We start from the raw sequence: 72,089 nt of genomic DNA, 5'->3' as shown, positions 1-72,089 counted from the left end.
TGTTTTCAACTATCTTATTCTTGCTTGAAGAGTATTCCCCTCTCTTGCTTGGATTTACGACATTGTTGCATAACATATATCTTCTTTGTGATGAAGGTAGGTATCCTTGTTCTACTTTCCCTAAGATATCAACATCAACCTATGTTGAAATCTTCAGGGGGGGGGCACCCACACTGCTCCTTTGTACTATACTTCTCTTGTGCATTGTATAGTGGGACATTCTTGGAACCAAAGGGTAGCCTCTTAGAGCAAGATGTTGTCACTTGTCTCTTGTATAGTGGATCATTCTCAGAACCAGAGCATAGACTCTTAGAGCGAGATGATGTTGCTTTTTCTTGGTACAGTGGGTGATTATTAGAACCAGAGCACAGACTCTTAGAGAGAGATGTCATCATTTTTTCCTTGTATAGTGGTTTATTCTCAGAACTAGAGCACAGACTCTTAGAGCGAGATGACGCCACTTTTCTCTTATGCAAGGTGATTATTCTCAGAACTAGAGCATAGACTCTTAGAAAGAGATATCATGCCTTTCTTGAAAATTGTACTATACATTCTATACAGGTTGTAGCATACTCGAGCATAGACTCCTATGAGGTGCTTTGAATCTCACTTGCACACACACATGCTTGAGGTTGGGTGGAACTAACAATGCTCTCACTCCCCTCCCTTACATGGATCACCCAGATAGACTATGGGGGCTAGATTTCCATTTCCTACTCTCCACGGATCACCTAGTTTTAGGGGCAAGATGTCCATGGTTTCTCTCTTGTTTGCCTTTCTTCTCATGGATCACCAAAGTGTGTATTCATGTCCTCTCTCTCTCCTTCCTCTCATGAACCAATAGTTTTACTATTGATGGTTCATGGATGATGTTAGCTTTTCTCTTTTATGTGATCGCTTGTGTTTATGTGATGGAATTGGTCTTTGTGTCCTGATTAGTTGTTGAGACATCTGAGTATTGAGGTCTCCTTGTCTAAGTTGGTTTGTCTTGTATCTTGTTTTTTCATGTCTTTTGTGCTTTATTTTTGTTTTGTGCATCTTCTTCCTTTTTGTTTTGTCTTCTCTTGCATATGTTTGAGTGAGTTAAGATCCTAAGATTGGGGGCTTTGTTCCTTGAGAATGGTGATGTCTTAAACTCCTTTTGGTATTGCTCCACATCTCTCATCTTCATCTCTCTTCCTTCTACTTTACCGACACTATTGGTGTAATCCGTACTCCCGCTAAAGTGGGGGCTAAATGTAGTGTCATAAAATTGTGACCCCAGCAATTTTAATCACATTTGAGGTCCTCACCTTGGCAGCAGCATCTTCCCTCCCAACTAAGACTTCTCTTTGCATTTTCACCTTGAAATTCTCCTTTTTTAAGCCCTAAGATGGCCTCACGACCCTGTCTGGACCCCAATATAGGGTGCCCCTGTCCCCCCTCTTAGGATGGCCCCAATAAAGGTCCCTTGGGTCCTATCTGCATTTCGGTATTCCAAACTTCCTTGATGTTAGCCTTAGGTGAGATGAATTAATTCTCTGAGGTGTGTATAAAAGGGAGTTAGTCTTCTCATTTTCATATAGAGACAAGGAAGATACGATAGGTGAAAATCAAGTGAAAGGTCTTCTTCAAGCATCCATCAAGTCTTATTCTTCATGTGTCTTATTCATTCATCCATTGGAGAAACATTTACAATATTCATTTGCAAGCAAATGTCTGTGTTAGGGTTTTGTCATGTTACATGCCATTTCATGTAGCATTTGTGATTGCATCCAAGAAGCAAAGCAATCATCATCAACAAATTGCAGATCTACAAGGTATACATTTCCATTGTTTACATTCAAGCATTTGCAATTACTTTCCTTCAAGGTTGATTCCTCAATCGGGGTTTGACTAAGGCAAACCCTTATCCACAACCCTTCTTCACTTCTTTTATGTCTATAGGTTGCAGGTGTGCAACTCTATTTTCATATTTGGAGTCCATTTACAGAGGTGGGAAAACCATTTTCATTTTGCGAAGGACTGTGTACACTTTCAACAGGGTCCCAATGAATTTTATCCAAATTTTCAAGGTAGATCCATATCAGTCTGAATATCTTAGATCCGAAGTTACAACGCGATCCAGAACGAGTAGCTCCTCATTTCACTCATTTTATCTCTCTTTCCTACATAGTCAACAAGTCAACTTTCTCATTTACAAAAGAGGGTAAAACACACTTCAACCCTTGCAATCCACTTGGAATTCACATCCTTGTTTCCCTTGGATTTGGATCTAGTAGATTCAAGCCCCTCTTTTAAATGTAAAGTTCCTCCAAGCGAAAATCATCCCAGTGACTTCCTTTCTCTCTCCTAGGCGAGGAGTCACTAGGGTCCAATTTTCCACTTTACAATATAAATATACAAATCAATAAAATAAACTCAACTTAACACAAAATTGCATTTATCCAAATGATATATCAAATTTCTTAAAAATAAACATAAAACTAAATGTGAAACAAGAGTTGTGTTACAACTAGAGTCCCCACCTTATGCAAAAATAGGATATTTGTGAAAGATTGAAAGCATGTTCAATAAGGTGGACCAAGAATTATGAAGGAAGTATCAGCTTAATCTAATAACGTTAGCATAGTTCATTGTGTCTAGGTCTGTTTTCCTAGTGGTAATTGTATGCTCAAATGGAGGATTAAAGGATTAGATTTGTGATGAAGATGAGGATAAATATAAATAAATCCAAGATTATGAATGAAATATGATAAACATAACAAGACTTAACTCTCCAAATGTTGATCCATATTCTTCCTTTTTTCATTCCTAGGGAATTCATGTTTAGCCAACCCTAATTGTTAGGTAGTTAAATGTAGGAAAATATTAGTCCAAATAGATATCTAAAATTGTGTACTATATACACATATATGAGGTTAGACAAGTTTGCAACTAATTACACTATGCAATGAGTAATGTGATAGTTGCATGAACTATTGGTAATTTGGAATTAGTCAAATGTTGAGAAGTAGCAAAATTTAGAAATTCCATTTTCAAGAAAAAATGTCAACAACCTAGCATCATGAAAAATGAATAGGCATAAAGCCATCAATATATTTATTGGTTTATAAGAAGAGTTATGGAATAATGACTTCTTAGCACAACTCAAACAACTAGTGTATATGATGGCGTAGATTCATTTTTAGTAGACTAACCAATGGACTTCAATTCATTCCAAGCAAACTGACCAATAGATTTTTAAAAAAAGTTGCAAAGGCTCTTTTGAATGACTTGTCTATATCTTCATAATTATTTTGGTAAAATAATTCCCTAAAGTGGCTCCAACTATTTGTCTACTATATAATTTGATAAAAAGATAAGTGCATTTTGTCTAAGCTCTCTTAGATATCATCTTCAAAGGTTTATCTAGAAAAGAATTGGTGAAACAACTCTCTAAGTGGCTCTAATAACTAGTGTATAGATGGTGTAGCTCTAATAAATTAACCATGAACTTGTATCCTAAAACATGCTTTTGAATTGGCCAAGCTTGTAACGTGGGTTATACCAAGTTCTTGTTCCTCCCAAGCTAAAGTAGATTACCACAAGTCCTAGCCTCAAGGAACTTAACTTACATTCCTCCTAATAGCACCTAGGGCCTCGAGGAGCTTAACTTACATTCCTCCTAATAGCATAAAAGTTAGTAGTCCTTTGGCCTTTCTTGGAGTAGCTTTAAACCATATTTGTCCATTAACCTCATAAAATCAAGAGTAATTATGTAGATTCTAACAAGTGTATACTAATCACTAACTGTATATTATCCATTAGACTGTAATAAATAACTTAGAGTATTAGGTACTTGCCTTGCAATGATTTTGCACCTAATTATGTTGTAACCCATCAACTAATAGTCAACTCATTATAATTCATGCTCTTGTATTAACTTAAATGAATTTCCTATAGCATAGCACATAATTTTGAAAAAATCTTGTCCCATAGTGAACATTCACATTATTCTATTGGAGACATCAATTTTATATTCTAAGGCTCAATTTGAAGCATCTATGTTACTAATCATAATGGTAACATAGAACTTTTAATAGAAGGAAAGTTCAAAACATTTGAAAATATCTTCAAGGGAACAATATGAGAAGTCATTCATACAAAGGTTTTTAACCCAGAAGGTAATGCCCTTCCAGGTCTTGAAGTATCATTTAAATATATAGCACAGTATTCTAATCTGGTAAGTTGAAAGCGAGTGATTAAAGCGTTTAACTTTAGCTTTTGTAGGTACAATTTTTTGTCCTCATCCCCACAACAAATTTGTAAATTGTCTCATACTTCATCTTTTTCTAACCAAAATAAAAAGTCAATGACAAGTGACAACACCAATACGACCTTTCTAATTTAGAATCTTAGTAATTCATTTCTTTATAGCCAAATTGTTTATTCAATGCAAACAATAATTCCATGCATTTGATATATATCACAATTAGAGCCTTTGCAATCTAACCCTATTTAGTCATTTCTTAATTAATTCATAGTGTTTCACTTCGGATAATATTAATGCTAAATTATTATTATGCAAAAAATTTGACACTCATTTATCGAGGATGCAATATTTAAGCTCCAACCCTTAAAAAGACATACATTATCACAGATCACATATCACATTATAGTTCTTAATGCACCACTTTATTCTCACATTCTTATTATCACTATAAATAAACATGACATTATTACATACCACATTGTGTTCTTCGTGCCCAACGGCTCTATTCATTGTAGTTTATAGTGCACCACTATAGTCTTGCATTCTTATTATCGTCTTTTTTCGCTAACGTTGTATTTTTTTCTTCTTATGTTGCGCCACGATCTACTAGAAAAAAGGAACTGAACAGTGACCAAAAAGCGTAATATTTTGACATTAAAAATGACAAATAAATTCGTATTGCGAATTGGTAGTTGAAGTTAGTTGGGTTAAACTTGAAGAGTTGACATTAGCGAATATTTTAAATTTTTCCCTTCCTCGTTGCTCATTGGACGAAGCTTTTTCTTTTTTTTAAATTTTATGAAAAAATTAAAAAAACATCGAGGAACAAATTAACCTGCCAATCAGAAAAAGGGGAAAAAGCTGCAGAATTTTCATTTTAAAAATCAGACAATGGGATATGGCTTTAATTTAACGCGGTTTCCCATGAAAAAGCATTTGATTTGGGTGAAGCGAAAACACTAATAGTATGTTCAACATTAAAAAATATTATAAAATATTTAAAACATTTACTTTACTAATATTAAAAATTGCTCGTAAATATTAGCATAGTAAGTTGTAGAAAATTGGGAAAGCTTTTTAACATTATTGTTTAGTTTAAAAATCAGTTCAACCGAGACGGTGGCGAAAAAGAATTTGACTTGGATTTGGCCTTTGGTACACGTGTCACACGTTCGTTTGTTTTCTTTTTTGGCTTGCATACTGTTAACGCAATGAAAGCTGGATGCCGTATAAGTCAACATCTGCCAATCAATTTTAAAGTGCGGAAGCGTGGCATTTTGTTGACTTGTGGCATTTCTCGCTCAATTTTTAAATTTTATTAAAATAATATTGGCTCTCATATTTTTTATTTCTTTTCCATATTTATAATTCATCGTATAAATCATTATATATGAAATTTATATTATTTTACTAAATATAAAGGAAAATATATATTAAAAAATAAATGATTACAAGGGAAGTTTATCAATCTTAATTTAAGCCTCATGGCACCTCAATTTCAAGGAATCAAAGAAATTTGTATGAATAAAAAATAGAAAATCAATAAGAGAGAAGAAAACCTCGAAATTCTATAGATAAAGTATAAACATTTGTTTTCTTAAAGATTACACATGTTTTGATTATAAAAAATAATGTTTGTACTTATGTTAAAAAAATATTTAAATACTAAAAAATAGTAGTAATAACTTTAACCTTGTGTAATAAACATGAAGCACACCACTAGTAATTGCACACCAGCAAGAAGCATAGTAGCAAAATCACAAATATATAAAATAGCATTGTAATCAACAATCACAAAATCACAAATGTGTTCTCATATTTCAAATAGGAGAATTTTGTTTATTTCTATTTTCAACCTTAATATAATTTGAAGATAATTAGAAGTTTTTTAAGTAAAGAATACTAGCAACCTATTTTTTTTAAAATTCTAGTAGTGTTCCACTTAACAACATTGAAACCATGTATGAGTGCATTTCTTACATTCACATAATTGCCACTACTTTAAGTTGTTAGAAAAAATATTAAATTGATTAAATTATTTCCTACATAACCCAATGAGAGAAAAAATGTGCGCAATCTTACATAATAATAATAACACAAAAATCAAAGACATACCACAAGATTACGCAATATAGACCTTGGAAAATCCAAGACTCCAAAAACATCCACACTCAATGTGTTATTCAACATTGAAAATATTATAATTCACTTACAAATTCTTCACGATACTTTTAAAACATCAAGGTCCTCCAATTCATCATCCATATGTTCATACACGTAACCACACATTTGATACCGCATTTCCCTTGGAAAACCCAAGCCTCCAAAAACATCCACACTCAATGCATTATTCAACACTAAAAAAATTATAATTCACTTACAAAGTCTTCATGAATACTTTTAAAATGTCAAGTTCCTCCAATTCATCATCCATATGTCCATACATGTAACCACACATTTGTTACCGTCTTTCACATGTAGACTAAACAAAAGAGATCAATACAAATGAAAGCCTAGCCAAACAACCAACTAGCCAACCAACGAACCCCAAAAGTTGTAAGATAAAACCATATGTCTCAAAATCATGAATATACAAAATCATTGATCCCAACAGGTATTATTTAGTACTGATTCTTTTTTAATATTATATATTTTTTCATGTGAAATCCACATACAAAATATCCAACTAATGTTACATACAACTTTACAAGGAGACCCAAATAAATATTTAATGTAATTAAACACATCTCGTAATGTTTTATCACAAATAAATATTTATTTTACATAATTAAAATAATTTTTCTTTATGCAATGTGTACAAAACCTTTTTTCTAATAATTTGTCTATTTTTCTCTTCTAGATAATTTAGATGATTAGTAATATTTAAAAATAGCTTGGAAGAGTTAATGTAATGTTGTAAGAAAGCATTTTCTCTTACATTAACTTCTTAAATTGTGTAAAGGATTGAAATAACATGCAAGACCTAGGATGACATACGCATATCTGTCACCCCTTATAGGGCACCGAATCAAAATCTTTTATTTAATTTTGATTAATACAATATTATAGGATGAGAGAGGACTTATGCATTCTAGATGATCAATGACTGATAAGATTGCCTTTAAATACTTGCACAATAGCATCAAGCTTGTAAAATGTGTACCTAGTCCCCACGAGTGGGAAAGTAAGTCTAGGACTAGTCAACCAAAACTTGAATTTGTATTTTAGAAAGTTAGCTTAAATCCATTACTTGACTACATGACAATAGAAATCACCTAGATTGACAAATGGTCAAATCTAGATATATAACTTTATATATGATCAACTGTACAAATAGATGTAATAAATGCAAGACTTATGTGAATAAGTTAAAATATAACATATACATATAAAGATAACGTGGGTACACACATTTATAGATATAAATATACAAATCAAGAGAATCAACTCAACTTAACACAAAATTGCATTTATCAAAATAATATATCAAAACATTTTTAAAAAATAAACATAAAACTAAATGTGAAATAATTGATATGTTCAACATTAAAACAATATTATAAAATATTTAAAACACATACTTTGCTAATATGAAAAATTGTTCGTAAATATTAGCATAGCAAGTTGTAGAAAATTAGGATTGCTCATAATCAATGAAAGTTTTTTAACACTATTGTTTGTTTTAAAAATTTAGTTCAACTGAGACAGTGCCGAAAAAGAATTTGACTTGGATTTGGCCTTTGGTATACGTGTCACACGTTCGTTTATTTTTTTTGGCTTGTATACTGTTAACGCAATGAAAGCTGGAAGCCGCATAAGTCAAAATCTGCCAATCAATTTTAAAGTGTGGAAGCGTGGCATTTTGTTGACTTGTGGCAATTCTCATTCAACTTTTAAATTAAAATAATATTGGCTCTCATATTTTTTTATTTCTTTTTATAATTATAATTCATCGTATAAATCATTATATATGAAATTTATATAATTTTACTAATATAAAGGAAAATATATATTAAAAAATAATTGATTACAAGAGAAGTTTATCAAACTTAATTTAATCCTCGTGGCACCTCAATTTCAAGGAATCAAGAAAATTTGTTGAATTAAAAAAAATAGAAAATCATCAAGAGAGAAGGAAACCTCCAAACTCGATGGATAGAGTATAAACATTTGTTTCCTTAAAGATTACACATGCTTTGAGTATAAAAAATAATGTTTGCATTTATGTTAATAAAAATAAAATTAATATTTAAAAACAATAGTGATAAATTCAACCATTGTGTAATAAACATGAAGCACACCATTAGTAATTGCACACTAGTAAGAAACATATCAATAGAATCACAAATATAGAATGACATTGTAATCAACAATCATAAAATCACAAAAGTGTTCCCATATTTCAAATAGGAGAAATTTGTTTATTTCTACTATCAACCTTAATATAATTTGAAGATAATTAGAAGATTTTTAAGTAAAAAATACTAGGAGACTAATTTTTTTCCTTCTAGTAGTGTTCCACTTAAAAACATTGAAACCATGTATGAGGATGTTAGTGAATTTCTTACATTCACACAATTGTCACTACTCGAAGTTGTTAGAAAAAATATCATATTGATTAAAATATTTCCTACATCACCTAATGAAAGCAAAAATGTTTGCAATCTCTCACAATAATGATAATAGAAAAATCAAAGACATACCACAAGATTATAGAATATATATCTTGAAAAATCCAAGACTCCAAAAACATCCACACTAAACGTGTCATTCAACATTGAAAATATTATAATTCACTTACAAAGTCTTCATGAATACTTTTAAAACATCAAGTTCCTCCAATTCATCATCCATATGTCCATACATGTAACCACACATTTGATAACACGTTTTCCTTGGAAAACCCAAGGCTCCAAAAACATCCACACTCAATGCATTATTCAACACTGAAATATTATAATTCACTTACAAAGTCTTTATGAATACTTTTAGAACACCAAGCTCCTCCAATTCATCATCCATATGTCCATACATGTAACCACACATTTGATACCATGTTTCACATATGGATTAAACAAAAGAGCTCAACACAAATGAAAGCCTAGCCAAGCAACCAACTAGCCAACCAACAAACTCCAACCTTTAAGTATGTGCATTCTTTTCTATAATCAAACTCACAGAAAAGAAATAAGTTGTAAGAGAAAACCATGTGTCTCAAAATCACAAATATACAAAAATCATTGATCCCAACATTTACTTTTTAGTGTCAATTATTTTGAATATTATATATTTTTTCATGTGAAATCTACATACACAATATCCAACTAATGTTACAGCTTTAAAAGAACACCCAAATAAATATCTAATGTAGTTAAACACATCTCCTAAAGTTGTATCACAAATAAATATTTATTTTACTAATTAAAATAATTTATCCTTATGCAAGGTGTACAAAACCTTTTTTCTAATATAAGTGAGAGAAAAAAATTCTTTTTAAATGATCAACCAAAATTTTAGAGTTCGATTTCAAAAAATTATTGGTAAATTGTCTTTACATAGCATGTAAAAGGGTTGTTGTGAATGACCATAACCTTTGCAAAATTAAAAGAACCAACACCAAGACTACCTACAAACTAGAACTTCACTCTATCATTATGATCACGAAAAACACCACCCATGCCCAAATTTTAAATATTTTAATTTGAAGCACTGTCAAAAATTATTTTAATGAAGCTCGAATGATAAATTGGTAATTCTAAGAGTTGTTATTAGAAGAGATAAAAGACACAGAAGCTTTAGAAATATCAAATCTCATTAGAACTCTAAATTGCAACTACGAATGTAGTTAATAATCTTGAATCCAAACTTACAAAATTTCTTTTTAATTTATCATTATTCAACTCCAAACCTAACTCATATTATACCATGAAAAATGTATTAATTTTTCTCCCAGTGAATATTCTAATAGATCAAACTAAAACCAATATCTTAAAAAAACATAAAAAAAAATCAAAGACTTTTAACTTAATAAATCATTGTTGAATCACAAAATAGTCTACAATAGACTCAAAATTATTCCACGAAATTCCCAATAAATTTGAAGAAAATTTGACAAATCACACTTGCAACCGAGTTTTTATTATTATTATTATTATTTTATATTGGCGGCTGTATAACGCGTAAGTATATATGTGAAGTTAAAGAAATACACAGGGAAGTAGAAAGAGTCTAATTTCTTATCTGCGAAACCAATAAAACTGCGTGATTATCGTTCTAATATTCCTACGTGTAAACAAAAATTAGACTTTGACTTTGAATTTATATGAGGCGAGGCGCACGCAATCGATTCCAACTGTGTGATGAGACGGACAAAATGTGGCTCATTTGAAATGCAAGCAGGATTTCAGTTTTGTAGTTATGTTCTCAGGTGGGTCAGAATAGAACTATTCAAAGCTGACATGAAACTTGTTTAGCAAATTGGAGCATTTCTGAGAAGAAAAATGGCGTTGCTTCATCCAGTCAAATATACATCCAGTTTTATACAGTCAAATGCATATGAAATTCACAATTTTTTATAAGCTGACGAAATGGAAATTAAACAAGCTTCCTAAAAGTGAATGCTTCCAGATTAAGAAAGCAAGCAAGCTTTTGAATAATATATCATTGGAGAAATTAAATTTGAATATAATGTCAAACGGTCTTTGGTCTATTGGTGAAGTTGAATGGTTCTAAATGAGTTCAGGAGGCTCCAACATCGATGAGGTCAGGGTTTGCCCCCACCAACCCCCCACCCCTGAATTTGACCGAAAGTATATTCCTCAGTCCTTAGCTCTTAGCCGAAGAGGTTTCATCCTATAGCCTTGCGAGCCCGTGTGCTCACAGATGTCCTTGCTGTTATGTTGTGTTATTAAGTCTGAACTTCCATTAAAAAAAAAAATTGATTTGAAAAGCATGTTAATTAGGTTCATGGTTAAGATAATATAAAATATATCTGATCATATATTTTCATTAATTTGATGGATATGTTATTATCTTAAGATATATTTGATCTTCCATTTCATTTCTTTTGGTGTCTATTTTCATTTTTCTTTCTGAATAGGATAAAGTGAGAAAAAAATGCTTTTTGAGATTAAATTTTTTTTTATTAATATTTTGATATTTTTATTATCAAAGGGAGGGATGGTAAGATTTTTTTTTATAATTCCTTTTGAATTTTATATTTATAAATCATAGCATATAATTTTTAGAGGGAAATTGTCAATTAGATTAATATTTTTATTGATTTATTTTATGTTTCTTTAATAATATTATAATATGTTCAAGGGGTTGAGCTTAACTGGTTAAAACACTGGGTTCTCACTGTGGAGACCCAAGTTCAACTCCCATTAGGGACATATGAAGTGGAATTCTAAGTTGTGACTCTTGGCCTTCCATAGGATGGGGAAGGTCTTGAGGTCAATCTAATCAAACATAATAATAATAATAATTCAAAGACATGTAATGGGGATGGGGGCCCCTATTGTGTCCCCACTGGTTCATAGCTCCAGTCAAAAGCTATTCAGGCTTCGGCCAATTACCAATCAAAAAATTAAAAATTAAAAAATAAAAAATAAAAAATAATATTATAATATATTCCTTTTAATGTATAATAATACAAAATCTTAAAACTGACTAATCAGATGTGTTCTAAAATAAAATTTTAAAGCCTAAATAGATTAGCCATAAGTGATTTAAGGGTGAAGGCAAACGTTTGAACTTGGCACAAAAAAATAGTAAAGTTATATAAGTTTTCGATTAAGATAAACGGGTTTTATAGGGACTCGAAACCCAAATCCAACAAAAAGAAAGCCAATAGCATAACAGAGTCTAAAGAACTGTCAAACTGCTACAGAAACAAGGTATACACCCCACAACACCTAACAAAAAGAAACGAAACCAGAGCAAAAAAACAAAGACCAAAAGTCAAAAAAACTAACTAAGAGCTTTCATGAGCTTAGTATTCTTTTGAATCATTTTGATGTTGATGTCTTCGAGCTCCTCCATAATGAACCTTGAGCTGCCTCTTTCCTCTTTTTTGCTTCTATTCCTGGTAGAGGGACCTGTAGAGGTCTGCATTAACCGTGTATTAATCTCCAAGCTCTTCTTGTTCAATTTAACAGCTGAAGTTGGATTAGAATTGACATGATAAGCTTTTTGTATGGCAATATTTTCATTAACCCTTTTAAGGCCTTCCACGCCATTATACATCGCCTCATTGCTAATTTCCACCAATCCCCTAAGGTTGCCCTTTAATTCCTCTATTCTTCTTTCCAAATGGGCAATCCTTGACTCATGCTCTGATATCTTCCATTATTTTCTGAGTCATCTTCAGGAGCTTGTTAGGTTTGTTTGGTGTTGGATTCTCAATAAAAATGTCAATGATATCTTTGATACCATGTTTAAGAAGGTCAATTTCACTAATCGCCCAGCAGAAACATTTCTCCTGGTTGGAGGTCAAATTCACCAGGAGCATGTCAATATCCCTCTCATCCTTTTTAAACTCCTCTAGGTCCACATTAAGGGGAATATCCAGTTTGATTTCATCATCCCCTTTACTTTGTGTCTCCACCCTTTTCCTAATTTTCTACTTTTTCAAACTTTGAGGGGCCAAGTTTTGGGGTTGAGGAATGGGGGTTTTTAACTTTTTCGTTGCCCATCTAGGTGAATTTTTGCATTTCCTGCTACTACTAGAGCCGAGAGTGGGCTTCTGAGGGGGACCTTCATCCTCCAAAAGTTGATATTCTGAATCATTTGACACATGGATTTCATTCCAATCCATGGCCATTCCTCCCTCCTCCTTCTCATCAAATTCAATATCTAACACCGTACGCACATCCTGGCTAGCCAAGGGTTTAGGGTTTCTCAGAACAGGGGAGGGTTTAACCTCATGCACTTTAGCATACTCCATAATGAGAAGAATTAATCCCTCATGCAAAACTTGATTTTCATTATTTTTAAGATGATTTTGAATGCTATGTTCAACAGAAGACACTAAATAGAAAGGTAGCAAAATTTTTCTATCATGCCTAAAGTGATTTAAGATAGTGAAATGATAAGAAAAAATGCTAGCATAGTGGCCATCTAGATCTATGTACCTCATTATAAATTCCTCCATGTCTTTCCAAAACTTCAAGAGATCCTTTCTATTGTGGCCCCCATCTGGCATTTTTCTGACTCTGCTTCTCTCACTCTATTTATCATAGAAAATAGATAGGGCTTCCTCTGAATTTTTTCTTTCTCTGCAAAACTTTTTGCCTTCCATACTAAAGTTATATAAGTTGTTTCTTTAGAAATTAATTTTTTCATGCACAAATGTACATTGTGAAAAGGTGTAGAGGACCCTATAGACTAACAATAAAGAGAAGTGAAAACATATATCAAAAAATGAATATTTATTTACACAAGTGCACTTTGCCAATTTAGTCGTGTTTGTGACTCTTGAAACCAAGTATTTATTTAGTTCAATTAATGATAAAAAATAGTACATAAGAAATTTTGTGAACTTAGTTGATTAGATTAAATTTGACCTTCAAAATATAGAAAAAATATTATAAGGTAAATTATCAAAATGAATACAAATAAAAAAAAAAATTATCAAAAAGAATACAAATCAAGATTTTATATTTTCTATAAATTTGTTTAACTATGTGTAAAACTAAACATGAGTATCATTGTACATTTCGCAACACCCCCTATTTTTCATTTAGAAAAATGAAGAACTCCTTTTGTTTTTTACTTTTTAAAAGGTTTATTTTCTATAAGATCAATTATTTCTCTTTCTTTTAAGTGCTTACTTTTACCTACAAATAGTTTCAAATAAACTTAAAGTCTATGTTAGGTGGTCTTTCTTTCATAATTTGACATATTAATATAAAAAGGTAATGGTTTCAGGTTGCAATTAAAAGGTCCCATAATAATTTTATTCTTGTTAAAAGTTTGAAAAGAAAGTTTGTAGTAGTTTTATTTCAAGTTGGGCTTAATAGTTCCATGTATATATTTCAATGGCCACGATCTACCTACAAAACTTGAAAAACTCCAAAGCACTTTATAAATAAATAAGAATAAATTGACCTCCAATTAGCTTATTATAAAATATTTATAACATCTTGATGCCTTTTGTTTCCCTCTAAATCATTTTAAAAATCAAGAAACTGAGATGAATGCATATCACAAAAAAATGATCTCCAACCATACCACACATAAGAATTTTTTATTTACATCTAGATACATCATCTTTTTTTGTTACAAAAAAGTTTTCACACGAAACTAGATGTCTGAAGTAGATAATTTGACCATTCGTATCCATGTTTGGTTTTAATTTGACCATCCATATCCATGTTTGGTTTTGTTTACGAATTGTGTAGTTTAATTTCCTTCCCTTCTAGCATGATTCCACTTGACAATATTAGAATCATGAATGAGAAGTTTGATGTCTTTCTTACATTCATTAAACTACCACTACATGAAGTGAGAGAAGAATTTTCTTTTGAAATCACCCATCAACATTTTAGGATTACATTCTAAAATAATATTAATAAAATGTCTTTCATTAACATACAACAAAGATCGGCCAATGACCACAACCCAAAAAAAAATTTTAAAACGGACACAAAGACTATTTGCAAACCAAAAATTGACTCTTGTTATTACAATCATGACAAAAACATCCCATGCTAGCATTTCAAATATTATCTTTTGAAGTACCATCAATATGAATTTTAACCAAGCAAGAAGGAAGGTTTTGAGTCAAACCTGTTGCAGTCAAAAAAAAATCCACACGTGTAACTAAGTTTTTAAAAATATACATTGAAATATTGGCGGCTGTAAAACGCGTGTGCATAGATATATAAAGTTCAAGATATACCCTGGTCGGTACAAAGACTTCAATTTCATGTCTGGAAAACAAATAAAACTGCGTGATTGCCGTTCTAATCTTCCTACGTGTGAAAACAAAATCCTTCAAAAAAATGGGATTGGACTCTGAATTTTTTTGGCTGTATAGTTTGCAAGCCAGAAAATCCTGAGTATGTGTAAATGACGTGATGCGCACGCAATCCATTCCAACTGTGCGATGAGACGAATAAAATGTGGTTCATTTGAAATCCAACCAGGATTTTAGGTTTGCAGTTATTCTCTCAGAAAATTTAATTATTCAAAAGTTCCCGAGTTGGAGTAGATCTAGTGTTGCTTCATTTACATTTTTCAAATGATTGACTTTAGGCCTACGAACCGGTGATTTCATGTTTAAAAACCCAATTTACTGCATTCTGCGAACCTTCCAGTTTAGATTTTTCTAATTGGACTCCACCAGTTAATACCCACAAACTTTTTCTCACCATATTCAAATTGTAATTGCATAGAAGAACGATAACATGGATTCTTCATTATTTGATATTTGCTTTTATCCTCTGAACAAAATTGGAAAATATAACCCTATAATTTAAGTTACCTCAAAGCAAAATGGTGACAACAGAGACCCTTTATAAAAATACATTAAGAAAACAAGAAAACAAACATTTAGATCATAAAATCATAGGCATCATGGGCTGAGTTCATAGCCATGTTTCAGTTTTTTGGAAGTGTTATTTTTTTACTCCAAATAGAACCCTGGCCACTTGTCTCTAGGGCAGCTTTTTGCATGCAAGACTTTAATAGATTTGTATTCTTGGTATTTAGTATTTTAGAAAACCAATTTATTTTACAGATGATTCTCTTCTATTATAAGATATCTCTTGACATATTTTACATATATTTTTTAAATATAAATATACTAATAGTAAATATTAGCATAGATGTATTTAAGAGAACTGTGGAAAATCTCCATTGTCATTTTGACTATCAATTTCAGATTTCTGACAAGAGCAAAGAAAATCCAGACTATAGTGACCTCATTGACCTGGTTGCAAATAAGACATTCGATGCAGTTGTGTATGATATCGCAATACTCTTAAGCAGGAGAGCCTACCAAGCAAATGGAGATGTATCACTGGTTATTACAGAATGGCAAAGTTCTTTTACTTGATATCGGACATGAGTCTTCAAAACCTCGACAAGTATTGGAGAGGAAGCTGAATCCTTCAGCACACGAGGATAAGGAGCATTTTGGCTTATCCGATCTGACATTTTCCAGTGGGGACAAATTCAGGGCGATATGGACTGGCAGTTGGATGCATGAGTAAGGATTTGACAGGCAAATATGTCTGCCTAGTCAGATTTAGTCAAAATACAGGATTGCATGGTTTCTGGACTGATTAAGCCCCGGCAAAACCAGAGGTTTTCTTGTCCTTTTTTTCCTACCTAGCACTAACAGTCTCATATAGATTCTATTTTATAAATAATAAAAATTTTGGCTTCGACAGTTTATCCACAAAAAAATAAAAAATATTACCATAAATTGATGTATGCTTAGAAGATTCAGGTGTGTAAGAGTAAGTAGAAGAAAATTGATGTATGCTTAGAAGATTCAGGTGTGTAAGAGTAAGTAGAAGAAAATTGGGGATTGCCCATAACCGATAGAAGCCTGGTAACATTATTATTATTGCTATTATTATAATAAATTCCGTTCAAATTTGACTTGGATTCGGTCATGTGATAAACGTGTGACACGCCATTTTTTCGTTGTGCAAGTTAAGCGACCCACTTTCTTGTGCTTTAAAATTGACAGATTCACAATATGACAAATGCTTGACTTTTGTACCATCTGTTAATTTTATAGTTGATCGTTCTTGACTTTCTTTAAAAAAGTATTTAAAACAATTCAAATTTATAACTTGTGGATTTTAAATGAAATAGTTTAACCAATTTTACTACAGACGTATGCAAAATTTAATATGTTTTTTTGGTTTCATTTTATTTCCACCGCATCGAATTAAATAAGTGTTTCTTTTATTTGAGATATAAATAAAGTTTAAATTTATCAGATTTTTACAATTTTATTGTCTATTTGAGGAGGTAGATTACTACAACTATAGAAGGGAAGGGGGAGGGGAGGGCGGTGGGGGGCATAGTTGTCGAAATTCAATCAAATTGATTGGTAGAATTCTGGGCATTTTTCTAATTTTAAGATCAAATTGTGTAAGAATTTTTATATCAAGATTTTGAGTCCATTTTGTAAACTGTTCTCTTTCATTCTGATAATAATTCATAAAATGCATTCCATAAAAAAATTCTTACAGAAATCAATTACAATTATAATTAAATTTATTTCAAAAATTTTAAGTAAAAATATTATTCATTTGAAATTATGTTGTGGGGTGTGCTATCCATTCCTACAGTGCACTGAAAGGAATAAAATTTGGTTCATTTTAAATGAAAGCAGGATTTTAGTTTTGCAGTTATGTTGTCAGGTAGATCAGAAAATTGAATTATTCATTGCTTAGCAAATTGAGAAGAATAATGGTATTGCTTCATTCACATTTTTTCAAATGTTTTGACTTTAGACCTACGCACTACCTTCCTTTTATACCGTCAATTTCATCTTTAAAAATCCAATTTACTGCATTTTACGCGGCTTCCAGTTTAGATTTTTGTAATTTTAATGCCCACAAACTTTTTCTCAGCATATCGTAAGAACTTAAATTCTAATTGCATAGAAAAACGTAATCTATGGAGGGTAGGAAAGTGGGTGGGTAGTAAATGAAGTTGGAGGAGTGTCACATCGTTTGGCATTCAAAACCCTTTAATGTTGATAGGGCTATTCTTATCTGCACTTGAGGAAATACTTGAACCATGTTGGGTCCTAGAGGTAGTTTCAAAACCAAAAGCCACTGAGAGTATCACCTCTTATTTCAAACTTCTGTTCTTTTGTTGTTTTTCATAGATTGGTATTTTAATCAAAAGTTTATTGAATATCTTTATATAGCAAGGGTTTCGACACTTAAAAATCTTCATATAGCAAAGGCTTCCACACTTGAAACCTCATTAGGAACTAGTATATCAATATTTACAAATATAGATAAATTATGTCGAGAGATATCTTATAATAGAAGGGAATCTAACAATTGCAACAATATTAGTAGTATACAATAGTTTCAAAAATATGGATAATAATAGAGTTGACTGTTCCCTTTTAAATATCATGGCACTCTTCCACTATCATTTGAATGTAACGGTTTCATATAGTTGGAGACAAGTGGCAAGGGTTCTATTTTATTTGGAGTAATAAAATAACACCTCCACAAAAACCAAAAGATGACATATTTCATGCATTTACCCGTCATTTGCATATCAAATTGTTTCAAAATTGAATTTTTGTTTATGGACATTTTGATGTCATTGTAGATGCCTCTCGGCATAACTTTGCATAATTAGGTGCTTGTTGATGATGTTCTAGACCTCTTAAAATATTTCATGTATCTTTTTTCAAAATTTGGAATCTCGTTAAGAAATAAACATTCATCAAGAATTTTGTCGATGATTAACTAGAAACTTAGTACCTTGGTGGAGGTTTCTAGTTCCTAATCCCTTAGGAAGCTCTGATGACCTCCAAAGCCCCCTACACCTCTATGTTCGACGTTATTGCACATCAAGAACTCTTGAGAAGCATCACATAACATCTCTTTAGGCATATAGAGTTCTAATGGGAACCTTGTCAAGAGTTAGACATTCATAGGGAATTTGAGGCTGATTGGGAATCTTATGCATTTTTGGAACCACTACAAAGTTCTAACAAATATAACAATTTATTTTTCTTCACTTTGCCTAATGCTTTCCTCCTTTATCACTTGTCAAAGGTTTGTTCAAAACTCAAAACCTAAAACGGAGGTAGTTCATGACTCCCTTAAGTACTCTAACATTTTCCTTTCTCTTTCATAGCACTAATTCCTAAATTTCAAAGATGCGTTGCCCATTAAGAACTAGAATTATAGAATCCACATGAAACTGTATCATCTCACCCATGTTGGGACTTGTTTTCCTATTGCGAGCATGATAAAGACTAGGAACTCTTCAAAGGATTCAAATTCTTAAACACACCCCAACAAAAGGACTTAGGTAAATTTCACAAGGGTTCCAAGTAGGGTTTCTAGATTGATTAGAAAGACATATCAATATGGATACCTTCAAAACTTTAACAAGGTGAGAAATACACCTTATCTAAGGAAAACATCAATATCGACAAACTTAAACTTTTTATGGATTTTGGGCATAATTTGACACCTAGAGAACCCTATCAGAATATCTCAAATCGATGACCAATGGTGGGTGAAATAAGGTCATAAAAACAATGTTTGGAGCAAAGAAAAACAAAAATGACATGCCATACATTGAAGTGCTAACATATTCCATACAATATCATAGTTTCCACATTAGGTCATCAATATGGTTATTAGCATATATGCTTTAGTATATTCACCTACCAAAATCCCTAGGGTACAATAGAAACTTTAGAAAAATTTCAGTTGACTCAAGGTTAGTATAATATACTGGTTAGCACTACAAGAATATAAAGTTCAATGATTTGAAAATATTTGGTCATATGAAATCAAAACCCAAGGTCGTACCCTACATGCAATACTAAACTCCCACAGCACCATGAAAAATTACATATGAAATCAAAGCCCAAAGCTCTACCCTACATGCAATGCTAAACCCCATCAAGTAGCACCATGAGAAATCACCACTCCACCACCAAAATATTGCTCAACATGGCAAGGAAAATTGAGTAGCATCATCATTTTTCTAGAAATTCAGTTCAACCGAAACGGTTCCCAATGAAAATTTGACTTAGACTTGGTCGTCTGGTACACGTGTCACACGCCACAAGTTAGCGGCCCGCTTTCTTAGGCTTTAAATTTTGACCGATTCATAATTTATATGTTTGACTTGTGTGCCGTCCGTCAAGTTTACAGTTAATACTTCTATACTTTCTCTACAAAGTAACAGAAACGATTCAATTTTATGACTGTAAATTGTTGTTCAAAATATGTTCCAGTTTCTAAACTATTATTAGATTAGAATTGCCTTTCTAATCTTTCTACGTATAAATGAGGTAAGGTGCACAAAATCCATTCCAACAGTGCGATGAAAGGAATAAAATGTTTATTTGAAATCGGAGGAGAAATTTGGATTTTCAGTTAATGTTCTCAGGTAGATCAGATTTTGAACTATTCAAAGATGTCGTGAAGCTTGTTTAGCAAGATGGGAAGAATAATGGCGTTGCTTCATTCACAAATTTTCAAACGATTTGACTTTAGACCTGCGTAACGCCTCCCTTCCGTACAGGAAATTTCATCTTAAAAATCCCAATTTATTGCATTTGACTATCTCATACAAACATTACATGTTCATATAGAGCTAATTTAGTGAAATTTTGCTAAGCCCTATCACAATATAGGCATCTCTTATAATTTGTCACATTTTCATTCTATTGAGGAGAACTTGCTAAATCTTAAGATACAGCATTCAACTCTTAACATCCATCACCTACATAGTACTAGTAACAACTAGTTAAACTTCTCTTGTATCATGTATCATGGATAACTCCTAATATCTCGACATCCATACTACTAGTGAAATATGCCCAATCCTTAACATCCATCACCTACATGATATTGGTGAGAATTGGCTATATGCATTTATATCAATCTCGATTTTGATATATGGGGTCATATTATAGCCAATTACACATAATTTGAAATTACAAGCATTCACAAATACTGGTCAAGTTTACTTGATTGTATTCCACATATTGTTATCCACAAATTTACTCATTGGGTTCTAAAGGTCTTGGGGTCAAATTACTGAACACATAGGAGGTAACACATTGAATTCATAAGAGGGTTAATATCAAAACATATATACAAATAAATATCAACTCATAAAGTAATCAATTATATTTTCTTTATTCAACTAGTTACTCATTAATATATGTTATTATTTAGATAGAAATTAAACCCATACATTATTCTACTTTTGAGTACATAATATTTTTGGAATCATGGAGATTCATTGTAGATTTGATCTTTGGCACAACATAAGTTCTTAAGTGGAAGTCTTGTTTTTGGAGTTGGATTTATTCTTGATTTCAAGTGGTGACTTATATTCTTCTAATTATACTTTATCTTCTAAAGTAGATAGTGGTGTAGTTGAGTTCATTTAGACCATCAGTTATCTATATCTAGGAGATGGTTATCACAATACCATGTGCAACTTTATATCATGGTTTAGTGGGAACCTTGATGATTATATGGATTCATCATACTTGGTTATGGATGATTTTCTATAATGGTTCTTGGTGTCATGGAGGAGTTCTTGGATCTTTCTTCTTATATATAGTGAGAGTTCTATGTCATCTTAACTTTTGTTGACATAGGATGGTTATCTTCATGTGATTTTGATATTTTTTAACATCTTGTTGTCATGGAGGGCTTATGGATTATTTGGTTGAGGTGGTCAATCATGAGTTTTTATATGGTAAATGATCCTTATTTAGAGGATGGATGTTGTGTCATGGTGCACTCTTGACTATGCATTAGATTTCTTCCATGATATAGGTGCTCTTTGGAGAAAATATGTTCATTTGACATATACAATCTTCTTTTAATGTAGATCATAATGCCATGGAGAGGTTTTTATTCTAAAGTTAGATATTTGGTGATGATTTATGATATGTAATTCATGAATGGTGTGATCATGTTTCTTGTGAGATTCTATCTATTACAATTCTATATTAGAATTTAGTTGGCATGAGATGATTATTCTAATTTGGATGAGGTTGTAGATCTCTTGATCTTAGAGCTCATATATTAAGATAGTTACTCATTGATATAGTTTTAGCAAGAAGATTGAGGATCTTACACCTATGTTGAACATGAGTTCAACATGGATCTATTGAGGAGATTATCCTTGAAGAGATTCATTGTGTCCTAGTGTATATATAGTAGCAAACTCATTCTCCATTCTCAATCCTCTTGGTGGTGAGTCATCTAATAGGTATTTCCCACCTTATTTTAAGATATGTTCATGCTTTGTTCTCTCATGGGAATAATTCTTGTGCTATGGATGTTATTTATACCTAAGTCTTGTTTAAGGATTGATTAATATGGGTTATTTTTCTTTTGTATTCTCATGAGAATGTGTGTTGATATATGGATGTTATATTTATAGTACTTATTTGAGGAGTTTGAATGATGGTTTTATGATTGAAAACTTATTTTAGTCTTCCTTTAGCTTGAGAGCTTACATTCTTATTCTAGTTTAATTATAAAATGATATGTTTGATCTTGGTATTGGAAGATTAGATGTTGTTGAGAATTTTCTATTTCTGAGGCTTTTTAATGAGATCTTAGTTATCATAGCTTGATAAATTAGAGGTGTTGGTAGAAAGGAATGTTACGTGGTTTTTATTTGTAGGTTTTTCCTCTATGATCTTTTGTTTCAAGTTCACACGAAATTGGATTTGAGGTTTTCATAGAGCAATTGTGACCACTATATTTGTTATCATTTATTTTTATTGTAATTAATTGTTTACTTTTAGGCAATTGCATAAAGGATATTTGATCTCTTTCTCTTACGATATGGAGAACTTAGTAAATCTATGAAGACTAGTGGCATGAGCTATGTTACAATAGTTTAGTGTACAATATTGTATATAATTGTGGGTGTTCCTTGGTACTAGATTATATTGATAAAAAAAATTATACCTTTTTATGTGAGTGCTAATAGTTAACTTTGAGTGACTTAATTTAAAATTTTATATTTGAAATTACGTATGTAGTAGTCTGAGTTCCAAGTTGTATATGCACATTTTATTGGATCTTCTTATTATACTATAATATTTAGTCTTCAAGACTTATTTACAAATGATATTTTATATACAAGGACTTGTGATCATGTGTTGTCTTGAATATGTTGATAGAATAAGTTCTAGTTATTATATATGTATTGGCTACAATTATAGCTATAGTGATTGATTCTTGATAGCAACTTTGGCCTATTTGTTCTGATTAATTAAAGCGAGAGAGGGCCTGAACCCTTAACATAACAGGGAGGAACTCACAAGCAGTGAGACTACCAACACTAAAAAAGAGGGAACCCTTTTTTTGAAAGAGAGGCTTTTGACTGGGGCATCCAATTAGTGGGAACAAGGGTCCCAAACCCTTAGCAGGCTTACATTCTAAAAACATAGGGGTTTAGGAGAGGAACCCAAACCATAATCCAAACAAAACCCTTGCATTAGAAAAAAGAATTCAAGGAGCTAGAGAGCTAACAACATGTTTTGAAAAGAATCACTTAACCTTTTTCCTAAAGGACCTCCATGACTAGAGACATTCTCTAAAAAGGGGGGAGACTAAAAAGGTCTCACAAATAACTAGTTTTGGAAGGCACCTAGAAACTTCATGATATTAAACACTTATCCATTCTAGAAAAACAAAAAATAATATAGTCATAGAATGGACAATAGCAGACAAGCCTTAAGGGTTTTGAAAGGTACCCCCGAACATTTTACTGGTAGGAATCCTTGCAAAAAAACATATTGACCCACCTCAATAGGACCATAGTCTACAATATTAGAAACCAAAGTGTGATAGCCAACACCAATGAGGCTAATGACATCGTTTGAATCTCAAGTAGCCATAGAAGCCCACAATCTTCCTCACTCAAGAAGATACACCAGAGGTTGAGTGTCAACAAAGTCAAAAGCATAGACCCAAGAATAAAACCACATTCCCCAAAAGGAGTTAGAAATCATGACAGGAGCATGTAAGAAGGGATCAGAGCCCTCTCTAGTTAATCACCTATAGGGTAACCAGTCCTCAGCATGCAACCACATCCAAACCATAACTAATAGTAAATAGCCAACTCCATTAGAAAATCCATCTTCCTCTGATAAATTCTTAGACCCCAAAACCCCAAGGAACTTAGCCAACCCCCATAAAAGAAAACTCCACCTCAAAGGGAGTATTCTAAGGGAAGCCTTGCAAAATCATATAGGACCCCAAAGGCAGGGAGGGCACCAAAAACCCCCAATCCATACCATATCCCACATAGCAAGAAAGGGGATACACTCTTTAGAGGACCCCATGGAATGTGTAGCCCAAGAACTTACAATCTCCATCCAAAAACATCCATCGTAGAAGGAATAGATGATAGAGACTTTGCACAATTGGATCCTCCACACACTACCATTAGGGGATTTAGATGTACCCATAGCAAAGGTAGATCACAAAATTATCACATAAACCAAGCCAATCTTACCACTAGATAAAGCAACAATTTTCAATCATAGAAAAGGCCAAACAGAGACAAGCCACCCATACAACACCCATAATAACCTCGCAGCCCCACGGTGTAGGTCAAAGAATAGACAGGGATTGTACCAGAACCATAGATCAATAAAATATTTCAACTTGGAAACAAACCCAATAATAGGGGTGGGAAGTAGGGGCATTCAAAGAGGAGGGAAGGAATATTGTGCCCTACACAACATAACAACCAAGCCAAGGACAAGATCACAATCAACAACATTAACACCCCACTAAATCCCAGCACTAAACCGGGCTAGTTGGTGCAGGAGCACCTGAGCACCTGAATGCTCAAATCCTAGCAGGGATAATATTTTATTGCAAATTAAGCATGTGTGTTTATTTTATGCTTCTAGTAGGTTTAATAGGTTTGTTTTGTGGTTTAATAAAGCTTGGAACTCATTTGTGTTTAAGAGTTTCCAAGATTTTTGTTTTTTTTCTCAGTGGGCCAAAAACTGTCAATTTTGGGTCCAAATGAGCATTTTTGAATTTTTGATGTTGTAAAGACTTGAAAGGAATTGGAGCATGTTTATTTAGTGTTTATAATGATGTTGAGTCATTGGTTTGAGTGCCAAGTCACTGGGAGTCAAAATGCAACTTTTTGAGCAACAAAAGTTGTCAAAAGTTGTCAAAAAGTGTAAAAAAGTGACTTTTGGTGGTTTTGGTTAGTTCCAGCCTGTACCTGTCCATACAAAGGCTTCAATAAGTTGGCACATGTATAAAAACCATGTTCCCATAATTGTATGTGGAGTTCATGTTGGAAAAGTAAGAAAAATACTTGTTTTGCTCTTGTTTTCTGTGAGTTTTAACTAGTTTCCTGCACTTTTGAGAGTACAGTCCGTACCATGGCTTCATGAGTCCGTACTAATCCTATTTTTAATTGATCTAATCTCCTTTGATGTTTGAGTAGTGATTTAGAACAGGTTTTGTTTGAAGTGCTCTTAAGAGAAGCATTGTTTTGTGGTTCCAATGGAAGATCATTCATGGTCCAACTGATTTCTTCAAAGTCTCTTCATCCATGGCTTTGAGGAAGTTTGTTGGATCCTTTGTACATATTGTATCATACATCTATCTTCCTTTTCTAGCAATGCACAAGTGTTTGTAAGCCCATGGCAAGTATGTGAAGTGAGCAACTTGGCTTGGGTATTCTTAAATTTGTTTGAATGGTACTTTGCTGTTCATAGCACTATACTTTTGAAATGTTGAAGAAGAATTAAGTTGGCAAGAGTTATCATTGCCTTTTACCATCCTTGTCTCTCTCATGACTTGGTTGGATGCAAGAAGCAAAGGTGTAATCAGATTGTAAAACAGTGTGTCACTGTTTCATTGTTGAAATCTCAGTGCCAACCCCCCAAATGGACAGTATGGAATGATGGATTCCTCTTTATGCATCATGGGAATGTATTTATAAGTGTTTTCAATGTTAAGAAGACAAGGTACACCATTTGATTGTAAAGGACCTAAATAAGGATCCTAGAAAAGTGTATTTCTTTGTCACAGTCTTATAAGGCTATCATGTTTTGTGGCATTGTTTTGAGTGTTCAAACTTATAAGATCCTTGAAGAGGATATATGTACTGTTTTACCTTGCCATTAACACCTTTTTGCAGGCCAGGGACAAAGTGAAGAAGTAAATTAAACAAGAAAGAAAGGTGCAATCAGTTTTTAGACTGTCAAAATGCAGTGATGGCAGGTGTATGAGTAACAGTCATAAAGAATCCTTTCCTATTTGTCTTGCAGGGTGTTACAACTTCTGTCAAGTCTTGGTTGCATCCATATTTGATATACTTCCATTGTATTTGGTTTACAAATGTTTAAAATGCATGCAAAATATTAAAAACATTGTTGTCCCAGTCCTCTAGACTGTTTTTTCTGTGTAAGGGCAGCAGTATGGCATTTGTTTGTCATAATGATAATATCCTAAGTTGGCTTTTGGATCCTTGGAAGTGTTTGGTATATGTCATAGAAATGTTTTAACATTTAAATTGGGTCTAGTATCATGGAGAAGACCTTTCATTTACAAACCCTCACTAAAACCTTCAAAAACCCTTTAAAAGTGCCTATTTTGTGGGATAGTCCTCAAACAGTCCGTACAGTACTTTCCATAGCAAAAATCCTTGAGTCTTCATCATAAATAGACCACATATCCAAGGGTTTTCCATGAAGTTTAACAGATTGAGCAGGGTGAACAATTTTCATTAAAAACTAGGGCTAATTCTAGTAGCCTTTTTGGAGCAAATTTGACAATTTCATGAAATCGGTAAGGAAGGAGGAGTAAGTGATGGTTTCAAATCATCAAAACTGATAAGTTAAGACCTGAGACACCCTACTACAAGCTCCTCAGCATTGCATTAAGTCATTTGATCAAAATGACCATTTGAACCTAGAAGTTGCCTTGAGTAGAACAACGCTCTTTGCACCCAACTTGGAAATTTTCATTCTTGAAAGGTGAAGGATAGTCATCACACTTTGCAGACCTTTCTAGATGCTCAGTCAACACATTAATATGATTTAAATCCTTAAAGGTGCAAACAAGGTTAGGTAAACCATGGTTCTCCAACAGTTGCCCATTCCTGGAAGAGAGGAGATTCAGCCAGTTGGACAACCAAACTTGTTCATTTTTGGTGACACACAAGAGGACCTCATTTCAGACTTGAATGCTTAGCATGGAAGGTAAGGAGGAGTGATGTCCAATACAATAGGGTGCAAGCAGTGTTGAATAGAGAGGAGGAGATAGGAGAAAGGTTTAGAAGAATCCCATTTGTGCCTAGGGATTGATTTGGGAAGTACATTGAGAACAAAAGCCCACCAACCTCAAAGAAGACCAACTTTTATTTTACCTCCTCATCACTAGTATATGGGGACTTAGATGGAACCAGAAGCCCCTCAAAATTCTATGAAAATCCACTGCAGATGCCCTGCATAAATGATGTTAAAATCCCTCTACAACAACTTGCCAGAAGCCACTAGCCATGCTGCAAAAAGAAAAAACATCAACCCTAGATGGAGGAGGGAGGGATAGGGTCACATCCCACTCCATAATAACCTAGACTAAGAAAAAATGAGTCTCGCCATAATAGCTACATGGAATAATGATAGACACAGAGCAATTTACGAGATGAATGAACAAAGCTCTACAAGGACTTCCTCTTGCAAAGGAAGCAAAGTTGTAGGTCTAAAGGGACACAACCACCAGAGGGTGGGTCTCCCAAAACCTATCACACTGGAGCACCCAAATTGAAGCTAAAATTGGGAAAACCCACAAAACCAAAAATGCCAACTTGTCCAAAAACCAAGGTTGACAAAAGATCTATAAAGTCAACCAAAAGGGAAAATAAAACTCCCACAGACAATTTGAGAGAGGATTTACCCAACCAAAGAAGGAAGCTCTAGAAGGCCCAACCTCAATAAACCCTTGGGAGAATACCAAGGCAAGAAACAACCTCACAACTAGCCAGCAAATAGACCCAAAACCATCTAGATCACCATCACCATCCTCATCCTTCTCCTTGGCACCCTCCAAAACCCTACAATTGCTTCTTCTTCCTCTTCTCTCACATGCCATACTATAATGATTTTTGGATACTTTGGCCTGTTTGTTGCAAATTAATTTAATTATTACTTTTTGACATTGAATTGAGATAATATTCATCCTTCTATGTGACAATTAGTGTGACATCTCTTTAGATTGGATTTTATATTTTGTACCTTGGCAGGATAGAGGAAGAGATGATCCTTGTTTGAGATGGTCACCTTGGTTATTGTTTCAAGTATCTTGACTGTAGATGTTAGATAAAGAGATTGTTTCCTTGATGATTGAGTTTAATTTTGACCCGTTACACAATGTATACAATTAGACAAATGTTGAAAAAGTTGTGTTGTACACTTTACACGATTCTTAAAATATAATATTTAATATTTAATTGTGTTGCATCTATAGAATCTAGAGATATTGCAATACATGAGTTATACATTCTTTGAGACACTTTGTATGTTGTATGTAACATTGAAAAAAATATTTAATGTCGGTCACTCATTGAAAAAGAGTTAATATTGAAAAAATAGAACAAATTTGGAAAAATTAGTACCAAAATGTAAATAAGAAGGCATGATTTTGTAAGCTCATTATTTAGAGGTACATGGTTTTTGTTATACCATTTGGTATTTTTTTGCGCAGTTTTTTCTATAAAAGAAAGCCCATAAGTAGTTATTGATGTTGGTTGTCATAATTTTTTACTTGTTGGCTAAGGTTGATGAAGAATCTCTTGTAGGTTGTATAGTGAGGAGACGAAGCATGGAAATTAGGATGTGTAGTTACATGAGTCTCATTTTATTTTTCACATAGATTGAAATATGGAGATTGATGTTTTATAATCCTTGCATGGAGAATCTACACGTGCATTTTAATCTTTGTTCATGGGATAAAAATTGGGCAAAATTTTTTAAGCTATTATTTTTCCCTTTGAAAATATTTTTAAGCTACATATTTTGACATCTAAATGGAATATTTTTATATTCTTCTACATTATGAATTCTAAAATAATTTTTTGCATATTTTTCCTTCTTGGGGTTATGTAGACATGGTTATTATTACTATAAATTTCCTTTCAATGTCCATCCTCTCTTTGGAAATCTATTCTTCTTAGTGACTTTCATATGTTCCTTGTTTCTCCACCTTTCCTTATATATCTCCCATCTTCTTTCTTATCCAATTTTCTAATCCATGACATGTTCATCTTATCACTATCTCTATACCTTATTCATTAGAGGTCATTTTCCACTTCTCCTTTTTGTGATATTTCCACTTCAACACATTAACTTGATGTCCCATCTTTTTGCATCACTAATATTTTTCTTATTTGATCATTTAGGGTCATGGATCACTTGTTCTCCTTGTATTTTTTTTCAACGTCATTAAGGGGCATGACCTTAATGTTCCCCCTCTTTTAGCCACTTTCCTCATCAAAAAATTGGTAATTTTTCCCTTTCACCTTAGAAATTTTCCTTAAACTAAATGGGTCTTATCATTATATTTTTCACAAATCAACTTAATGGGATGTATGTTCTACACCTCACTCTCACTTTCTATACCATGACCATGTCGATTAATCAAACCAACCATGTCTTGGACCTAACTTGGCTTCTTATCCAATTTAGAGGTTACCAGATTAATATTAACCATATCTGTGAGATTTTTCCAAGATCAAGAGGCAATGGAAAGCACAAATAAGAGAGACAAAATATATGATAGAAATAAACTGTATTCTATCAAGATGAAAATACCGATCAACTGGATCATCAATCATTACATACAATTAATATGAGCATGCTTATATAGGCAAGGATATATGGATATGTGAGCACACAAACATGACATGTGGCTCAATAAGAAACAAGGGTAGGTAGGAAATAGGTGTGGGTAGGTAGGAGAAACAATATAATATTCCACATGAGGTGGATCACCCACTGAATGTGGAGTGTAACAACAAGATCACACCATAAAAGGTGGAAATTCTCCTATACACACTATCCCAATGTGGCACAAACACCCAAGTGTCTCATACCCAAACTAGTATGAAATGCATGTACCTAAGTAAACTTAAGTAAAGTGTAATAATATCCAAGATGAATAATTATTTACACTAACACCCCCCTTAAGTGCAACTTAGGGGAATGCACTTAAGTCTACAATGCAACTAAGCAATGCAAGATGGGTCCCAGCTATGAGGCCATGCTAGGTACCCATGTACAAATGCAAATGCATGCAAACCAATGCAATGAAATCTCTCACAAAGCGGGGAAAGAGAGAAAACCCTAATGGGAAAAAACCCTCCCCCAAAAGAGAGATGAAAACTAGATACAAAGAACTCTCATAGAAGTATGTGAAGGACAAAATCCCATGTGAGGAAAAAGTCCCCCCCATATGAGAGAAGAAGAAGAAGAAGAGAGACTAGGAAGCCCCCCCTCAATGTGGAATCTGCACCAATGATAGAAGCTCGAAGATGAATGAAGAAACTGCTCCATGAACGTCGAACCATGTTCCTCCCCTTAGGAAGAAACAAAACCAAAGGTGGATCCAAAAAGTCTCCCCAACCATGAAGGGAAGATATCAAATACTTGGCAAGGAATCTCATGATGAAAGGAATCTTTGAAAACTGCAAAAATACTCATGATGAAAGGAATCTCTCAAAACTGCTCAAGTGTCCCCATGTCGATGCTGAAAGGTACCCCCTCCAAAGGTGGTAAACTGTGCCACACTGCTGAAAAGGGCACTCCAAGATCTAGTGGAGATGAATGTAGAACAATATCCAAAGACTCATATGTCTCCTCAAAAGATAAAGAGACCTCCTCCAAGTGTTGTACAAAAGTATCCACAATCATGTCAGCCTCTAAAGATTGATCATGTAGAGAATGCACAAGAGGGTCAGAGTGATCCCTCGCAACAATCAAAGAAGGATCATCTTCATCAAAGAGAAGATGAATGTCATCAATGGTGTCTCCCAAATCTGCAATGTAGGAGTCCACAAACAAACCTACAATGTCTATCAAGTAGGCATCCCAATCAACTGAAGTTGGAAGACATGTAATATCCTGTTGCACTGAATCATAAGGCGGCAAAACTATCACACTAGCTGCATCATTAGGTGCAATAGATGGTGTGATATCAATAGAAGGAGATGAAATGCAAGGCTCAAGAATGGGGTCACATGTGAGAATCCCCAAGTTCAAATGCCCAAAGTTCTCCTCAAAATCTGAATCATCAACATAGGAAGAACCAACCAAGTATCAATAGGACCAAAATCTAAAAAAGAGTACAACTGAGATGCATGATCAACCACCCCAGTCACAATAATAGCTCCACTCTCCAAGTCTCTAATGATAACTGAATCAGGTGTGAACTCCACAGTTTTCCTAGTTGCCCCATGTGTGATTTGATAGATGGAAAGAAGATTATTTGTCAAGTGGGGTACACACAACACATTATTGAAGGAGTTATCCCCAATGGCAATAGATCCTTTCCCAATAACATCCGTGTATCTATGATTACCCATCAAAATTTGCGGCATGTGGCAAGGCTCAAATGTAGAAAACATAGACTGCGAAGATGCTATATGATGAGAAGCCCCTGAATCTAGAAGCCATCTCCCTGAATCATGAATTGTAGTAGCACAAAGAGCTTATCCCTTTCCTTTATCTTTCCCAAAAGAGTGATCCTTTCCTTTATCCTTGGAAGAGGAAGCCTATGTAGACATTCTAGAAGGTAAGTTGATTCTATTCTTCTCAAGAAGATTCTTCAACTCATCAATATCCTTCTTATAACAATGATGTTCATCATGTCCTGACTTCTTGCAATATCCACAAAAAAGATTGTCCTTATATGATTTCCTCTTAGGTGAGAATGGTGAATCACCTTGTTGTGGAGAGGAAGATTGTGCTCCATCTTGTTGTGGTTTAGACTTAGGTTGCTTTTGATTCTTTCCTTTTCCTTGATTACTTTGATTCCCTTTATTAGCCACCAAAGCTTGTGACTTTGAAGATTTGAGAATCCCCATTGTGGTCAACTTAGATTGCTCAAGTATCAATATCTCCGTGAATGAATCAAATGAGGGAGAAGTGTATGAGGAACCTTGAGCTAACCTATGGGTGTGAAAGCTAGATACAAAGGCTGCATACTCTGAAGAAAGCTTGTCCAACAAGTTATAAACCAATTGAGCATCCTTTTTGTCAATTCCACAATCCTTTAGCTTTGCTCTTAGCTCAGTTGCTTTTGTGACATAATCTTGGATTGTATCAAAATCCTTGGGATCCAAAGTTGTGAGTTCACTATCAAGCTTGTAGCCCTTAATCTCATCAACTTGACCATACAATTTATTAAAAATATCTCAAGCCTCTTTAATTGTAGTACACTTATCAATGTGAAAAATGAGGTCATCTGATACATACTTTCTAAGAGTTCCAAGTGTCATAGCATTCTTAATAAGCCATTCAATTTGAGCATTAGGATCAGCCTTAGGATCAGGTGGTTCTGTCATAGTTTCATTTACATAATGAATGAGTCATTTTTCCATTAGTTTACTCCATGCCTTAATTTTTCATGATGCATAATTATGAGGAGTTAAAAGTGGAAATTTAGGAGAACCCATAGCACCAAAATGAAAAAACACAAGATAGAGAGAGGCACAATCACACAAGACACCCCCCCCCCCCCAAATACTCAATCAAGAAATCCCCCCAAAATGGTGATTTTGGCACTTTATACTTAGTGCGTATACAATGGGCCACTTGCAAAAAAAGGTAAAGTGGACTTCTGATTTCAATTTACAACTTCTCAAAATGAGATCTAAGAGACTTCAACAAATACTGCTAGTAATCTAAACTGAGATCCAAGCAAAATGCAAGTATCAAATATGCCAAAAATGGCCAAATACTAAAAGTACAATTTCTACTTAAAATCACTACAAATAGATGGAAGATTATGAAAGTAGATGAAAAAATATGCAATTTCAAAAAAAACAGCACCTGAAAAGGAGTCCATATGAGCCCAAACAAAGCCTCCAAAGTTGTAAAAATCAGGATTTCACGATTTCTGAGAAACTTGTATCCAAAAATCAGAAAAATCCTACACCACTATAGATATCATGAAATTCTAAACCCCCAAAAAAAAATTGCTCAAAAAAATGAGTCTGGATGAGTGAGATATCACTATTTGAAAAATGCCTACAAAATTATAATTTCTGAAAAATTTCCGCCGCAGCGTCAAACTTCAAATGCCTCTAGATTTGGCCTCTGAAGTCTGATTTGGATGAAACAAAGGGCAAAAATGACTTTCTTGGTTCTCCTCAATCCAATGGTAACATCAAATTTAACCCATCAAGCTTCAATAATAACCTGCAATAGAAAACTCCAAAATACACAACCCCAAATAGCATCAAATTTCTCTTAATTAGCAAACCAATGACACTCTAATGACTCTGATACCATGTGAGATTTTGCCAAGATCAAGAGGCAATGGAAATCACAAATAAGAGAGACAAAATATATGATAGAAATAAACTGTATTCTATCAAGATGAAAATACTGATCAACTGGATCATCAATCGTTACATACAATGAATATGAGCCTGCTTATATAGGCAAGGCTATATGGATATGTGAGCACACAAACATGACATGTGGATCAATAGGAAACAAGGGTACATAGGAAATAGGTGTGGGTAGGTAGGAGAAACAATATAATATTCCACATGAGGTGGATCACCCACTGAATGTGGAGTGTAACAACAAGATCACACCATAAAAGTTGGAAATTCTCCTACACACACTATCCCAATGTGGCACAAACACCCAAGTGTCTCATACCCAAACTACTATGAAATGAATGTACCTAAGTAAACTTAAGTAAGATGTAATAATATCCAATATGAATAATTATTTACACCAACAATATCATCACCTTTTTATCTACTTTTGTCTAGCCTAGCCAAATTTGGAGTGGCAAAAAATATATAGCTAAGGCTAAGAACTATATAGTCATTACTTACCCTTGTTTAAATTTTGTTTTGATCAATTAAAAGAAGGATAGGCTTGAACCTTTACATAACTGCTAAACAACAACACCTAGGGTACATGAGGAATGCACACCTAGTCAAAGACAAAAAACACCAAAACCAACAAGGAACCACCCAATGAACAAACAAAGACCAGAGATTGAACTAAAAATTTAAAACCAACTAGGCACTTGCCAAAGACACAAAGGGATGGTCTATTGGGCAGAGGTGTTACCCTCTTGCCAATCTAAGTTACATAGACCAATGAATTTATTAAAAAAAGAATTTTTCTTGTTAGAGTCCTTAATAGAGGTCGTAGTACTAGAATCTAAAGTATCTTTGACCGTAGAGGCAGGGACGTCCATTGTAGTATAGGGAGACATCTCATGCATCTTACACTTATCTTTCTTGTTATCAATTTCCTCTTAAAGATCCTATAAGGAAGTCAAATTATTCAAAGACATCTCATGGCTCAGTGTAGACATATCCTCAATTTTTAGCCTCAGGATTTTATGGCTTTCCTTTAGCTCCATCACAACCTTGCTTTCATTCCTTTGAGACACCTTTCACTAAGGTCATTCAAATACCCTAGACCTATCCCATTTCCAACCATATTACCTGTAGCCTCCCAGACCTATTCATTATTTTCCTCCATTGCCCATTTATCATCGCTAGCTCCCACCTTTGTCATTGCCTCAAGCATGTTGATCTTTCTTATAGCCACATCCAAATATGAGAAGAGTTATTTAATAACCAATTCCTACCACCCAATACTATCTTCTAGCCTTGACACCTTAGCAACCAAAGTAGGGGAGCTAGGATTGGGGTTAGGGAAATCTTGTTTAGGGGGAAAGAGGGCATCCTCCTCAATGACCGCTAGAGACTAGTCAAATTATGAGGCTGAGAAGGACTCGGAATCCTTAAGCACTTTTCCTCATCTGAATCCAACAACTCCATATATTTTAATGGTAGATTAGGAGAGATTTTATATTTCGCATCCTTGATAGGGTTAAAGCAAGTAGGAAATAGCTTTGGTTTAGATGAAGAGGTAGCTTTAGTGTTAGGTTTTGTAATGGGGGCACTAGAGACCTCCACCACTAAATTAAGGTTTGGCAAGGGGCCAAGGGGATTAAATAGGGGCCTAGTGGATGGAGATAAAGCTAGATGAAAATTGTAGAGCCTAAGGATTAATCCTTGATGAAGGGGAAGGGAGTTTTCAAACTTCGCTCTAGCAATTGATTGAGTCAAAGAAGAATAGACCGAAAAGGCAAAATTCATTTTTATACCATACCTGAGGTGGTTTAGTATAGGGAAAAGTTGGGTATGAAATCTCTTAAACCACCCATTCAAACTAAAGTAATTCATAAGTAAAAGGGAAACATCCTTCCAAATTTTGAGTAGTTCTTCTCTATTACACCCGCTCTATAGCCTTGAAACCCCTTCATCGAGTTTGAAAAATCTCTTAAATTTCTCCTTGTATTATCCTTTCATCTTCTTTTGAAAAGTTATTCCTTCCTACAGTAAACTAGTGATGGTAGCGATCATGTTCGAAGGGACTCTGAATGCAACTCCCCTAATGTTTATCTCACCCTTCTCTCAAGACTAAGCAATTTTTTTGAAAATCTCAGGATCAAAACCCTACATGCCTTCAACATAAGTGGCAAGGTTCCCCTTGACCACCTTCTACCACAACTTGGCATTACTTATAAACTCATTGCAAGTATCAGGTTCAGTTTGTATAAGATGTCCCGCCATCATTATCATAGTGTGATTGGAAGAGAAAACTAGATAGGGAGAACCAAAACCAATAGTATGAACATGAAAAGACTTACGAGAGAAGGGGAAAGTAACACTGCTATTTGAAAGAGACATCTGCCACCTAAACCATAAAGGACTAGCTAAAAGGGCAACGATAATAATGAAAAATATGATCCTTGGATTATACTCCATCATGAGCCTTTATGTCCTCAAAGATAGCAACACGAACCATATCTGGGATATCATAAATATCCGTTCATATTTTTAAATGATTGGAAAATGGGCCTAATGAAGCCAACATGTCTGCGACTTTATTTCCTTCCCTACGTATATGACAAAGATGAGTGTGGCTTATCCCATGAATGAGGTCCTGACATTTGGCAATAAGGAAATCACATTTTCGGTCGAGTTTGGCTTCATTCCTGAGCAATAAGATACTACTTTTTGAATCACCTTCTATGATAAGTCTATCGTACCTTATATCATTCACAAAAACTAGGCCATAATAAATTGCTACCACCTCTGCCATACTCAAAGTTTGTGTACCAAAATTGCTCATACATTACTTGTTTACTTTTTGTTGATTATTGTCAACATCTTTAGTTATTGGCCTAGCCCAACTCTTGCTTAGGTGGCTACATTATATCCCTTATTTTCATGACCATTACCCAATTTCTAATATTCTTGACAATGCCTTTTAAAGTTACTATATAATAAATGTGTTAATAGATATTGATATGTATTTGGTCATTCGACATATGTATCACATGTGATTTTTTGGCATAATATTAATGCAAGCTAAGACATTTAGATGCAAAACAAGATAAAGATTTTCCAAATCATTTTTCCATCAATTTTAAAGAACAAGTATATATCATTATGTTATAGATACATAATCTAATATTAATCTTAATACATTTGACAAATATGTAGTCTAACTTTTTAAACATGACTCATTCAATGTATCAATTATTTTATTATAAGTTATATTAATCAATAGCTACTAAAGATATTTTAAATATTTTTTAATAATATTTATAATGATTCATCTAATTTAATATTATATATATTAAATATAATAATTTATAACATTTTTACTTGAAATTAGATTGTGTGGTGTGATTTAAATTATGGATTAATTAGATTATATGCTATAGTTTAATTTATAGATTATATTGAATGTAGTCTAGTGAACAATTATCAACTTGTATCAATTAGTATTTTCTTAATATCATTAAGTATCAAGAGAAGAATTATATGATCATTAAATTGAAAAAGATATTTAAGTCAATGGTTCTTTGGTTTTTTGGTGAAGTTGAATGGTTCTTAAAACAAACAAAATCAACAATTCACTATGCTAATTAAATGAAACCACATAATATGATATTAAAATTTTAAACACTCAATCATCTTATCACTATCTACCTTGATTAATTACAATATACAAACAAACAACAAAAGTATTATCACCAACTCAAGATAAACACTTTAATCATTTTCTAACTACGGCCTTTCATTATATGCACCCAAATTTAAAACAGATGCATCTATTCTGGCTTCAAAATGATAGTACCGATTGACTAACACGCTAAAGGTCCGTTCTAGAGTCAAATCTGTTGCAGTCACAAATTCATACTCGCAACTGAGTTCAAATCAAAACTTTCCAATATATAGAAATTTACCACAGTGTGAGAGAAAATGGAATACAAAAACTGGCGGCTGTAAAACGCGTATCTATTAAAAAACAAAAGCTAAGAAATTCACTAGTAGGTGAAGAGAGCTGAATTTCTTGACCCAGAAGCAAATAAACCTGCGTGATTGCCGTTCCGTTGAGTTTTTGCACTTGGACTCAGAATTTTTTGGCTCTGAAGTTTTGAAGCCTGAAAAAGCTTGATGACTGTGTAAATGAGAACCCACTCCTTAAACAATGGGCACGTTGTGTTTTATGTGCCAATTGTTTACTTGGGGTGGGTTCCACGCAAACAGCTGTTGTGCACAAGTTGCCGTCTGTTTACGCAGGGCAGCTGTCTATTTGGAACCGTTCTAAATCTGGCACATTGATTACAACTTACGCAAGTACACGCAATCTATGCCAACTGTGCAAAATTGAATAAAATATGGTTTAATTGAGGCCCAGAATTTTAGGGTTTTGCAGTTATGTTTTGAAGTGGAACAGCGAATTGAATCATTCAAAGATGCCATGAAACTTGGTTTGCAAGTTGCAGTAGAGCAGAGAAGATTAATGGCATTTCTTCATTCATACATTTTCAAATGGTTGACTTTAGGCCTATGCGCCGCCTTCATTACCCACCGACTCATTTCATATTTAAAAACCAATTTGATATGTTCTCCGCCGCTCCAAGTTTAGGTTTTGTTGGATTCATTCAGTTCATACCCAAAAGTTTGATCTTGGTATAGTCACAGGGATTCATTCAGTTAATACCCACAAGCTTGATCTTTGCATAATCACAGGGAATCAAATTGGAGTTTCATAGAGAAAAGAAAAGGATTGTTTGGGCACGCTGTTTTTTTATAGATTTTCCAGTCTGAATTTGGACCTGTATGAAGAACGCTTACGCAGATTCAGAGGAGCCATCAAACCCTAAGCGCGCCAGATTTAACAGTTCATTTCAACAGGTGAACTTTTCCTGAAGAAAAAATTGTTCTTTTAACTTATTTGATCTTATGTGTTGGATTGTGACAACAATATTTTTTTTATCAATAAAGGCAGGGTCATATTTATATATTAATTCATAACAGATTACAGTACAGTATAAAAGTTCAGGTTTCCAAAAAGAAGTTCAGAAGGTCTAAAGACATACAGTATGAAACTAGAAACTAAATCTCTGAGTGTGCATAGAAAGACTAACAACAATATTAAACAAAAATCGTATTTTGAAAAAAAAACTGTTTTTTCTGAAAAGAAAATATACTATTTTTTTTGGAAAAAAGTTATGTTTTTCTAAATTCGACAGTAAGCTGTTATGTGGAAGATATGATATGTATCTTTGTAGTCTTGTTCAAAGACATCAATTTGTAATAGCAGCTGCATGAAAACATGAATTCATTTCAAATGTTATTGTGTTATTCTATTTTATCTCTCTTTTTATTTCTTCACAACTAATTTCTACTGCAATGCAAAATTATATAAATCTGTCAATTGACATTTTCTCAACATTGTGTATATTGTTTTTTCATTGTCTGTTACATATCTTGAAATTACCCAGCCTAAGCATTGACAATAAACAATTCACAACTTTTTTTTGTGTATATGAATTCAGATGAAGATTATCATCTTATTCTATGATTAACATTTTTGTGTATATGAATTCAGATGAAGATTATCATCTTATTCTATGATTAACATTTTTGTGTAAATATGTCTTATTGTAACAGGAGTGGAACCCTAATGCATACACAGTATGTTCACATAATCCAATGGATGAGCAGAGACTGGGTCCATTGGGATTAAAGCTGAGGAAAAGTCCATCCTTGAAAGAACTTATTGACAGGAGTTTAGGGCACAAGCACAGAGAAACTTTAGAGGATGTGAAAAGTTCGGCATGGGACATGGCTAAGAACATTACCTTTGAGGAGAAGAAGAAAGCCTCTAACTTCTCAGCCCTAGCTCTGAGAATTGGTGCATGGGAGGTAGGTGTTTGATGAGTTCAAAAATATTATTATTCTCTAAAACAACATTATTCTAAATCCAACTGCGAAAATGACTAACAGAATGTTAATCAATTCACTTGGGTATTTAGTAACTTTATTTGGGCTATTATTCATTCAATCAAATTTTCTTGTTGGGTATTTAGTAACTTTATTTGGGCTATTATTCATTCAATCAAATTTTCTTGTTGGGTTATTGGCAGTATGTTTCAAGATTTGAAGGTGACTTGGTAGCAAAATGCTATTTCTCAAAACGAAAGCTTGTTTGGGAAGTATTGGAAGGTGGGTTGAAGAGCAAGCTAGAAATTCAATGGGGAGATATCTCTGGTCTTAACGCAACCTGTCCTCAAAATGGGCCCGGCACCCTTGAAATAGAGGTATGTTATGCAAATGAAACCTAAATTGACCATTTTTATAACTATGTAAGAAATGAAATTTTACATAAATGTATGATGTGCAAATATGATATCTAAATTGACCATATTTATAGATATATAAGAAATGAAAATTAACAAGTATTTCATGTCCAGCTATCCAGGCCGCCCATGTTCTTCAAGGAATCTGATCCCCAGCCAAGAAAGCACACAATATGGCAGGCTACTTCTGACTTCACCTCTGGTCAAGCTACTCTTTACAAGTCAGTAAATTCATCCCTTCTGTACAACTATCAATTCAACTAAACTTTTGTATTACATATCAGTTAGACTTGTTCAACTTTCTTTTTGATATAGAATGATTTTTAAACATTTAACAGTCTAAAGATGATTCTTTTTCAATAAAAAATTAACATTACCCATTTGACTCTTAGAAAAATTTGAATGGATTTAACATTACCCATTTGACAGTTTAGAAAAATTTAATAGATTTATAGAGTTACCAATACAAACCCTAACAGAAATCTCTCATATTATTACAGGAGACATTTGTTGCAGTTTGCTAAAGGACAGCTTGAGAGGCATTACCAGAACCTTATTCAATCTGATGCTCGCTTGAACATGCTAAGTAAGAAAGGTTTAGCAAACAGGGATTCTCCATTATTTGACACAGGATTTTCAGACCAATGCAGTCTTTATTTGAGATTGCTGCAACAGAATATATCTCCTGTGAAACCACACTCTGCATATATGAACAGTGGCAGTTATTTGCCACCTTTGACATGTTCATCAGAGGCAGAACAAAGTAATATATCTGACGTTGGACAAGTGGAGAATGAGGAGAGTTTTTCTGGCTTTTCAGTTTCGACCAGCGAGGAGAAAAATTCATGGTCGTCTAGGAGAAACACAAAGCTTGATGAACTTGCACGATACTTACTGGATGACAGCATATTATAATCCAATTTACCTGACAAGCCATTTACTGATAGATTTAAATATAATCTGGGTTATCTTCACCCTAAAGATTGTAATTACATGATAAACAGAATTTCATTCAATAGAAAGAAATATATGTATTCGGGATAAAATGAAAGCATTTCCCAGCTAATAGATTCTTCACCCAAAAGATTGTAATTCCATGATAAACAAAATTTCATTCAATGGAAAGAGATATTTGGGTTAAATTGGAACCATTTCTCAGCTTACATGGGTGTCGGATATACAATTGAGGGAATAAGTTTACAATTTGTACTACTAGAAAATATCAACGCACCGAAGTAAATAATGTAATCAAATCATTTAATTTTTTATTGAATATGAATAAATTATTTCTTTTAAATATTAAATGGTATAATGGTCAATGGTGGCTAGAAGTTTGGGACTATTTTACTTCTCTTTGAAGTAAAATTTGGCATTATATAAATTTTATCTATTGTGGCATATTTTAAGTTGTGTCAAGCCATTATCAAGCATGCACATTGGCATTTCCATTCCTCTTTACTTATTTTCATATTATACACTAGAAGTTCATCGTTTTCAATGAGAGATTTTTTCATGTCCCCATTTGAATGGAGTTTCCTAGGTTGCCTTCATCATGCTCGAATATCATAACCAAGATGGTCTTCTTTTTAGGCAATGTTATTTGTATCAAACTAGATAATTTTTTCAGCTAGATCTAAAAGAGAAACTATGCTAAATTTGACCTCTCTTTGAAGGATCTAAAGGATAGATATGCAAATTGGCCAAATGAGACACCCAACATGTGCTCTATCTAGAACCTTGTCTTAGTAATTTCTATCATTATCAACTACTAACCATATGGCCCATGAATGCCCTTTGGTCACTCCCAATGCTAAACCTACCTCTTAACTAACTATTGATAACCCTCCTACATAAAAGGACGAAGGGTGGTCAATTCTAGTTAGTGAAAAATCCAAGACTAACAATAATGTTGGAGCTCTTCGTAAGTCCCCCACTAGTATTGCTAGTCAACCATTATAAAGTCAATGTGTTACAATTTCAAAGCCTAAATACCTAGGGAAGTATGTTGTTGACTCTAATGGGGAGATGTCCTAGAGGCACTCCAAGCCAAAATACACCAAGGTGTTAAAAGTAGTCTTAAATTTATCCTCTAAGATAGAGACTTTTTTCCACTTTCAAATACACCTCCTCCAATGATCTTACGAAGGTCCCATAACCCACTTAAGCATTTGGAAGAAGACAAATATGTTCTCTAGAAATGGTGACCCGCCCAGCTTTTCATTAACATAAGGATTTTTAATTTAAAGGAATATTTTTTACAAATTACCTATTTGGATCTCAATAAGCTAGATAGTGAAGATATGACCCTTGGTACCCTCTTATAAATTTTATATCCTAAAAAAGTAAAGATCTTTTAGAACTCCAAAAGAAGTATTCTATGTGTGAGACTTGAAAATTATTTCTAGGTATAAACATTCTCTGTTTGTAGGAAAATAAGATATTTGTTTTTAAGTTTTTGTTGCATGTCATGTTATCTAGCCTACCAATCATGAAAGGAGTTTGGGTGGCATTTTTCTCTTTTCTCTATCCTATGTGGATTCAAATTTTAGTTGACTATTGATTTGAGCCCACCAAGTGAGCATTGTGGACTCTTTTCAATATTAATAATCATTCCTTTAGAGTTATAAAGTGTTTATGCCTCAAATCATGTTATTGAATAGGCTACTTGTGGATATGGATTTTGGATTCAATTCCTACCACAACTATGGTTCTGGGAAAGATCTTAGTATGATTAAGGTGGGCTATGGTAAATTTTCAAGTTTTCCTATGAGAAAGGTATCTAAATGAAATTGAAGCCCAGTTTTACAAGTAAATAAAAACGGAGCTTTTTATCCCAATATTGCATCTACAATTTTCATACAATGTGGTATAGTTAAAGTAAGCTCAAATTGTTTTTTGATAGCTTCTATAAGTAACTTAATAGATCCATGTTGTTGGCTCAATATTTATTCTCCTTTGCCAACTTTTTTTCCTTACCATTTCAAGCTTTGTCAAATGTTGTCCCTTTAGACCACTTTGCAATATAATTTTACATCAAATGAAAATTTTCTAAATCAAGGCAACAAAAAATCAATCTTTTTTCTAGATACATAGTCGTTATCCCATAAGGTCACATTGACACATATTCATTGAGTTTGGAATTTAGAGCCAAGTCTCATGCATGAGATAGGTTTATTAGCTTGGTGGAATGGTTCTATCAAATTCCTATATCACTTCTTTTACATTTATGTATGTTAGTTGGATTATTACAAATTATTTCCCTTACAAGACCATTAACTCAAAGATCTAACAAGACATGGCTACCTTAGAGGCACAATCACTTGATCCAGCTACATATTTATGTGTTTCCAAGATCTGCCACCAAAAGTTGGTTGTGGATACGCATTCAACTTGTGGGGCTTGAATAAAATCTTGACTTCACTAGATTAGAATTGGCAATATAGTCTATAAATATTTGTTTCAAGACCTAAAATTTCATCATATATCCCAAGCAATTAAAAAATCAAGTATGATTAGGAAGATATAATAGATCTGTGTAACATCCTCTAAGCTTTTTCTTGAAATTATGAGAAAATTTTCACCACCTAAAAAATTACACCTAACCAAACCACTGCTTTATAAAAATGTATAGATATAGTTTCTTGTTAAGTTAATATATCTCAATACATTATTTGTTATCAACTTCTCATAAAATATGGGCTAAATGGGGTTATGTTCACTACGTTGAATAACAAAACTCTTAGATTGGATGAATTCCCACATGATGTCTATGACTCTTTGGGTTATTCTATGCCAACACTTTAGCAAATGGCATTAATAAATGTAATAATAAGTTCATATATAAAGCTAACAAGTTGGTGGCACCACATCACCTTGCTAAATATCTCTTAAAAATCATTGCCAACGCTTATGTTCTCAAGTTGCAGTCTCTTCTTCTCTAAATTGTGTTTTGCAAGAAAAATAGTTTCATCAAGTCATGGTACATCCTTAATGAAATTATTTTTTTCTGGGAAGGGATGAAATGGGCTCAACGTTCCCAACAATTAACAATAATTCTCAATTTTTTATTTTTTCAATGCATATGGTCATATTCATGGCTTTTTATTCTTTCCATGCTTTACGCATTAGGTTTTCTCTCTATTTTATGTGGTATGTTATGATTCTCTTTATAGATTCATTTTCTTTTTTTACCATTCATGGCCAACAATCCAATTCTTTTGGACTCTTTTGGTCTATCCACCAATGATGCCCTTTAGCTTATACACATTATATAGTTTCTATTGAAGTCTTTTGTAATATTTTATCACATGTGATCTGCTAGAAGTTATTCAAGGGCATTTAATTACCTAATTTATCTAACCATCTCATTACTTACAACTTTGTTCATGACTCTTTCCTTACATTAATCAAGGAAGAGAATAAAGTCAAATTAGGCCCTTTGTTGCCTACATATTTTTTTGTGAAGTTTCAAGTTTATTTGGTTAGATTATTTACATTGGAAATTATGGATCAATCATGTAGAGGTAATGAAATTTATTAACAATTTCTTCATCTTTTAGGCCTCTATAGTTTCCATATGGCAAGATTTTATCTCCATAATCAAGAAAAAAATTGACCTACAAAATTACAAAGCCTTTGATGCTCTAAAATTTTGGTTGTTATTAATGTATATTCCTCAATATTATTGGGTTTCTTGTAAGCATACTTATTTAAACATTTAAAATATTCTTAGATATTTATTTGTGCTTCTTCTAATGGTAAAAAGGGATTTCACCATAAGGATTGGAGTTTTTTGTCTCCCTCATGATTCTAGTGATTTGGGTCTACTATAAATCTATCATCAAGGCTTAGCACCTTATTCTAATTGGATTATAAAGGTCCTTGAAGGCAAGGATACCTAGAAGGTCATAATATGAAATTGTATTTTATATAAACTTCCCTCTAAGTGTCTAGCTTAGAAATACCTCTGCTTTCCTAATCTCCCCATTGCTAATATAGGGTACATCTATTCTTAAAAGAATCTAAAAGTTTTAGGATGTTACAAGTGCGGTTGTCATTGCACCAAAAGATCAACCTATTAATGCTCGATACAACCACTAGACTTATAGAATCCACAGGAGGCAGTTAAGCCATGTCACAAACCCAAACACTGTACTGCACAACACAAGGAGACCAAGGGCACACACCTTGCAATAATCCCCCCTAGTGCAAGCGAGGGGTTTGAACCTATGACCAAACTCTAATATCGCTTGTTACAAGTGTGGTTGTCGTTGCACCAAAATATTGACCTATTAATGCCCGATACAACCACTAGACTTATAGAATCTACAAGAGGTAGTTAAGCCATGTCACAACCCCAAGCGTTGCACTGCATAGCATAAGGAGACCAAGGGCACACACCCTACAATATAGGAATCCGCCCATCCTCATATTTTTTGGTCTTGCATTGGCTTCTACAATGACTCATCTATTAATCAATGGTTTATTCAATGGTATCTAATTATTTTGTGTAAAGATAAAACCTTGGCTAAACCCACTTTAGGTTTGAGATTTAAATTCTATATACAAGACAAATAAATAAAAATTACCCAATTTATTCATAGAATCATGAAGAATTTTTTAACCTCGATTGAGGCCAAGATGGAATTCTAATTGTTAAACCAAGATAATTCCTCCTCATGCATGTTTCACAAATATAGGGTTAGGATATTCAATCTCTGATGGAAGGATTGAAAATGGTATTTAGATACATCATAACAAATTTCTATTGCTAAAACCCCGCACCGATGGTTGCCTATTTAACTCTTTATTGGTATCTCTAATACTCTCTGGGAACTTGGCATAATAAATTATAGACTATTTGGTTCACTGATTATTCTTGAATCTAGAAGCTATTCCATTTTATTGTGAATTATTTATCAGCGCCTTCCACTTGGATCTTAATTGGCTAATCTAGAATTCCTCAATCTTCATCATCCATTTTGTGGACATTCTAAGAATCTCACACACTTTTTTAATTTTTTTTCAAATTCCAAGAAGCCTAGACCTAAATTCATGACTTCTTCATACTATTTAGACCTAAACCCTTTTCACATGGTTTATGATTTTTCTAGGATATTGACTCTATCTCCCTTTACAATTCACTAAGATTTGGTACATGCTTTAGGGTGGATATTATTTTTTACATTTGAAAGAGAGAATTTTTTATTTTATATTTTATATTCATTTCTCTCCATAGTAAATCTATATGATTTGTTCCAATGTTCTTATGTATATTTAGATACAAGTAAATAAAATTACTCTTGAAGCTACTCATGTGCAAGCTCTTTCAGATCATTCCCAGGGTAATGTCCCTTGTATATTTACTAGTGTTATATCTCCTTCTACCTCCCAGTCATTCTTATCCATATGGGCATAAATGTGGGCATAGTTAACCTTCTAGAAGATATCATGGCTCTAATATGGCTCTCGACTATTGATGCATTAGTATCCATGGCGTAGGGGTTATCCTCATCAACCAAAAATATTTTTTATTTTTTATTTTCTGTAATTTGGGTGAAATAACTTTTGCAAGTGAATAATTTGAAGCAATAAGGCCAAATATTTTAATAATTATTTTGGTCACTTTATAATGTTGTAGCCTTATTTTAATTTGAATTCATTTTGGAAGAAACTTTAAAGAAATAAATATTCCTTTCCTAGTGTGGATTTTGGGAATTACAACTTACTATAACACACATATTCTTTCTTTTAATGATAGACATTCAAAATGGGTGTCCAAGAATGATTGGATCTACTTTTTCTATTTTCATGTTTTGGTGACTTAAGTGAGTGTCAGAGTTGACTCTTATTGTTAGCAAGTTGGTGGGTGGAGATAACAAGGCATCATTGAGAAATTAAGGCAAGTCTCCAAGAGTGTGAGAAACCTTCTCTTGTTTTTACATACCATTTGGGAGGGTTACCAAATATGAGGTTATGGTAACTAGTGTAGTTATTGCCATCTACACCATTCAACAAAACAATCTCATGCATAGAATTTTTTAATTTTGTGTTTTTGGAGGGAGTGGATAGAAATTGAGAAAGGGAGGGCTCATTGGAAGATTTGGAGAAGTGTTGAAGTTGTAGTTGTAGGGTAGGACAAGACCTCAAGTTTGTTTGTAGGTGAAACTATCATTAAACTTCATGTTTGCCATCTCAAAAAGTGTAGGAATAATTGTTATAATGTAGCCCATGTTGTTGTAGATTTTGGTTGATATTAATACATATTTTTATTTAAGGATGATTTGAAGCCACTTCATTGAATTTGAATAGAAGAACTTGTTCTTGCTTGAAACTTATTATTTCAAGTTTGTTTACTAATCTATGGTAATTCATGATAATTTATAGTTTTAATGTGGGTGTTTGAGAGGGAGGATCTCCCTCACATCACTTGCATTCCCAAAAATTAAGGATTATGTTTACAATTGGCATAGCTTACCCACTCGCTTTCAACCTCCTTTCAAGGGTATGATGCTCCTAAATAGCTAAATTTTGGAAAATTTCCCTATCTACTACTAGGATTAAGGTTCCATCTACCTTTTAAATCCTATGACATGGTTACAACATCCTTGGAAAGTGTCTTAAGGCACTTAGGGTATATTGGGAAAATATATTTTGTAATATTTTTTATCACTATTGTTTGTAATACATTCATAAGGAGCACTGATATGTTCCATTAGCAACAGTAAAGGTGGGTTGTGAATACAATTATTTAATATATTTTTACATACATTTGGATGCCTATAATGAGATAAATATTGACTTAGGAAGTTGACAAATGATTGACCTTTGGCCTTCTCCAAGTGGGGGCTTGGAAGAGCCAACAAGTGTCTCTTGGTATTCGATCATTTATTATATTTAATGTAATGTTTATCTCGTAAGATTGGGTGCCCAAGTTGAAGGGAAAGTATTAGAGCCAAAGCTAAGTCTTTTTGACTTCCATGGAGATAATCCAAGGGTTGTGATCATCTGGAATGAAGAGCCCTATTGAGACTTAAATTAATTATTTTAATTAATTTAACCTTCCTACATGATTACTTTACTTAATTATGTTAGCCTTTATTCTTCTCAATATTAATTAAATTTAATCTAATTAATACTGTCACTATAGTCCAATGATTGATTTATTTAATAAAAAAAATTTCCCTTCTTCCTCTAAAGTACACAAAAAATAACTCTTTTTAGTCCCCCCTTTTTAATTAATTAATTAATCTGGGTGATTCCTACAAATCACCTTGTCCTAATCCATCATTAGTCTAATAAATTCTTCTAGAAACTCCCTCAATCTTACTTAGCATTATTTTCTAATTTTTAATTACTCCCACTCATTCTCTCTCCTAGTCAAATCCTCCTACAAATCCCACTTGCTCCTAATCCTCACCTAATTCTTCTAAATAATCCCCCTAATCCCTTTCTAGTACCTAATCTCCATGATTAGACACAAAAGTCAACTATAGCCATTTATGGCTAAATCCTCTTTGTCCCCCTTCTCACCTTCCACCTTAAATGCCCCTTTTTGGGTGAATGTGAGATTTTCAAAATCTCACATTCTCCCATACTTCTCATCTTCCCAACGAATTTTAAAATTCATTTTCCCTTTTCTGATCCCCATGCACACAATATCTTGAGAATTTTTAATTCCATGTGCATCCCCCAAGGAATTTTTAATTCCTTATATTTCTCCTAGGTGCATTGGGAACTCTTCCCTATGTACCTTAAGGAGGGTGGAGACAAGAAATTCCTTTATGGAAAATCTCTTCATCTCCACCCCCCCTTGTCATGTCATGGTTCATTGATCCATGTGATCTCTTCTTTTCAATCCTATCCCTCCATTGTTTTTCAATATTGATCATCCATTTTCCTCCATCCAACTCTATAAATTGGGGTCTCCATCCCCTAATCTGATATCTTCAATCCAAGTAATCTTATGCTGCTAGTTTGAGTTTAGTCATCCATCAAGAGCATTCACATTATAGCCCTATTTGCATCCACAGTCCATCTTTGAACACTTATCCTTCATCCATATCCATCCATTGTTGTGAAATTTGGAGAGCCAACTACATCCCACTAGACCAATCCGAACAAGTCAAGTAGGGGTGCATTCTTGGCTTCAACTAGAGTCCAAATCGAAGGAACAAGAGAGAATCCTCTCTTGCAAGGTATAATAGTGTTAGTTTTATGCATTTCATTGGGTTTTTAATATCATTTGGATTTAAACTAACCTACTAACCTTTCTTGGTGTTTTCCCTTGGTTCAAGCCCTATTTGGACACCTTTATTGGTGGTTTTGGAGCTCTTGACATTCTATAAATTTATCTCTTTGTATGTATAATGCATTAAATGAGGAATAATTGAATGTAGAGTTAATTTGTAGGAACAAGGATATGTGGGATGAATAAGGAGGTTATACAAAGGTACACAAGTACTTCTAGTTGGAAGAAAAGAGAAGAATGAAAGTGTATGTATTGTAGTCACATTTATTGTTGATAATGCATACTTGACCTCTCTTCTTGGTGGAGTTTCTCTAGCAAGGGTTTATCCACCAAAATCATGTCTTGTGTGGTGCTTTTATGTTTTTTTATTTGTACCTCATTGTTGTTTCCTTATGTTGATATTACCTTTATTCTTTGTTCTTATAAGTTCACATAAGATAGGGTTATTAAGCATGTTATGTAGGCTATTTTTTATATCATTAAAAAAGGGATCAAAGTATTGTTTTTCTTATTAAGACAACTTAATTTTCATATTTGCATATAAGTTTCATATTTTCATCTTGTAGTTGTCCAAACCTTGTATCTCATTCTTTGTTTAATTAGATAGAGATTTCTCTTCTCAGTATTTGGTATTGAATTTTTTTATTTTCTAAAATTTAGATCTTGTAATTTCTCCTATTAATATTTAACAACCTATAAATTAAGATCAAGAGGAGGAGAATTGTCTCATTTGTTGGGAACCAAACACTAATAGTTTAATCCCATTGATGTATGGGGTAGACCATATGATCATGATCCCCTTGATGGTGTAGCTCTTGCCAAGTTTAGTGGTTGTTTGTTTCTTGATTTTGTTATGCCTTGCTAGACTTTACTTTGTGATTTCATCTTGATATTTGAGCTTCGATCCACTATAGACTTTGAAAGTGTGCCTTCTACAACCTAACCCTTTTTTTTGAATAGTGCATTATTATCTTTGTAGTATATAAAAAATAATAGTGTCATTAAACATATATAGTAAGTACTTTTTCCATTTTTATTATATAACATTTACTTTTGACTATTAAATAATTTAATGTTTAAAAATAGCCCAATAAAATTATTTAAATTTTTATTTTACTTTTTATGAATACATACATTCGTATCTATCGATTTAAATGTATTTTCACATATCTGCAAAAAAATATAGGGGGACACAAGGTCACCCTTCAGAGAAATGTGGGAAACACCCAAAAAGATAAAACAAAGTCACACGAGAAAATCCCACAAAGTGGAATAACAACTAAATAAAATAATAGTCATATGGTCTAAGCCTAGATAGTATATAACCATAAAAAACAAGCCACTTAAGCAACAAGAGAATTACCAAAAGGAAATGGAAGGGGATCTTGGGCATCCAGTTTGCCCCATCAGCAGGGTTTAGGGTCACATCGGGAAGGGGCTACCCCTCATCAACATTTGTCTCTTCCTCCTCTTTTTCTTCATTTCTCTTTGGCAAAATGGGTAGATCCAACTAAGGGAGCCACTTTGAAGAGTATGGCCAACCACAAGCACCACTACACAAAAGCCATCCTCTACTCCCACTAGTAGACGACCCTATATTACCCATAGGCCACCTCAAAGTCGATCCTCCATGTGGGGAGAAGAAGAGTGTTGCTAAGTTGAACCACCCCTTCCACTAGAGTGACAATGAGGGTCTTGCGATATTGGTAACTAGGAATGCTGAGCCAAGAAACCTTTATTGTGTCTATGGCCATGATGTGGAGACCAAATGCAAGAAGTAAAACTATTTGGGGGAACCCTATCCATAGTACATGGGGCATTACCCTAGTGAGCAAGTAGCTCTTGAAGGTGAGAAACCTCAAGGACCACATCATTTTCCTACACTTGAATCTAAAGCATCACAATGCTACAAATAGTAGCTTTAGTAAAGAGTGAAACAAAGGTATCAATAGAGATGTGAGCAAAAATAATATCATTTCTAACTTTCCATAAATAAATAAAAATATCTGCCTTGAAAGCATGTCAAATTTGGGTATACTTGAAGTGAATGCAAGGTCAATCCCCTAAAAGAATCATATGCAAAGAAAAGGATAATGATAAAAAGGGGTGAAAGAAGTCATGAATCCAGCTCCACAAGTTTTATGCATGGAAGAAAAAACAAAAAATGTGTTTGAAAGTCTCTGGCTGGCCACAAAATAGACAATGCAGGTCTGTGACTCTCGTATCTCTGAGATAAAAACCCACAAGCAATCCTTGGAAACTAATACACTAAGAAAAATGGGCAAGCTTGGGCTCCATCATAGCTGCCTAGATGTTGTTGAAATGACATTGCCACACAAATAGAAGTGACTACAAATGCCACTTTAAATTAAGAGTCAAGGCCATAGGAAGGTGGGGAGAGTGCCAATGGTAACCTAGATGTAACTTGTAATTATAAAAAGTAGTGTTGGGATACCAACATCAATCCTTTCACCAAGGATTGATAGAGTGAATGCCAAACTTATGTAACATATTTAGAGGAAGAGCGAATAGAAAAATGTCAAATGTCTATCAATCTGGCCATATGAGATTGTACTAGACTCTTAAATCTTCCCAAGTACAAAGGGCCATAGTAGCTCTAGAGAACAAATCTCAAGGAGTGAAAATTCCCTTCTTATGAAATTGCAAGGCATGAACCAATGGTAGAAAAGCCAAAGGGAGACCTTAAACACAAATGAGAGGAGACCACCAAAGATTGTGTTCATTAAAAGATAACCCATCTATTTAATTTAGTTAAAATTTTGTTTTATTTTATTTTATGAAGGATTAAATGAGCTTCTTTCTAAGTTTTCATGTGTTGGTTAACTAAACAATAGATAAACCATATTTATTATATCAACATTTAAACTCAAATTTATATATTAACAAATATTTAACACTAGTCAATTAATCTAACTTTCAAAAATAAAAACCTCATTTTATTATTAAAATATAGTTAACAAAATTATTATTAAAAAGACTAAATACAACATAAATTGAGTTCACTAAAAAAAAACTGATGTCAATAAATTTAAAATACAACCTATTGATGATTATTTTATGACCACACCAACACAAAATAAAGTTTCCAATGGTCAGTCTATCCTCTCCTGATCAAAATCATGTGTATGCTAAGATTGCAGGAAGATCATGCAATGACTCCAAGGTTCTAATTGCATACTAGCTACTTTATGATGGATACAGACTCATTTGGTTGATGTTGTTGGTAATCCAAGGGGACTTACACACACTTGAAGAAGACTTAAGGGTAAAAACACAAAGCTGTGTCACACTTTTATTAAGGAAATGGCCTATGTTGATTCACTTTTTTAATTGAACCAATAGAAAGTGATATAGATGCTTTGAATTTTAAAATGATGTAAACTAATAAAATGTATATTTTATATTTTTAATTTTTTAAAAAATTTAAAAAATTATTTGAATATACTTTCTTATAAAGTAAACACTATAGTTTAGTTGTTGATAAAATGTTGAAATTGAAGTTACATGAGGCGTCACACTTTATATAGTAAATTTTACCTTTTTTTCTTCAATTTTTCTGTGTATATTGATAACTTGAAACTTTAGTGAAAAATATATTTTTAACTATTTTTATGTATATATATTTTTCAATAAATTTGAAAAGTCGTGTTTACTAAAATATAACTCTTTCCATTCAGTGTCACCTTTTTTCAAGTAATTATTTATCCAAATGAGAAAATAATTATATCATCTTGACATAGACTCTTGTCTCTAGTGCTTTTATTTTTTTCAAATTTTTAATATAAATTTTAGTATTTTTCCTTCACAAGATAATCAACCTTATATTTTAGTGTTGATGACCTACTTTCAATAAAAATAAAATATAAAATATAAAAAACTAATTAAAGTATTAAAAGATATATATTTTTAAAAAATCACTTATAGATCTATAAAAGGGTATTTTTACATTTCAAAAAAAATATTATTTCTAAGAGTAAGAGTTGTTGAAATATCGAGTTTTTCAAAAAATAAAATTAAATTGGTAATTAGACCCCAAGTGGTATAAAATATACATTTAGTAGACAATTCCAATTGGAAAAGTTGTGGCCCATATATAACATAGCTATAATGAATCTTTATAGACCATATGTTGGACTACAATTATTTTCTAATAGTTAGAATTACTTAAATTCACTTGTGCTTATAAGTTAGCCTGAAACGTGACACGTTTTTATGCTTTTACCCTTAAACAAAGTTATAACTTCAAGGAGATTTGGCTAATGATTTGGCGATAAATAGCTCTCCTTTTTTAGACTTTTCAATAAGATAATGCAGAAAGTAAAATGGGAAAGGGTTGAGAAAGGCTATTTTAAATCTAATAACCCAATAGATAACAATAACTCAAGTGAGATTGACCATACTTTTCTTCACCATTTTTAGGCAACTACACAAAGGAGGTGCAATCTTCAAAGGTTGTGCTTATAAGATTTTAAACCATCAACGAACACCATCAAAGAACAATGTTCATCCAATAATCTAAGTTAAGAATGCACATGTAAAATATCAATCCAACCTTGCATTGTATATAGAAATCATCTATTGACAAAAGGTGTGAGTGTATGATCTCATCACAAAGAAGGGCAATCTATCTCATTCATCTAAATAATTGAAGAAAATCTAAACTAAGTGAGGAAGATGAAACCATGCAAGTTTTAAAACAACTCAAGTGAACACCAAAAGACAATGTATCATTATTATCATCTTAGAAACATGTTACATGTTGCAACAATCTCATGCAATTCTCCCTTTGCCTTGAATTTTGAGCTCATCGCCTAGACTTGGATGCCATTTTGGATTGAGGAGAATTTCTCATCGAAGGAACACCTACCTACCTTAGAATATATTTCCATTCTTTTTCCTACTTTAGGAAAGAATTCCAAACTTGGCCATTTTTCTTATCAACTACCTACTTTTTTTACTTTCCGAATTTGGAACTTGGATTTTTAGGAATGCTCTACCATCAGTGTCCTGCCAATTGCTTGAGATAGACCTACCAAAAATAGACTTACTTAAAATATTAAGTACTTCCAAAAATCAAAGTAGGGAAAATCAGGACAAGGTGACACTTACTAAAAATATAATTACTAAAAATAGTAAGTTTGTTTAAATGCAAAATTAGGCTAATTTGAGACGTAGTGAAACTTATTGAAAATAGTAAGTTCTCATTATTCGGTCAAATTTCACTAGTAGCTTTCTTGAATGGTTCTGAATTCATTTCTTCATTCAAATTTTCTAAAACCCTAAGCTGCTAACCTCAACTCTAAGTTTGAAGGGCAAAAACCCTAAGATAGACAAAACAAGCTCCAGACTTGACCAAAATTTACCAAAACACTTGCAGACCAGGGGAGATCAAAGAGGTTGTTGTTAAAAGACCCAAAAGACTACAACCAAAATAACAAGTAAACTAAAAATGTAGGGGTCCCTATTTGAAATGGGGTGATGTGTGGTTAGGTCACAACACAACTAAATTGTATTAAATTAATAGCATTATTAATATTCTAATACATTTATTATATTGGAATGATCAACCATATTGAGTTTTGTGAGAATATATTAAACAATTTGGGTCCATTAATGTGCCTATATTTTTATAAAAAAACCATGGTAAAAATCATTTTTAGAAAAATATGGTGTTTTTATGAATTATAGATTATAAATATTTTTAGTTAGAATTAAATAAGTATTTTCTAATCACATTTAAAAAATTGTCCATGATTTATTTATATTTTAAATTATTTTATTTTTTATTTTTCAAAATAAAATTAAATAAAACAACAGTTTATAAGAATAATTATGGTTGGTTTTAAAAAAATTGTTATATCATAAATTTTTATTTTTAATGAAAATTATTTTTTTAAATATATTAATTAATATAAAAAATTAATGTAAAAGATGTTTTTTTAAACTTATTTTTTTATTAAAATAAAAAAAATTGTATCTTGACATCTTTAATAAAGATTTTTATAAAGATGCATTGGCCAAAAGAATTTGGGAGGTAGTTGGGACGGGTCGAGCGATGGAGAGTAGCACTCTCTGTGTTGCGAGCTAGGGTTTCAGACCCTAGCCACGATTTTTTCTTCTGTGTGCTACTTGTATACACCTAAAAATGGTCTGAAGATAATTAATTAAATAAGCAATTTTTTAATTAATCCCCCTTCCTAATTTAATTGAATTCACTAAGCAATTTGATTAAATTACCCCTTTTCCTCTACTTATTAATAAATCTAAGTATTTATTTAATAGGTTCATTTCAATAATCCCCTTTGATTAATTAATTCTTCTCCATCAAAATCGTTTCTTCTAATCTTCTCATTAATTAAAACAAATCAATAATGAGTTGTTGAGATTAATTAGCCTTTTCCTATTATTTGAATTTTAAATTCAAATTCTCCTAACTTTTAACCCCTTCTAAGCCTAACCCATTCCATCTAACCCCGAGTTTAATTAACTCCATCCTAGCTTGCACATCCTAACCACCATGTCCCTTTCCTTGAACACTTTTCCCTCTCATGAGCAAAGCTTTGTGACACTTGTCACTAAGTGTTCCCTTTCATCCAACCTCTTCTAGAAGCCTCTTGACACTTGTCACCAAAGAGATGACAAATGTTCTCTTTCATCCAACCTCTTCTAGAAGCCTCTTGACACTTGTCACCATGGAGATGATATTGTCCCCTTTCATCCAACCCCTTCTCCTACCAACCTCCAAATATTACCTTTAATTCAACCTCTTTGCCAACCTCCTCCAATTTAACCATTGATATCTTCAGACTCAATCTTGATCGTTGATTCCTGCCACCTCACCCTTGGCCTTGGAAATCCTATAAATAGACCCCATTTTGGAGCACAAAGGAACCCATCCTGAATCCCATCTCCTTTGCATTCAAGCATTGTTATTATAGTCATATGCAATCTTAGTATAGCATTTTAGCATTGTTATCATGATCAATTTTGCCTTAAATCTAGCTTATTTTCTAGCTTAATTTGCTTATCATGTAGCTTAATCTCATCATTTATAGCTTAAATGCATCATCATTATCATTTAAATCCTCCTTTTAAGTGTAGTCAAGTCACTGGAATTCGCATGATCAGATCTGAGAGAAAAAGTCATACTCGCATTTACTAGGAGGCAATAGATCGCTTAACTATGGTTTATCTTTCTTTGCTTTAAATTCATTAGCCATGCTTATAATGATCTATTGAGTGTTTTCTGTTGTAGTTGCAGGTCTAAACTTCACAGGCACGACATTTTGGCACCCACCACGGGGCCCAAGATCATCATTTTTGGCCTCTCAAGCTTCATTAACTTTCATCTCTGTCAAGTCTGGTTCAGAGTGTCGTATGAGCTACCTTTCTGGCTCATATGAACTTCCTTTTAGGATGGGATGAAACCTGATCCTGACTCGTATCAGGTGAATTATGTGTCGTACAAGCTCATTTACCTTGTCGTATGAGACCTAAAGTTGTGTCGTACGAATTTCTGACTTGTATTAGCTTGTTTCTGTGTCATACGAGCCTATTTTGGCTTGTGTCTGAGATCTAAATTTGTGTCGTTTCAGCTCATAAATCATGTCGTACGAGTATCTGTCTCTGGGATTTTAAAATAAACTACATTTTAGGGTTTTTTGTTTTTAATTCGAGCTTTACTAATGCTAACCCTGACTTGTTTGTGAGATTTTTGGCAACTTAACTCTTTTCTGCAGGACGATTGATGAAGATATGCTTGTCAAAGACCAAATTCAAAACGCATCAATGACTACTAATGGATCTATTTTTCAAGTTGCCTAAAGGAATTCAACAAAACTTTGTGTATTTCTTAAAATTTTAGGCACACTTATCTTTTGCTAAAGGAATGAACAATCATGTATTTTGTGTCTTTCATGATAGGCGTGATGAATAATGATGAATAGAAAGTACTCAATAGATACTGAGAGGGGGGGGGGGTGAATTAGTATAGACAAAAACTTTTCTCAACAACTCAAACAGGAGAGACTGCACTAAATGGTCAACAGTATCACCGATCTAGAATAGGGTACTACCTGTAAAACACAAAATGACTGTGAAAGACATAAACCGGTTAAGACTTAGATCTTCACCACACCTAATATCTCCTTTCCACTTCACCCATATGCATAAATAGGTAATGCATCAGAAATATAAAGACCACTAGTTCAACATGCATTACTACTTAACAAAAAAACTAATCATCACATGAAAAGGCATCACACATGACACACTGATTTTTCACGTGGAAACCCAATTGGGAAAATCCATGGTGGGGATGAATACCCACAAGATGTTCTTTGAACTCTTCTGAAGTCTGCTCTGTTAGGAACCTAATCCAGTTAAGGACTTTACAATAGGTTCTTCTAGGAACCGATCCTACTAGGGATCACCCGGTTAAGGGATGGCTAAATACCCGGTTAAAGGTTAGAACCCTGTTAAAGGTTAGAACCCTGTTAAAGGTTACCTCGCAAGAGGATTTGAAGAACTCAATGAATTGAGTCACCCTATTAAAGGATTTACACAAAGCATGTTAAAGCTACCTGGTTAAGGGATTTTCCAACTACTGAAATGGTTAGAAGTCAACAGGTAATACACTGATCTAATAACAGCACTCAATGCTAAGGCAGATCCACTTTAGCTCCTTTGCTTCTGCAATCACACTCTACAGGTATCAACACACTTCTCCGGTCTGGCAAGAATCAAGTATCTCTTTACTTGGATACACACATAACATTTGCCAACAACCTCACAATGCAAATCATCATCGACCTTATAGGAAACAGATAGGTTGGTAGCATAAACCCTAAATCCTAAACATTTAGGTTATCAAAACAATCGGTCCAATCATGACCGTTCAAACACTTTGCATAGTGAAAAACAATCTTGAACACATCTCAAGACGTTCTCCATCATTCGTTCTTTGCCGCTTCTGGAAGCCGATAACCCATCACGCGCTCTCCACCGTTTATAGAGACTATGCGCATTCCCGAGGTAGATGGGATCAATCTCCATGCAAGATCCTCAAGGAAATCCTTCACATGCACAAGGCTAACGTGGCAACACGATCTAATCTTCATTTCAATGCTAACCCATCATAGGATGTCATCAGTTGAATCACACAGACTTGAAATGTATCAACTGGAAACCCTGAAGATGAGACTAACAACCGGTAGTCATACCAAATGAAACCCCGATATAAGACTTTCCATATACTGGTTCACATTCCATCATACCGGTTCACTTTGAACAAACATACCACTTCACTTCTTCACATATACCAGTTCACATCATCATATCGATTCCCTTGCCAGTTTGTTTACTTTAATATACTAGTTCATACTTCACCATATTGACATCAATGACAACATACAATGTCATTAAACTCTGCACATATGCCAACAATCTCCCCCTTTGTCATTGATGGAAATATACAAAGATATCTCTCTACTTCACATCTTCTCCCCAATATTGCAGATATCTTCTCCGCTTCACATCTTCTCCCCCTTTGACAACAATGCCAAAGTGGAGGCACAAACATCTATGTTCCACTATGTTGCTCCCCCTGAGGAGTAGCATCCATCAACACATCAATCCTAAAAAAGATTTATCAATGCAATACCTGACAGATGTGGAGAACACATCGTTAGTTTACCTCTTGAAGGGGCAACACCCTTAATTCACCTCTTAAACAGGTAAATGTAGCCTTTGGTAGAGGCTTGGTGAATATGTCTACTAACTGCTCCTTACTGGAAACATGTTCCAATACAACCTCTTTATTCTGAACCTTCTCCCTCAATAAATGATACTTGAGCTTGAAATGCTTGGTTCTAGCATGCAAAACCGGATTCTTGGAAATATTAATTACACTTGTGTTGTCACAAAATATACTTACGGGTTCATATACAGGGACTTTGAAACCACTTAATGCATGCTTCATCCAAATTGTCTAAGTGCAGTTCATAAATGTTGCTACATATTTTGCTTCTGTTGTAGACTGAGAGATACAACTTTGCTTCTGACTCATCCATGAAACTAGTCTACCACCAAGAAAGAATGCACCATTGGTTGTGCTCTTCCAGTCGTCCACATTCCCAGCCCAATCGGCATCTGTAAACACTTTAAGGTTGAAATCATTATTGTATGGATACCACAATCCATAGTCTATAGTTCCCTTCAGATATCTAAGAATCTGCTTGACTGCTACCAAGTGGGATTCTCTTGGACTTTTCTGGAAATGTGCAGTAATGCCCACTGCATGTGCAATGTCTGGTCTGTTGTGTACTACATAGTGCAGCTTACCAATCATTGATCGGTATTCTCTCATTCACCAGTGTTGAGTCATCTTCTTTTGACAATTTACAACCGGTCACCATCGATGTACCAATCGGTTTGTTGTCTTCCATGCCAAAGGTCTTCAACACCTCTTTGACATACTTGGACTGAGTGATAAAGATACCATCTTTCATTTGTTGAATTTGTAGTCCAATTAAGAACTTAATCTCTCCAATTAGTGACATTTCAAATTCCTTCTTCATCTCATCTGCAAATGCATGACTCTTTTGTCATCTCCACCAAAAATTGTCATCAACAAACACTTCACAGATCAAGATCTGATCTCCTTCTGACTTCAGATAGATGTTTCTATCTTCACTTGTTCTTTCAAATCCATTCTTTACAAGATGTGAGTGTAAGCGTTCATACCATGCTCTAGGTGTCTTCTTCAATCCATACAAGGCTTTATGTAGCCTACACACCATGTCATTGTCTTCTAATAAGGCACATCCATCTGGTTGCTCTATATACACCTCCTCTTCAAGTATTCCATTCAGGAATGCAGATTTTACATCCATTTGATACACTTTGAATCCCTTGAAGGCTGCATATGCAAGAAGCATTCGAACTCCTTCCAATCTGGCTACTGGAGAAAAGGTTTCTCCATAGTCTTCTCCTTCTTCTTGAGCATATCCCTTACACACCAGTCTGACTTTGTTTCTTACCACTGTGCCATCTTCATTCAGCTTGTTTCTGAAAACCCATTTGGTGCCAATAACATTTTTATGCTCAGGTCTGGGTACCAAGGACCATGTACCATTCTTTTCTATTTGGTCAAGTTCTTCTTCCATAGCCTTAATCCATTCTTCATCTTTATGTGCCTCTTTAAATGTTTTAGGCTCAAATTCAGAGATCATGCAAGAGTTTCTCTGACCTTTCTTCTTGTAAGAATTCATGCATCCTTATCTCCTATGATTTGCTTTGGATCATGATTCAGCATTACATACCTAGGAATGATCTTAGTTGTTTCCTCTTTCTTTTCTTCTTCATCAACATGAGCATCTACCAGTGTAGGAGCACTGTTACTGGTACTAGGCTATTTTGCAACCGGTTCCCAGAAGGTTACAACCGATTCATTTACCACTTGCTCACTATCGGTTTCCTCAGGTTTCTCAGAGGTTTCATCAACTCTGACATTGATACTTTCAACAATTCTCTAAGTCCTATTGTTGAAACACTTGAGAGCTTTGCTCTTGGTGGAATATCCTAGGAATATTCCCTCATCGCATTTTGCATCAAACTTGCTCTGGTGTTCACTCCTCTTGATATAACACTTGCTACCAAACACTCTAAAGTAGCTTACTATAGGAGTCTTACCGGTCTAGTACTCATAAGGTGTTTTATCCTTACCTTTCTTGATGAGTACTCGGCTCATAGTGTAGACTGCAGTGCTCACCGCTTCTCTCCAAAAAGTGTGAGCAACCTTTCCTTGAATTAGCATTGTTCTGGCCGCTTCAACTACAGTTCGGTTGTTCCTTTCTACTAGGCCATTTTGTTGTGGAGTCTGGGGGCCAGCCAATTGCCTCTTGATGCCATTTTCTTCACAGTACTTATTAAACTCACTAGAAATGAACTCACCTCCTTGGTCAATTCTAAGGCATTTGATTCTCTTACCACTTTCTTTTTCAACCAGTGCTCTGAAGGCTTTGAACTTTCCAAAAGCTTCAGACTTGTCTTTCAAGAATGTGACCCACATCATTCTTGAGCAATCATAAGTAAGAATCATAAAGTACCTATCTCCTTGAACACTCCTAGTCTTCATAGGACTGCACAAATCAGTATGCAGAAGATCAAGTAAATTATCTACTGTGAAAGATTTACCTTTGAAGGTTGAGGAAGACATTCCCCATTTGACATTCTCTGCACAAAGGATTCTTCGATTTGTTTAGCACAGGCAATCCTCTAATTGCCTTGATCTTACTAGCCTTCACAATGTTATCAAAATTTACATGGCAGAGTCTCCTATGCCATATCCAACTATCATCATACTTAGCCATTAGACATTGACTGATATTTGCATTCAACTGAAATAGGTTACCTTTGGTCTGCATATCGGTGGCCATTAGTTCACCATTCTTTCCCTTTATTTTGCATACTTCATCTTTGAATTCCAAAGTGAGTCCATTATCATTCAGCTGAGCAACACTCAAAAGGTTATGCTTTAGACCTTCTACCCAATACACATTATCAGCACTGCTTTTTTCCATTCAGAGAGATAGACCCTCTTCCTTTTACCATACAAGGTGCATCATTACCAAATCAGACTACACCTCCATCATACTCTTCTAAAGACAAAAAAATTTTCTAGTCACCAGTCATGTGGTGAGAACAACCACTGTCAATAATCTATTCATTAGAATTATCAAAGTGGGAGACAAGAGCCTTCTTGTCTAACACATCTTCCTTGACAGATACAAATACTATGTCTTCACTTTCTTCATCTTTTGATTCATCATCAGTGACACCTTCATCAACTGCAACAAGACAGTTTCTCCCATTTCCTCCTTTGAACTTTTTGAACCTCTCTGGTTTGTCCTTATTATCACCATTAGGACAGTTAACAGCAATGTGTCCTATCCTACTGCAAGAAAAGTATTTCAAAGGGAGCTTACCTCTATATTTACCAATTCCCTTAGGAAGTCTCTTGGCTAGAAGAGCTTAAAATTCTTTTAGGACTTCCTCATCATCCATATCTCTGCTTTGTCTAGGTTCACAACTGGTACTAACTTCTTTACCCTTTCTATATAGTGTAGCAGATGCTTTAAAAGTTGAATTATCCTTCTGAACACTACCATCATAACTGTTTAGCTCATAAGCAGTCAACTTAGCAATGATAGAATCAAGGGACACCTTTGTCTTGTCAATATATCTCAACTCCTGAATAGTGGCAACCCTTATTGCATAGACCAGTAATAAGGTTCTCAAAACTTTTCTGACAATGGTGGAATCATCCATTGTACCTCTTGCACTCTTGATTTCTCCAACAATAGTTTTAATCCTTATCCCATATTATTGAATGGTCTCTCCTTCAACCATTCGCATATCTTCAAACTTTCCTCTAAGGCTTTCTTCCTTATCCTGCTTTACATGCTCATCACCACCATAGATAGACTCCAAAGAATCCCATACATCTTTGGGATTGTCTTTATCCTAAACATCTATAAACTCAACATTAGATAGGCTATTGATAGGAGCTTCCATTACTTGCCCATTCTCCTGAGTTTCTCTTCTTTGATCATCGGTGAGAGTATCGGTAGGGACAACATAAGTATTCTCAACATAGCTCCAGTGTTGAGCACCCATGCTTTTGATGTATATTTTCATTCTGTCCTTCCATATCTTAAAGTTGTCTCTATTAAACTTAGGACCTTCCCTCTTCATCATTAGAGTAGGATCTTTTCCTCAAGCAGTTAAGCTTACAACACAAAGGACCTGGAGGACGCTATGATACCAATTGATGAATAATGATGAATAGAAAGTACTCAACAGATACTGAGAGGGGGGGTGAATCAGTATAGACAAAAACTTTTCTCAACAACTCAAACAACAAAGACTGCACTAACTGGTAAACAGTATCACCGATCTAAAATAGGGTACTACCTATAAAACACAGAATAACTGTGAAAGACATAAACCAGTTAACACTTAGATCTTCACCACACCTAATATCTCATTTCCACTTCACCCATATGCATAAACAGGTAATACATCAGAAATATAAAGACCACTGGTTCAGCATGCATTACCACTTAACAAAAAAACTAATCATCACATGAAAAGGCATCACACATGACACATTGATTTTTCATGTGGAAACCCAATTGGGAAAAACCACGGTGGGGATGAATACCCACAAGCTGTTCTTTTAACTCTTCTGAAGTCCGCTCTATTAGGAGCCTAATCCGGTTAAGGACTTTACAATAGGTTCTACTGGGAACTGATCCTCCTAGGGAACACCCGGTTAAGGGATGGCTAAATACCCGATTAAAAGTTAGAAACCTGTTAAAGGTTATCTTGCAATAGGATTTGAAGAACTCATTGAATTGAGTCACCCTGTTAAAGGATTTACACAAATCATGTTAAAGCTACCTGGTTAAGGGATTTTCCAACTACTGAAATGGTTAGAAGTCAACAGGTAATACACTGATCTGATAACAGCACTCAATGCCAAGGCAGATCCACTTTAGCTCCTTTGCTTCTGCAATCACACTCTGGAAGTATCAATACACTTCTCCGGTCTGGCAAGAATCAAGTATCTCTTTACTTGGATACACACATAACATTTGCCAACAACCTCACAATGCAAATCATCATCGACCTTACAGGAAACAAATAGGTTGGTAGCATAAACCCTAAACCCTAAACATTTAGGTTATCAATACAATTGGTCCAATCCTGACCATTCAAATAATTTGCATAGTGAAAAACAATCTTGAACACATCTCAGGACATTCTCCATTGTTCATTCTTTGTCGCTTCTAAAAGTTGATAACCCATCACATGCTCTCCACCATTTACAGAGACTATGCACATTCCTGAGGTTGATAGGATCAATCTCCATGCAAGATCCTCAAGGAAATCCTTCACGCTCACAAGGCTAACATGGCAACATGATCTGATCTTCATTTCAATGCTAACCCATCATAGGGTGTCATCGGTCGAATCACACAGTCTTGAAATGCATCAACTAGAAACCCTGAAGCTGAGACTACCAACCGGTAGTCATACCAAATGAAACCCTGATATAAGATTTTCCATATACCAGTTCACATTCCATCATACCGGTTCACTTTGAACAAACATACAGCTTCACTTTTTCACATATACTAGTTCACATCATCATATCGGTTCCCTTGCCAGTTTGCTTACTTTAATATACCGCTTCATACTTCAACATATTGACATCAATGACAACATACAATGTCATCAAACTCTGGACATATGCCAACAAGGTGAGTATGCTCTCACCTTTCTTAGGTGATCAGAAAGCCAGAATCATCTTTTGCTTTCATTAGTGCATATCTTTAGCAGGCTTGCCCTCTTGAGGAGCTAAAAACTCTTAAAGCCATTATGGCCAGCGTGAGGGGAACGACCTAAGTGGGAATGGCTAACACCAAGTAATCCAACCCACTATAAAATAAATGTGATTTGATGAAAATCAATTCAACAATAGTGCTCGGGAATATCTCTCCTTCATACCTTCGGGTATATCAAACTTTGGTTTTCAAGGCTGGGAGACCTCTTAATTGAGTTTATACCCCGACACGCCAAATGGATCCCTTACTAGTGCCAGTTAAAATAGAAGCTACCCAATTCACCTCTGAAAGGGTGATAATCTTTAGGCAAGAGAGATAGTAACTCTCCTGAGATACTTTCCATATCGTGCCACCATTAGCATTTGGAGTCAGATAATACGGCATTGAGAATCCATTGTGTGAGACTTAGAGGCCGTATTCTTATTAGCTATTGGGTGTGTACCTAAGTTTGCAAGCAAAGGTTTTCTCTCCTCACCCAACTTCCTTAGGGTTTAGCATGCTTGGAGTCACTTATTACATCATGTGTTTGTTGTACATTCATCCTTAAATTCAAAAATCAAACATCTAAAACTGGAAAACATAAGCAAAACATCAAAATTCACTACTCCAAATTCGACAAAACAAACATTTTTTATCTCTGCTCTATTATCTGTCATACGAGTCAGGTTCTCTATCGTACTGTCTGGTGATTTGTTGTATGGTTCATAAAGTTTTGTCGTACGATTCTCTTCTTTTTCAAAGGAAATTTCTGATTTGTCATTTGGTCTTATACTCCCATTATACTCTCATCATGAAGTCCATAACGATATTTGTGGCACTCATTCAAGTGGTCTTACCCTTTTGAAAAAACTCTTTTAAGATGTCTTGAACAAGAAGAATCTAAGAAGGCCTTACATGAAGTCCATAACGATATTTGTGGCACTCATTCAAGTGGTCTTACCCTTTTGAAAAAACTCATACGCGTGGGCTATTATTGGCCGACCATGGAACGAGATTCTTTTCAAATAACTAGAACATGCAAACAATGTCAGATCCATGGGAATTTGATTCATGCATCAACACAAGAACTTCATGCTTTAGCAACATCTTGGCCTTTTTGTCAATGGGGTCTTAATCTCATCAGAAAGATAAATCCTTCTTCATCTAATGGTCACAAATTCATCCTTGTAGCTACGGAATATTTCACAAAATGGATTGAGGCAGTACCTCTCATCAATATCACAGGAAAACAAATTGCTGCATTTATCTTGAATTACATCATCTGTCACGATGGAATACCAATGACCATTATCACTAATAATGGGCGACCATTCAAGAATCAAGATGTACAAGAGGTATGTGATAAATTCAAGATCCAACATAGATTCTCCACACCCTATTATCCATAAGGGAACGGGCAAGAAGAAGCATCAAACAAAACTATTTTGAAAATCCTCAAAAAGATAATGAATGATTCTAGCAAAGATTGGCATATCTAATTAAACCCTTCTCTATGGGCCTACCGTATCAGTATCCACACACCAATAGGTGCCACACCTTTCTCTCTTGTTTATGGATCATAAGCAATACTGCCAATAGAAGTAGAGATACCTTCTCTACGTGTATCATTAAAAGGTCTCATTGCAAATGAAGAACAACGAGTATCTAGACTACAAGAGTTAGAACTGATCCATGAACAAAGACAAAATGCCTTTGATCATTTAAAGGTATATCATAAATGAATGTGTTGGAGCTATAATCATAGGGTCAAACGACAAATCTTTCAAGTAGGGGAACTAGTACTAAAAGAAAATCCGTGCAACTAGGCAGATCAAGAAAAGAAAGGAAAGTTTCAACCAAACTGGTTAGGTCCATTTGTGATCATAGTAGTATTTGGATCAGGAGCATATCAGCTATCAACACAGGACAGAGATCAACTTGAAGAACCCATCAATAGCATGCACCTAAAGAAATTCTATGTCTGAAAAAAGCAAAAAACCCAAAAACAGTGAAAAAAAAAGCAAAAAATCCAAAAATAGTGAAAAATCAGCAAAAACAAAAAAAAAGTGAAAAAGCAGAAAATCCAAGAAAAAATCAAATATGAGAAAAAGTGCAATAAAAATAGATGGTGAAAACCTGGCAAATAGGCGCTATCTGTTCGCTAGCTCTTCCATCTATTAGTTCATGCATCTTTCTGCTTGCATTCATTTTCTATCGGCGTTGTTCATATGCATAATAAAGCCTTTGTACATATGCATGCATCGTAACTGCTCTCTCACCATGGTTTGGATCATTGGGTATATCATACTGAATTTGTTTCTAGGCTAGGGGAAAAATCCTGCACTTAGCTGGGGGCAAAAATTTGGATCAATTCTGAGCTTAATCAAATGGGTAGAATAAATGGTTAGACAACTCTTATCAAGCGAAAACTGTGACATATCCAACATTGAACACGAGATCAAATTATCAACAATCAAACTATCACAAAGTTAGTCTAAACACATGGATGATATCTTTTGGATAATGATTTTAACATGATTGTTCAACTTTTCTATATTGATTTTCGCTATCATGATTTCTGAGTGACTCTGAGATGTCTTTGACTAGAGGAATAAGGAAGAAACATGATATTTTTCTTGTCTGTTGTCTGAAAAATAATCACTAATATGTGCAAATTTGTCTCAAGACATGATCATCAAAGTATCATTGAAGACATTTCCGATTTGTGTATTGAAATGATTAATACTGCCTGTTTTACACAAGCAACACTCGGGTCATCTCAGTTCAATTATACCTCGATGCTTGTGCTAACTTGCCATATCAAAATCTAGGAAAGTAGTGCTCAGGTCGTCATGGTTAATTATACCATCAATGTTTGCACTCACTTCCCACATTTTAAAAAGCTCAATGATGACAAAAATGCAATAATCCAGTGACTGGTCCACTCATTTCATTTTCATTTGCATTTATCTTGCATTTCATTCTTGCATGGGATCCCACATGCTCCTTTTATCCAAGGTTAAATCTATCACAGGAATCATCAAGGTATCATCACAAATGTATACACAATCAAACTGATGACTCACATCTCTCCAAATATTGTTGGCCCAGTGAAAATCTTATGCTACCCCCTCAAACGTACCAACATCAACAAATCTAAATCATCCCGCAACATGATATCAACAAACTGTCAATTCTTTATCCAATCAACCTTATTCATTCTATCAATCGATTGCATCTGATTTATTTTGTCATGTCTTATATAGGATGTATCTTTCTTGAAACCAGACGCTTCTGATCAAGTCTTATACAGGATATATCGTTCCTGAAACCAAATGCTTCTGATCATCTTTATCTTATACAGGAGGTATCTTTCCTGAAACCAGACTGAATCTCGATCTTATCAATCTAATCAATCAAGCTTTATCAATCATCAAGAACCACATCATCGTGATCAAAGAACTCGCACTTTCATCAACCACAGTTGTAAAAATCAAATCATTTCTAATCGGGACATCAATTTCGCAAAAAATTCAACAACTCCGAAGATCAATTATCTCAATTGATCTCCTGAGGGGGCATCATCGTATCGCAATTTATCAATCAAGAGTTGGGGCATCCTATCAAATCAATATCATCATCAAAATGAGATTATTCTTTGAATCAACACATCATCACACCTCGCTTCAAAGAGGGGCAAAATGTATACACCTAAAAATGGTCTGAAGATAATTAATTAAATAAGCAATTGTTTAATTAATCCCCCTTCCCAATTTAATTGAATTCACTAAGCAATTTGATTAAATTACCCTTTTTCCTCTACTTATTAATAAATCTAAGGATTTATTTAATAGGTTCATTTCAATAATCCCCTTTGATTAATTAATTCTTCTCCATCAAAATCATTTCTTCTAATCTTTTGATTAATTAAAAAAAATCAATAATGAGTTGTTGAGATTAATTATCCTTTTCCTATTATTTGAATTTTTAAATTCAAATTCTCCTAACTTTTAACCACCTAACCTAACCCCTTCTAAACCTAACCCATTCCATCTAACCCCGAGTTTAATTAACTCCATCCTAACCACCATGTCCCCTTTCCTTGAACACTTTGCCCTCTCATGAGAAAAGCTTTGTGACACTTGTCACTAAGTGTTCCCTTTCATCCAACCTCTTCTAGAAGCCTCTTGACACTTGTCACCAAAGAGATGACAAATGTTCCCTTTCATCCAACCTCTTCTAGAAGCCCCTTGACACTCGTCACCAAAGAGATGACAAATGTTCCCTTTCATCCAACCTCTTCTAGAAGCCTCTTGACACTTGCCACCATGGAGATGACATTGTCCCCTTTCATCCAACCCCTTCTCCTACCAACCTCCAAATGTTCCCTTTAATTCAACCTCTTTGCCAACCTCCTCCAATTTAACCATTGATATCTTCAGACTCAATCTTGACTGTTGATTCCTTCCACCTCACCCCTGGCCTTGGAAATCCTATAAATAGACCCCATTTTGGAGCACAAAGGATCCCATCCCGAATCCCATCTCCTTTGCATTCAAGCATTGTTATTATAGTCATATGCAATCTTAGTATAGCATTTTAGCATTGTTATCATGATCAATTTTAGCTTAAATCTAGCTTATTTTATAGCTTATTTTGCTTATCATGTAGCTTAATCTCATCATTTATAGCTTAAATGCATCATCATTGTCATTTAAATCCTCCATTTAAGTGTAGTCAAGTCACTGGAATTTGCATGATCAGATCTGAGAGCAAAATTCATACTCGCATTTATTAGGAGGCGATAGATCGTTTAGCTATGGTATATCTTTCTTTGCTTTAAATTCATTAACCATTCTTATAATGATCTATTGAGTGTTTTGTGTTGCAGCTACAAGTCTACACTTCACAGGTACAACACTACGTTTGTTGACGGTGGAGGAGCTCTGGTGAGTGCTTTGGCTGGGGGGGTGCCATACTATTGAGAGAGGGTGGACATTTGGGATTCTTGGCTATATTTTTGGGGTTTTTCTTGCTCTTTGTGACTATTTCTTTTGAAGTTTGAGGTTGTTTTGCTCCCTACTTATGAGTGGTTGTGCTTTGATTGGTTTGTGACCATTGGTTTCATGTTTGGCGCTTCCTTTTGGAGAAGTGTTTTCTTGTTGTTGGTTTGTTTTGTGTGTTTTTTTTTCATTGTGAGGCCTTGCATGGTTGTGCATGGAGGAGATTCATCAATAAAGATGATTTTTTTTAATGAACTTGTGCATAGGGGTCAATTGCCTTCTACTAAGAGTGTAAATTTTGGCCTTGGGGCAAATAAGAATGGTTTTGAGGCAGGTTCTTCACATAATGGAGATTTCCACACTAAAAGGGTGAATGGGTGTCTTCCATAAAGTGAACATGGACCTGTTCTTGTGATTCCACCTAGAACTGTGGAGGAGGATGTTGATTATCTTTCTAATCATTCTTTGATTTTCAAATTCATGGGGATAAGGGTTTCTCTACCTTTTTTGGAATCATGGGCTCATTGGACTTGGAACCTAGAGGGGGAGTTGGAAGTGATGTTGGCTACCAACAGCTATTTTCTGGGGTTTTTTCATGCATTTTTTTAATAAAAATATGGTCTTTGAAGGAGGGCCTTACTTTTATAGTCAAGTGGGTTTATTCATTAAGCCTTGGAATGTTGGCTTCAACCCAATAGAGGAATTGTCGTCAAGAGTTCTAATTTGGGTACGACTATCATGGTTCCAATTGGAATTTTGGAGGCATGATATCTTCCACTTGGTGGTGTTGCTTCTTAGAAAATCATTGAGCCCATTGACACAGAATATGGAGAAAAAGGTAATCACCTATGCCTGGATTTGTATTGAGATTGATTCGAGTAAGCCTGTTTCCAAACTCTATGCAAGTTCAATTGGGTGCTACCTCTTGGATCCAACAATTAGATTATGAAATCCTTTTGTTTCGTTGTCGAATTTGTCATGAATATGGTCATTTGCAGTGAATGTGTCCTAAGACTAGCAATGCAGGGACTACTGGCAAAGAACCATCCTGACCTCCTCCTAAAGAAGATAATGGAAAGGCATCTATAATGGAAGACAAAGATGGTTTTACTCTAGTCAATCCTTAGGGCAAGAGTAGAGGGTAGAAAATAACTCTGAAGGATAGGGAGTATGATGAATTTTTTTAAACATTTGATACCTTAGAGGAATTGGATCAATTTGATGCGGCTCTAGTAGTCTTGTCTTCTAGTTAGATCCCTATAAATACGGACCTTTTAGCTAGCAGGAAGGATTCCACTCTTCTTTAGGATCCTTTGGTAGGTGGGCTTTCTTCCCAGAAGGATACAAACATAACACCTTCGTCTCTTGATGGAATGGGGATGGTGAGTTGTAAGGAAAATATAGATGATCTAGTGGGGGCTACTCTAAGGCTACTTTAGAGAAAAGAGTCTCAAGAAACTAGAAAAGGAAGAAGTTCCCCACATTCTTTGGGGTTACACCATAAAATCATCAAGAAGAGGGCTCTTGAGAAACCCTCTAAGGGGGACAAAAACAAAGATCAAGAAAAAGTGAAATTGCTAGGTGAGACGTTGTTTGAGTCTAGATCAGTGGTGCAGGAGCACCTAGGACTTAGGCTCATATTCCTTCTACAATTTTGTCTTGTATTGACCTTAGCCAAGTCAAGTTTCTAATAAGGACTCTAGGAGGGTCCAAGGTGTGTGTGTAATGTTTGATTTGAGTCAAGTGTAGGACTAGTTGTGTTAGTTTCATTTCTAGGTTTGCACTTTGTGAGTAGGTGTTAGGGTGAGTAGCTAAAATTGCCCTCTTGATGGTCAAAAGAGGCATAACTTGGTGAGAGAATTAGAGAGGTTTAGAATAGTCCTAGGAATTTTGAAAAAGACATGAATAATGACTTGTAATAGGTTGCCTAAGTTGGCAAAGCAAAATATGGAAAATTGTAAAAGTGGTCATGACAACTTTGGTCCTAAAAGAGCTTAGTGATGGAGTTAGGGTTAACACATTGACCTAAGATGCCTCCACACATTAGGAAGACTATTTAAACCTCCTCTTGCATGGTTACCAAGGTTGGAAGTTTTATTTTTGGTGAATGACAATCTGAAACCACTCATTTTCGGATTGTTATCACTGTTTTTGCCCTATTTTGCATAAAAAGTGAACACAAATGGATTGAATCCATTAATCCGGTTTTGGATATGTTGGGCCCATATACAACTTTCATTCCATATGCATCCCTGTAAGAATTCGTGCTTGTCTAGTTCATCGTCAAGAACTTGCTTAAATTTTGCTCTTGTCATTCGGTCCTTTCTAGGTTTCACTGCATTGAACTTGAACCTTGAACTTGAACTTGAACCTTTTTGGTTCAAGGTTCAAAGTTCAACGGGCGTTGTTTCAAGCATTTTTCTTCTCCGCACAACTTTAAGCTTTGCTAGTCTTGTCGGCATTTCGCATTCTTTGAACCTTGAACTTGAACCTTTTTGGTTCAAGGTTCAAGTTCAACAT

The 72,089-nt window shown here is 34.2% G+C and overlaps 1 protein-coding gene across 1 annotated transcript; it reads left to right on the top strand.

Moving 5' to 3' along the window:
* Nucleotides 1–38,029: 38,029 nt before the first annotated feature.
* Nucleotides 38,030–41,090, top strand: LOC131063936 (uncharacterized). The gene is made up of 5 exons (XM_057997908.2): nucleotides 38,030–38,458; nucleotides 39,218–39,472; nucleotides 39,694–39,867; nucleotides 40,021–40,127; nucleotides 40,407–41,090. Exons 1-5 carry the CDS (start codon nucleotides 38,384–38,386, stop codon nucleotides 40,819–40,821), a joined length of 1,026 nt encoding a protein of 341 aa, XP_057853891.2. The 5' UTR covers nucleotides 38,030–38,383; the 3' UTR covers nucleotides 40,822–41,090.
* Nucleotides 41,091–72,089: the final 30,999 nt, after the last annotated feature.

The sequence above is a fragment of the Cryptomeria japonica genome, chromosome 11 (assembly GCF_030272615.1).
Source record: "Cryptomeria japonica chromosome 11, Sugi_1.0, whole genome shotgun sequence".
Lineage (NCBI taxonomy): Eukaryota > Viridiplantae > Streptophyta > Pinopsida > Cupressales > Cupressaceae > Cryptomeria > Cryptomeria japonica.
This window is presented reverse-complemented; position numbering and strand designations above follow the sequence as displayed.

What these genes read in the sequence shown, in the direction of transcription:
- LOC131063936 (XM_057997908.2), top strand. Translation starts at nt 38,384, where the DNA reads ATGAAGAACGCTTACGCAGATTCAGAGGAGCCATCAAACCCTAAGCGC. An exon ending in TTAACAGTTCATTTCAACAG is followed by an intron (nt 38,459 to 39,217) that starts GTGAACTTTTCC and finishes TTATTGTAACAG; the next exon opens with GAGTGGAACCCTAATGCATA. An exon ending in GGTCAAGCTACTCTTTACAA is followed by an intron (nt 40,128 to 40,406) that starts GTCAGTAAATTC and finishes ATATTATTACAG; the next exon opens with GAGACATTTGTTGCAGTTTG.